Source organism: Ischnura elegans, chromosome 10, assembly GCF_921293095.1.
Source record: "Ischnura elegans chromosome 10, ioIscEleg1.1, whole genome shotgun sequence".
Lineage (NCBI taxonomy): Eukaryota > Metazoa > Arthropoda > Insecta > Odonata > Coenagrionidae > Ischnura > Ischnura elegans.
Window position 1 is genome coordinate 90,000,724 of NC_060255.1, and position 72,089 is coordinate 90,072,812.

The window sequence follows — 72,089 nt, forward strand, 5'->3', positions numbered from 1 at the left end:
AGGGCGATGTTCTAGATTTTTCAATTTAAATTTATATAACTCATGAATAAACTAAATTTTTCCAGCTTCCTTGTTAATATCGGTACAATTTTTTAGCACGTTCTTGCAATTCAAGTTTACTTTAAGTATTACACACATTAGTATCCTTTTAGGTATGCAATGGCTACGGGCACAAATGTTTTGGGAGTAGCATTCCGATGGGATACTTGCCTGATCGAATTACCGTTTTTTATATCCTCATGTCTATCCTGGTACATACTAAGGCTAGTTGACTTAAAAATAATATAACACATTAGATAACGTTATATGTAGAGATACGTGAAAATCGCACTTTCATTTTTATTTTATCGCACTGTCTATAACAGTGTATCGCATTTTATTTAGCGTCTATTTTTTATTTTCATAATGAGGTAGATGACGATAAAATGTAGTGAAACACAGATATACAAAACACAGAAACAATAAGCTGTATAGTGGCGGAGGTGTAGCTTGCCCCCGCCCACTTGTAGTTCGCGGCCACGTAAGAGCCCCAGCCAACTAGCAGCTGGCCAGTCGCTCACATACTTTAAGCGTTGAGTGTCGGCGGAGCATTTAAACTGCGCTCGCCACAAAATGTACGAATTTTGCCATCGAAAAGGCAAATTTGCGTAAAAATATCATAAAAGTCCAGTCATCGTATCTACGTCGCATTTATTTGTACACATCGCATCTATATCGCATTTGCAATTTTCACGCATCTCTAGTTATATGTCATTATGTATTGACGTTAAATGATGAGGTTTGATTTTCCTAAATTTATTAACAACTTCAGTTTTTATCATATTCCAAACCATTTCCTGTAATGTCCTGCCGTATGCCTACCTCTTCCATAAGTCAGAAATAGAATATATCCACAAAATAAAATCATTGATAATTTTCAGAGTTTCCAATATTGTGTACTAAGCCTTGGCCACAAATTAAGTAAAAGAAATAAAGAAATGACACAATTTCCAAAACAATTCCTGCATAATCACTCACTAAAACCTTGAAATGAAAACGGAATTGGAATCGGGAATTTTAAAAAATTTTAAATTACCAAGGGTCTTGTCGTAATTCCAAGAGCACTTTGAAGAAAAAAATGAGAGGAAATGATGAAGCAACATGACCTCGAAGAAAATTACCCTGAGCGAGAGCAGAACAAAAACACACGATGCAAACAAACAAGCAAGTTTGAGAACAGTTGGATGCAATACGACGATAACTTACGCCATCTGCATTATTGTTCGGCCCTTGTCTTTCTTTTTTCCGACTGCTGTGGCGTGGGTAACCTGGGGGAACTATGAACAAAAAAAGGGACGCGGAGACAGAGCCTAAGAAAATTTTCATAATGAAATAATACAAGGAAATGAAATTGCTGACAATACGCAAACGGGTCGATTACGATGTACTGCTTTCATTTCGTATCGCTTCCCAGATTCTACAGGGTGGCTGTTATATAACTAAGTATTATAAAATAGCGGCACATATGCAGCCATGGCATAGCCAGATTATCGAAAACGCCGGATTATAAAAAACGTACAGGAAACAAGCACAATATAGTGACGCAAATTCTTTCCACTGCCTTGGTTGTGAGTCTAGATAGATAACCAAATTAATAATAACGGTCGATTATGGTCGATAAAGGAAGAATAAACCCTAGACACCAATGTGATTCTGAAAAAAAAACTTTTCTCGAATCAGAGGGTCACGTAAACAAAACTTCATGCAAATTACGAACTGACGAATGACTGCACAAATAAGTATTTCCAAAATACTTTATGCATTGAAAAATCTTTCATTTAAAACTGACGAAATTGCATAAGCCGAATAGAGGTATAGAGGCCTTGTATGCCGGATTACTGGAAGTGTTGTATTACCCCAAAGGCGGATTACAGAGATGGTACTATATATATTTTTTCTAACGTAGTTAGATATAAATATTTTAATAGTTTAGGCTACAAAATTCTTCAAACGGCTTTTAATTCGAAAGACAAAAACATACATTCGCAACATACTGAAATAACTGGAGTTAATCCACATGATATTAGAAAAATGAAAAAGAGCGCTGAGACGGTAACATCGCCCGGAGAGACTTCTTTTGTCTCAAAATTTTCACATTCGTACCCAAGGGCGACCGTGCTGTATCGTGAAAAAAGCGATGAAATAGCAAAGGGACCATTCCTTCAGTCCCATGCCCCGGAGCTAAGTCTGCCGCAGAGCATATATCACATATTCGCCCTCCCCTCTCCTCCACAGTTTTCACGAGTCAGTGTTACCGTAAAAAGGGTTCCATCTTACCATTCTGAACAGCAAGGATTCTCTCATATCCTCGGTATCCAAATCCCTAAAAAATCGGACGGAGGATCGTGGAAAATATGTACTTAGAAATCAAATAATTCCTTTTATAAACGGAGCTAGATAAATTAAAGTTTTGAGCGGAAGATTTTTTAATGCTATACTCTAAGACAGTTTCTCAGCTACTTCTGGCTCAAGAGCTGTTTTCTCATTTCATAGGCTTTCGATAATCTTGACATACCACTCGCTATTCTTACGTATTTCTCCTATTAATACTAATATTAGTAGTGAACAATACGCAGATCATCTTTCATCTCTTCTCCATTTTCATCTTTGCCAATCTTTTGTGAAATTTCCCCATTTTATTTTCCCCAAATTCCATTCCGCTCCAGATAAACACTATTTTTTGATTCAGGTATAGTTGTAAAGGTGTATTGAGTGGAAATGTTTTTTTGCAATATGGAAGACACCAGCTATTTTCTGTTGAATATAATGTGCCTACTGAAGTTATTCAGAATTTATCATTATTTCCCATAATTTTCTAAATGTAAAAGCAAGCTAAATTTTTAACATCTCTAAAGTCTTTAGAAACTACCTTAAGTATCTACGGCAGTTAACGTTTACTATATTCACATCCCTTAAGATTGCTGCTCCTCTATATTTTCTCACATTCAATAACTTTTCATCACTTGATATTCCTCTTCAATATGCGACCTTTCACCAATCCCTTTCACGCTATTTCCAGCAAAACCTAGCGTCAGTAAAATATGTGATGAGATTTTTGCTTCCTCTTTCACTGAACCTTTCCATAAGCCGTCAGCCTTTGTTGAAAATACCTCCGTCTACCAAATAATCTCTTGAATTTCATGAAGTCATATTGTTTCCTCTTCTTTGTGGGACAGTTTTTGCATCCTTAGGGGACAAATTGTCACACAAGGTATATTAATTCTAAGAATACGTTCATTATGATGTAAAATCAGCAGTTTATAATTTCTTACACATTCGGAAGCATAAATTAATGAGGCTGAGTGGCAAATTTTCAATTTATTGTGAAACATAAGCTCTTCTTAGCAGTTCACGCATAAATTGTCTCAATACTTACTCTTATTTGTGTGAGCGTGCTAAATTCCACTGACAATTTCAACACATTATATATTTTTGTTTAGTTCTTTTCCCTCAATGTTTATAGAATATGCAAACAGTAATTTGACCATGCCATTACTACCAGCTCATATCTATGTAAAAATTCCAGGTTTCTTTGATTTAATAACTAGTCACTGTTCATGAGTGAGTTAACGTGCATTTAAATATTTGAACACGTAATCTGACCTCATAATCCTTACCAACAGACATTATGACATGAAACGGAAAACCATGCTTTATTTATTGACTGAAATAAATACTTTCAATTTTCCACAATTATAAAAATTAAAACAACTTATGTTTCAGCGTTACTACATCAACTTCAAGGTGTAATGACATTGAAACCGAGGCCGTAATAAATTTCACGATCGTAAAAATAGCAAGAATTCACTTCAATACGGAAAACTTCCACTCCACCTTTGGGTTTTATTTATTTCTTGTGAATATGTACTCTCTTTTATGACAATGAACTTTGTAGAGCTTCCGTGGGAATACCGCAATTCATCCTCGGGAAGCATGAATTCCCGGCACCCGAGGTACGAGAGCTCGGCGAATTAAAAGAAAACACTGAACCCGACCATTCCTTTCTCCACTTAAGGGTCCCTCACACCACTTGTGTTCCCTTTCGCTCTCTCCGACCCTTTACCCTTCCCGTTTACTTCCGCGTTGGGGCCGCCGAGCATCGGATGAGGGGTAAGGAAACCCTCGCCTTCCCACTCCGCCCCCACCCATAGCGGCCAATGCAGGGCGCTCGTGAATAAGAGAACGCACGTCCAGAATATAAACGTCCCGATTTGGGACGCGCGCGCCATAGAGTCAGCGGCTATGAATGTTCCTGCCTCCGCAATCGATGGCCTCGTTAAAACAAAAACACATGCGACACAACATTCTCTCTCCCCTTAGTTGAATACACGGCTACCCTTCCCACGCTAAGATCGTCATCATAATACCTCTCCGCATGACGCTTCAATGCAAGATGATGCAGTGCGATCTCGGTGATCTGATACATAAACAACCGCGGCATAGCTGGATAGTTGGAAACGTACAGGTAATAAACACAATGCAAAAACATTTAAGTTATAATTTTTCAATGAAATGTTATAAAATGACGGCAATACTCTTGTCAAGGATAGAGGCCTTCGAAATGTGGTGCAACAGAAGAATGATGAAGATCAAATGATCGACCGAGTTAGTAACGAGGAAGTCCTAAGAAGAGTAGGAGAGAAGAGAAGCCTCATGAAAACCTTAACAAGAAGACGGAATAACCTTGTAGGCCACATCTTGGGACATAATGGCCTGATGAAGACAATCGTCGAAGGACAAGTGGAAGGCAAGAATGGAAAAGGAAGACCTCGAACAAAATATATGCAACAAGTACAGAAGGATGTGAGAGAGAAGAAATACGTAGGTGTGAAAAGATTAGCTGATAGGAGAACTGAGTGGAGAGCTGCGTCAAACCAATCCTTGGATTGTTGACCAGTGATGATGAATACTCTTGTCTCAGGAATAACTTCTAACTTTTGCTCAGCATTTCATCATAATTATTCAGGGCTCTGGTCATGTGTTATGAGGACCTATATTCCAATGGTTCTAGACTGGAAGGTGTTGAGAAAGTGTAAAACTACTCAACTTATGCCAAAATGGCCATTAATGTCGCAGAATCTGTTGCTTCCTCCCTCGTTCCGTCTTTACATCATGGATTACACATCGCACTTGACTTCTAACGCATTCGAATATTAGCAAATATTTGAAAGACTTTTACCAGTTTCCATAGACTGCGAAGAGATAACGAATCTATTGAGGAAGTGCCAATCTGCCAGGGCCGTTTTTTTCAAGCTCCGATGGATGTTGCCGCCAAAGAATTCCAATGAATTTTGCCATTATCCTGAGGCTTATCGCCCGTTTGAAAATGCCTCCAAGCGAAATCTTCATCTCAACCATCAACAGCAGAAAAGAATATTTCATTTAAATCATCTACATCTACATACTACCCCGCAAGCCACCTCCATAGGCGTGCGGCGGGGGGTGTTAGGACACCAGCCGTCAATATGAAAGGAAAAGCGCATATAAAGTTCTGCCTAGGACCAAGGTCCTTTATGTTTCGGGGGAAAAGCGAATTCCTATACCGATCCGTTCGGCAAAAACTCCTCTAAATTTATGGTTTTTATCAGACTTGGAAATATAGTGAGATTCAAATATGTATATTGTTCTCCCTATCGCTTTGAAAGTATCATAATTGCTCGTGCGGTCTAAGCCTAGCGCGTAGCCTCTTGAGTCTCTAGTGGCTCCTAACCTAATTCCTTTAACATACATGGAACACTTTGTCTATTTGCCTGTCTGTTAGCCCGAAGCAGCTTATTAACTACGCAGGCAGAGAACGCAGCTCACGTTGGATATTTTTCAATTTATTACTTGTGATAGAGCAATCCTGAGCCTAAATTTGTGAGTATTTTCTCAAAAACTTTCGTATTTTCTCAACGAGATTACACAAATGTTTTTTTCAATCGCCTTCTGATTTTCTTTTACCATACTCCCAATATCGCGAAATATTTTAGCTATCTCGGTACACCTCTTATCTTAGGTCTTTAGAAAATTCTAGGTGAGTTGCGACATACCGTAAAAGATCCACTGCCATGGCAGTGAGCTGAAACGTGTACGGCAGGCTTTGCACACAAGCTGCTTTATACTCTAAATAACTAAGATAAATTTAACAAATTCTGCATTTAGGCCTACTTGACCGTGGATGTATGGACTATGAATGGGTTGACATCTGAAAAAATAATACTAGTGAAGAAATGGGCATGAAAATAAACAATACAGATTACTGTGTCTTTCTTGCTTACCCCAAATTACTCATTAAGCCTTAGCCTACAAATTCTGAGGATGAGGCGCTTGGTATATTTTTATTTCGCCACGCTGCGCTTGTTCGAAATAATGTTTTCATAGAACAATATTTAACAGGATACTTTTTCCATCTAAAATATCTTCAAGGCCTCATTAACTCATTTCCTCAGTGTCTCATCATATTGTTTTGAAGGATTTAATTAGATAGCATTTTTATTGAAAAGGAGGCATAAATTACTTAAAGGAAAAGTGTTAGTTTTTATCACTCTCCACTAATTATCATCGGCCCAAGAATTAATAGTACAGAACCATGGTACGTAATACATTCGTGAGCTTATTATTATGAGTAAAAATAAGATGCTTGGATACGCAGTAGCAGGCAGTATTTTCCTGGCCTATATATTGGTAGCACGAAATGCTTAAGCATACACGTAATTTAATTAAGACAGAATGACATTTTGGTGCGAAAATTTAATATGTTTCATAATAATATGTCTACTGGCAAAGGAGAATAACTTGTCCTTATTTTTGAAGTCTTATTTTATTTCTGTTTTTTTTTCGGTTGAAAAATATACATGAAAGAAAGCTACCTTTTTATATTAAATAGTCATAATCACACATGGCAATATGATCTCGAATGTCATACGGTATTTTGCCAACTCATGACGCCAATTCATTGCCCTGTGTAATTTGCACGTGTGTGCTCATTTACGAAATTCTGTATTTTACACAAACTGCTTGCACAGATATCTCACTTATTAATGGTATCATCTCTACATGAGAGCTTTAGTTAAATATATATACCCATACACTAACTCATATTCTAGCAATTCAACTATCAAAAGAAACATTGATTAAACCGCTAATATATGCATAAAATTGGCTATAGTTGCTTGGTAAAATTTTATAGCTTTTATGGTTTATATAAAAACATAACAAGTTAACGTCATTATCATTTGCAACAATATCATAAAAACCCATATTTTTTATTTACTTATCGAAATCGCAAACAGCAATATGATGCCATGCTGCCCTGAATTATAACCGATTACTGTCAAGTATTCACCCATTTTTCGCAAAACATGTTTTACTTTTATTGTAATCATTAGTTTATTTGGATACGTCTTGTTAAACCCTAAACAATTATTTTCAATTTCCCATGCACCAGCGAAGACATTTCCGCTCCATTGGCGAATGAAAAGGAAAATCTTGCCACCAATTTAATGACTCGTCCCATTATTCAATATTTTGCAAGGTCGTTTAAAAGACTAAGTCTTTTGATATAGCCTTATAAAGATGCTAGTGAAGTCGCTGGAAAAGATTTTCTTTCTCTTTTTACCGCAGGGAATAAAATAAGAAGGCGTTCTCGTTAAGGCCCTGCACATTGAGTCTTTCCGACTGCGCACCACCAAGGGATGTTGGAGGGCTTAATTAGAACTTCCCCACTGTGGCACATGAGTAAACTTCCTTTGAATAAAAGCAAAACGGGGGGTTCGTTAAAAGGCTATCGCAGATGTGAAACGAGGTTCGAGGAGATGGTTTATAGAACCTATTGAATGAGCTACTGTTTCGGAAAAGCTGTGAAACAAAAGAGAGAGAGAGAAATATATAAAACTAGTATTTTTAGATTAAATTTTCCACACCATACACATTGTTCAAGGGAAGCAATAAAAAAATTCGATTCCTATTAAAGAAAATTCTCGATTCGATTTCTTTTGAAGAACGATAATCCTTAAGCCCGCAAAAATATCTAAATTTATTTTTTTAATCCAGTAAATTTGTCACATAATCACTATTATTGAAATAGTTTTTAGAAGTCTATTGGTTTAGAGACACATTATCACGGTCAAATGTGAAACGCTCGTAGTATGAGTACTATACGCAACACTACATTTATAATAAGAGATATGTAGATTATACTAACGCATATTTTCAAAACGCTGTGCAGACATTAGTGAAAATCTTGAAATGCCCGTAATAATTTACAATAATTTTGATATTAATTCATAAATGATATAATATATGCTATATAAATTTGACGACGACATTAATATTTAAAGCAATCGCGCGTTATCTTCATTTTTGGGATTGAAACAGTAAGATTTTGTAAGATTGGGGATTGATATTGGTTTTATTTCCATTTTTCCTCAAATGAAACACTTAAATGAACAATTTATCTTGTGCTTGAATGCACAATTTATCCGTAAATTAGAATATAGTGAATAAAATGAGCGCTTCATAGTTACGAAATGGAGAATTGCGTCGGGCGCCAGTGCAACTTTTCCCCAAGTTACTGAGCTCCCTTAAGGTAGATTTATCTACTGATACCCGGGTCGTGCTATTTAATATAAAGTGTGGAATAGAACCAAGTAATTTATTTTATTTTCTGGTGAAGCAGTTCCACAAAGTAACGCCAGATACCGTGTCTTTATGTAACCAAACTCGCTAATGTCACAGATCACCTTCCCTTTCCTCATTTCTGCATTCTAGGCTATTTTTCTTCTCTGCGTAATGCCTTTAACTCTTTGGTTCACCATTGATTCCTAGTATCTTCCTCTCTCTTCGCCACAAATCCAACATTCTTCCCTCCATCATGATTTCTAGCAATCCCTCTACTTTTAGTACATCTCTTCACAGCCTTAATTCCTCCTCGTCTCCACTTTATTTACTCAAAATTTAAAATTGCCCACTCATAAAATTATTGCGAAATAAACTAATCGCATCGTTGTGAGCTTAAAAAATATGCAGGAAAAAAAATCGGTCAATTTTTTTGCCAAAATTAACTGCCATATAATATTCGTGTATGTAAATGACACGCCATTTTATGAAATTGCGATAAATCATGATTTCCACTAGTTATCCCTAGGAAAAAGAAGGTCTCAATCCTATCGCAGTACTGACCTTTGAATAATTAAAAAGCAGATTCATAACTATTAGGAAGAAATCGCTCAAGTTTAATTAATTCTATCATTTATGCCAGATTTTTCTCGTTAAAATATGAATTTTAAATTAATAATAACTCAGCAGTATTTCTGCAACGCATGAATGAGCTGATAACTAAAACATATGTATATTTGTGCTATTAAATTTAACTTCCCCTGGGCCTGGAAATTCAAACTATTCAAATGCCATTAGTAACTATTTCACCCCACCAAAGGCATACGCACGAACGGATACAATTGGTATTTTTTCTGACTCCTGAATAATTATTCTTGGACAAAGAAGAAAATGTTATATAAGTTACGATAGGAATTTCTCTATAATTGGAAAGTAAATTCAAAATAATGAAGCACATTTTCAGAAATAATTATTGGTGAAACTAATCTTCAATAACGACATTTTTCACTCTTTATTCCCCCTATCCATTAATTTTTTTTATCCATTTTTGGTGCTGAAATATCATATGAATTCGAGTATAATTTTTCGCTGGACAGAAAAAAATACTGATTAAACCTGTTCGTTGTATATACCTGTGGGTATGGATATAGATATATTTTGTGATACTAAAAAAAAACACCTCTGATGTTTTACATGATGATTATGATATTTACTTTAGTTACATTTTTGGCTGAACAACACCTTATATCGCACGTAATACTCCTTAATTCTCAGCAAGCATATTTTTGACTATCGCTTCAGGTTATAGCAACTGCAGCGAAGTAAATGTCGCAACTAGGTACTATTAATATTATATATACTTCCTTAGTATCATTATTAATAACTCTTTCGATTCTTTCTTCGGCATTGAATACTCATTGCATCATAAAAAATATACACATCTCAAGAATATGTAAAATTGATGGCGCACATTTATTTATAAGTTTAATTTACACCTTATTCCGATTTAGGCTTTGTGTATACTAAAATATTTGAGTAAATCGTGTTAGCATAAAACTACCAAAAAGAATATCATGATCGTATTAATGGTCAGATAAAAATGACTGACGTTTCTCCGTACAATAACCAATTTTCAACTTTTAAAACTGATATCACTTCAAATATATATTGTGATAAAAATATTACCAATTATTTTCACTCTCATACATAGGTGAACCTTATTCATTTGCAACACCAAGAATTTGACTGGTTGCGTATGAAAGGAAATTTGAACAGTTGCTAGTTTTTGTATTTGTGCCTATCAACAGCAAGTCGATGAAAGAAAGTGTAAGAACAACAAGAAATTGGCTCAAAAAAATTATTTTTTATTGCCATATCACTGAGAATATTTGAAAATAATGAATAATAGTTTAACTACAATATATTTGAATTAATTTCTATTTTGAGAGTTGAAAAGTGAATATTGTACGCAGAAACGCGAGTCATTTTGATCTGACCTTTGTGAGTATGATCTTGATATTCCTCTGGATCGTTTTACACTAATCGGATAAATTTAAAGAAAAAAATATAAATTTATAATGCAAGGTGACTGAGAAACAGAGGTTGAAACCAGGGGAAATAATAGATTGGAAATACATCTAAAGCGGCCAAGGATCTGCCAAGGACCAAGGCTTTGCCTTGAGGAATAGTTTTAAGTTTGGAAATAAATGTATAAGCGTCCGATGTGTAGACGGGCTGGCTTCGATATCCGTGAATCATTGGGCTTCCAGGGTGAAAGCTTCGAAAATATATTATGGAAATTGGAAAGCTATCAGGCCCCGCGATCGAATTGGGACACGTAATGTGGTAGGAAAAATGATATCTCAAGAGATTCCAATAAGGCTGTTCTCATGTAGTTCCCAATATTCCGAGAGTCGTTATTGGTGTCCTTACATATATCTACGTGGAAGCTTAGTTTTATTTTCACAATATCTTTCAAGGATTTTCGAGATAACTTGTGCAAAGCTTTTCGAGAAATACGATTATGAAGTATTCTATTCAAAATTTAGGGGATATTTTTGCTAGGCATCAAGCAGAGTTCCGACGTCACATACGTTGAAAGTACATACCAAATAATAAAAAGATACACTTGATAAAGGATGAATGATTTTGTTTAGGATTTGGGAAGTTGAAATTATTACACCTTATTTCAATACAATTCACATGTATATCGATGCTGATATTTTTTTAAATCAGCGTCGGTATACACGAGTTTTATCGAATTTAATTTATAAATAAGCGAAAATATTCCTAGATAAAGGCCTGGTTACACGAGCCATTAACATTAACGAGTTAATGTCTAAATGAATGAACGCGTGAATAAATACGAAAATGCACTGTTTAGCCTCCCAAATCGTGCGAACGAATTAACGGAAAATAGAACCTGCTCTAATATGGTTTCTGTATTCGTACATTTTCCGTTCCGGTCCACATAAGTCATTCACGCAGACATTAATTTGCACGTATTAATGTATCGAGTAACCAGGCCTTTATATTTACTGGATATTCTATCATACTCTATATGTAACCACGCCAGCCGATATTTTCATTGTATAAATTCTTAAATTAAGGTGAGTTTTATTACTACATGTGATTCAGCATTAAATGGTTTTTATTCAGCATTATATAAAGAAAAAACGTAACCGAGAGTAAATGTACGTAGTGGAAATAGCCACAAATAGTAATAATAATTCTATGAGTAATGCTCTATTAATGTGACAGAATTTTTCAACTTTGATCAATAATTTGACGAAAGCAGTTACAGGAAATTTACGAGTGAATAAAAGTGTTACTTATTGATATCTAAAAGTCGAGATAAGGTTCTCCACGCAGTACCCCTTTATGCGAAGTGTCTAAAAGGACCTTAAACGGATGCTCTCTGCTTAAAGGACAAACTTGGCACGCCAGGAATAGTAGGCGCACTTAACTCACTTCACGAAAAGGTCGAGGGTGTGAATTTCCCCCGAACTTAGTCGGTGACAGAGAAGATGCACAATTCCTATTTAAGTCTTATAGGGAGTGAACACCTAGGCAAAAAGCTAAAAGATTGAAAAGTTAAAGGAGTAAGTTGTCCATTTCTATCCTTAATGACAGGGTTAATTGCTTCATGTATGTCTACAGGGGGGAATATACGAAAGTAATTTTCGATTTTTTTCACGAGGGTTCCGACGTTAGAGAAGTGAAATCGAGAATGGTTTTCACCGATGTGACCACACAGCGGAAGGTGTGTTCATCATATCAGAGCAAAAATTTGAAACATTTTATGCGCCATTGCCAAAAAATAAGCATCGTCTAGTATTTTCATAGAAGGACTACACATTACTCAAGACCGATAATCATTACTTTTAAATTGTATATTTCTGTTCGAGGACATAGAAAGCATAAAAGTTGTCATGAAAACAACGATATTTGTAAATCTGTTCATCCTCAAAATTAATACTTAATGGATAAATAAGAAAATAGAAATGTACCCATCTCTATAAATACTTGAAAATTTGAAGCACCGTCGCGACAGCTCTGAGCAGCTACATGCAATATTATGACGATTTCCTCTTTCACTAAGATTTGTTGTTCTACTATGGAGGTTACATAGTGGGACGGAGTAAAAGCTATTTCTTCGGCTATTTCAAAATACTTTACTTTGTATCGTGGTGACCGATTGGATAGGGTGTTTGGCCGCTATTTGAGAGGTCACATGTTCGATCGTGAGAAAAGCCTTAGATACCCCAGAGCAAAATCCTCGTAGAGCGAGTTTTCCCAGGTAAATACAGTGGAACAACTACTCAGAATATGAGTATTGGCTGAGTTCGGGATTAACATGGCACTCACCTATTCAAGTTTACCTTCAGGTCAAAGAAAGTAATTGAAAGCTGTACTTTATAACATAAAAATAGTCATGTTATCCTTTATAATCTGAAAACTGCAATTGGAAACCAAAATGGAGAATTTTTGCGCCTTTTGATGATGTCCTCAAAAGTAAACTGTTTTCATTGAAAGGTTTTTATAGGGCTAAAACATATATTCCATTTTGAAAAACAACAAATGTATGATGTATTATGTCTTCCTATAAATACCTCCGCGCGAAGGCTGGTTAATAAATTAGAACCCGATAAAAATAAGCCTCATCAGGTTATTTCCTAAGTAAGAGAAAATTCGCGCTGTTACTGAAGTAAAATAGCGTTAGCTTAATAGAAAAAATATTTATTGGGTACGTGCTCATAGTAGTAATGGGTGTATTTAGTCAAAGTTAAAGTTTCAAAACAATATATTTCATCGAAGTGTTGAGATAAAAATTTGTTATGAATTCAAGTGTCTCCGCGAAACCTTCATAAGGCAAAAGTAGTAACCATTCGTATACTTACTTTCTCCCATGGCCATGCCCTAGATGGTATTTAGCCTCTCCAACTGTCTGCCTCGAATTCTTCCTATCTTCTACATCCTCCTCCCTGGCTCCCATTCTCCTCATATCAATTAGCACATCATTGTCCATCTTTTTCTCGGTCATACTGGAGGTCGTCTTCCATCAGGGTTTTCTGCCCAGACTTGTTTTAATAGGGCCTCTTGCCCTCTTCTTATGATGTGCCCTGCCCATCAGCTATATTAAAAAATATGAATAGCGCACAGCCATCAGTTACATTTTATTGCTACTTAAATATATCTAAAATAAGCCATTCAGTTCATGACTTGCATATGTTGTAAAATGGAAACGCCTGCCAGAGCTCTCGGAACATAGCTGGGAGTTAAAAATTAATCACGTCGTTGTTTGTCTTGCCGCACCAGTATATTTTATCTGATGGTATACTTAAAGCTCACATGCACTACGTCACGCATAGGGAATTTCTTAACTACAAAGGGTATGTTCCTCACAAAATTTCAACAAATTTATATTTATTCAAGGCTTGGAGAGAAAACTTTTCATTTTTACTCATACAAAATCAGCAACGTAATTTTATCAAACTCCTAGCAGTTATTTTAGATAATAGTCGCCCTATACAGATGTTTACGAGCAAGGGTCATTTAACGATAAAATCGCAAACCATTGGCATCGAATGAACTCAGAGTTGTTTTTTTTGCAGCCATTTGCGTATTTGAAGTGAACAGAAAAGGACAGGTCGTTGGAAAAGATTCCAACCAACGAAAGTAATTATAGAACTACCTTTTGTATCGAATGAGATTTTAACTACCCGAATTCCCTAATATTAATTAATAATAGAGAAAATTTTTAAATTAATGTACTGAACCTTTAATTTAGCTTCTTGTGAAGTCATAATTTTAAACCCATCCTTCCCTAAAAATATACCGCTGAGTTTTCCGACGAGTCCATTAAGAAATCAGCGATACGACAGAAAACTGTGTAATTTTTGAGTATCAATCCCATCTTATAGCCTAGTACATACAGGTTTACTAAATTGAACTGACTTTCGGGATCCTCTAATTTTGATGCGCATTTTGAATAAAAATGATTCAGAGTCTTTCAAACAATAGACGCCTTTAACGAATCGGAGAAAGCCTCTCATATGAAGGATAGCAAGAAAATCGGAATGAATTTTCTTAAAATATTAATTTAAGAAAAATGTTTTACAAAATCTACATTTCCTTGGTAAAATTGCACAAAGAAGAAATTATTTCCATTTTTTTAACCTCTGCTGACCGTTCATTATGTAAGCAAGATTAACTGAGACTGCAAGATGAACTATGAAGCAAGATGACCACTGTGGATTTATTGTATTAGAGCAGGAACATCCTGGAGCTATAGAGGTTTTTATCACAACTTTCTATCCTTAACAACTAATGACACCTTTTTTATACTTTTTTATTATTTGATAAAATTAAAAATTCTTTAATTTAACCTCTTACACACAAATATGTAAGCAAAACTACTTCACTAATCTTTACTGCAAAAGACAAATTTTTGGAATTTTTGCGATGTATCATTTTACTATTATATACCTTCATTCATATGAGGTTGTAGAGATATTGATTTAAATTTACTATCTAATGCTTTACTTCTAAACATTCTATAATTCCATATTGAGCATCTCTCTCTGACTATGAAATTCAATTGTACCAAAGTATAATTTTCCGCGGTCTGAAAAATTTAGACGAAGTCCTGCATTAGTAACAAATAGGAATTTTTGAGAATAAAATGGTTATATGAGCTAATATTTATTAATAAACGATTAAATATTTGGTAATGAATATTTCTGATATAAAAACAATGCTTTACGTTGAACACCGTGCAGAAATATCCGGGTAAATATGCCTGTGAATAAAATGTAAATACTCCAGCCCCGTCGGTCATAATGGCCATAAAATTTCACATGACCTTTCGAGCATTCTTGCTACCTCATAAGTACATATGTCTATAATAATCGAGACCATAGACCACAAAATTTACGGTATGAAAGATAGTGAAACATTTTGGCAAAAGTTTTCACATGACTGTGTTGTTGACGTAAAATAACTAACGCCGACAATTTCCAGGTTTGGCTTCTTGAATTTAATGCCCACAATCGAACGTACAGTTAGGTGTTTTCACAGCAATTACTCCCCCCATCATCATCATCATCAGTCCTCAAAAGTGACCGGATTACATACCCGTGGATGGTACAGCTGCCGGTGAGTATATATACCACCACTTCAGCGGCGATGATTGTACACAAAGTGCGTACTCAGGACAATAATGGCGAAACAAGTGTGTTAGGGAGCAGTGTAACCTTTCCAGTGTAAGTGAAGGAGAATGAGAAAGACAGGCTTCTAGTGAGCGCGTGCAAAAGCACTCTAAAATTAAGAAGACTAAACGTAGCCGGCATCGGAAGCCGGGAACGGCCTTGATTGGCCCCAAACATGACAATGCCAAAAAATACAATTTTTTGATGATTTTCCACAATTATCATTTTTTGTTGCATTAGTATGCTTTTGTTCATTTTATAAGTTTTTTTGGAGTTCATTTTTTTCATTTTATCATTTTTTAAAGTTTCTTTTGAGCAATTTTATACTTTTTTCATTCTTTTCAGACATTAATAACACTTTTGACAAGAATAAATGAAAGTAAAGGCATAAGAAAGAATTCGGTATTAGCGAATTAAAAATTTCTTTTGTCAGTCTGTAGCTTTTGAAGCGTTTAAATTGTACTGGGTAATCCCATAGTTTCTCTGTAAGCGGGTTGCGTGAAAGGGAGTTTTGAAGTCGCACAGCTTGCAACTTAATGAACTCGTGTATTTTTGGAATTTTGTGAGCGCGTCTTATTTATGCAGTGGGAATGAGTTTACGTTGGTTTGTGATGTAGCGCAGAGTACGGTTTTGTAATGTTTCTAAGCGTTTGATATTAGTTAGGGAAGTGCTGCCGAATACTCAGCACCCGTAAAGCAGCTGCGGTCTTATGTAGCCGCAAGACACGGCCTTTTATACACGATTCGGTGTCGCCCTCGCGGCTTCACGTCTTCTGCGCCCACTGGCTTTCTTGGGTTGCAGTTAACACTAGAACCGCGGACGGAACTTTTTTGTCCCATCGCCCTTTGTAAATGTTTGCCATTCATATACTAGTGGTTTGATCGCTTTGAAATTTACTGAATTTCACTCATTTTTTTATGCTCTTTCGAAGTTTTATATCGAAAATATTGTACAATGTTTGGTTCGCGAGAAAAGCGACATTTACCTAGAACCGTGGGATGGGACTTTTTTTGTCCCATATGGGGAAAACATAAAGTTTCAGTTTTTTTGTACAGTTATTTTGTATTGAACATAAATACAGTTTATTTCGAAGGGTATAGATGCACAGATTCCGTTATTCTGCCAGTTAGAAGTGCAGAAGGGAATAATCTGTGCACTGCGCCGGCCATCTCCTCACGCAGCGCCGGCCGCGTCACCTCTGCCCGCGCGTCTGCAGGTCTGAGCTTGCAACCAACACGTCAAAATAAGTTTACTGTATTCCTAGTTATACTTAATAAAACCTATTAAACATTACCTAAACACGTATTTTGTTCACACAAACCACAAAAAACCGTCAATTATACTTAAACATGACAGGATCAACGTATTTTGTCAATGGGACAAAAAAGTCCCATGCCGCTGTTTTGGTGGGGTTGGAAAGTTCAGCGGTTCTAGTGTTAAGTGGGGCCTCCGCGCGAACCCGCCACAATGACCACACATACGAGGAATATCCAAAAAGTAACAGCAGTTTTGTTATAGCGCGGGACTAGCGTTCTTGGCGTCATATTGTTTCTACACTCCATACGCAACCAGCCAGGGTATCATGAACATCGTGCCTATCGTACTTTATATTCAGTGGAGTTTCATAATGAGCCCTGCAATTAAAAATCCCACCAGTTGCCAGTGCGAGCTGTGATAATTTTTTGCTGGCGAAAAATCACAAACCCATTGGAATTTATCGCCAGATTTTCTATGCATACGGTCAAGGAATAATCAGACAGAAAACTGGCATGCCCGACATAAAACAAGCATCGGATAAAACTCAAGAAGAAAGTTTTGTTTCTCCACGGCAACGCTCGTCCACACGTGGCAATTTGAACTCAAGAGCTTTTGGATGGTTAGGGATCGGAAGTTTTCAATAACCCTGATTTAGCGCTGAGGGAACGCGATTCGCTATTTAACGATTTGAAGCTGACGATGCCGGTGTACCTAAACCAGTGATCGAACTCGCCGCCGGCAGATATCTACAGAGGGTATGGAAAAGCTTGCACCATGTTAATATAAATGCCTAAATTCAAACGGGGATTATGGATCCCCGTTTAAATATCCGAAATAAGAATATATAGCCGAAGAGTTAAAATTCAAAGTGTACATGATATAAATTGTTATTTTCGCTTTATTTTTCATTTCAAAACGTCGCACAGTGGGCTAGAATCGAACAAAGCTGGCCAAAACCTCAAAATCGATTTTTTTGAGCTAGGAAGTTGAAACTTCGCATACATATTCTGAAATAAATTGTGCATACTTTTCCAGATAATTTTTTTCCTGTGTTTTCACGTTAACAATATATGTGAGGTCAAAGTTGTACAAATTTAGCGATAAACGACCATCCCCGATTTTTTCCGAAAATTGCCGACTTTATCCTCCTGCAGTGGTTTCATGAATAGTTAAATCGACAAAACTATTATACCATCTTAATTGACACTTCTTTTTCTTTCATTTGAAGGGTGTTTAAAGATTTTGCTTCATCAATAATCATAGATATATAACAAAATGGCGGAGCCTGTTTTCAGCCCTTTTTTTTACATAAACGTAGAGAAAAAGTAGATATTATCATCGACTTTCACTAAGTAACTTATATCATGTCATTTTTTGAAGCTTCTTTATTGTGAATCTAAAGTAAAACCTTGCACCAACTTGCACCCCCAATTTTAAATCGTTTTTTCGAGCGTGCAGTCGACTCCGGTTCTGGCTGGCGGCGGCGGAGATAACGGCGACGCGGCAAGCGTGTGGATGCAATATGGTCTCATTCACTTTTATATGTGGATAACAGATATAATAGTGATAGAAAATAATCACCAGAAAGTAAAATTAATAAACATTGATACGAATGACTCTTATTATGCAATCGCTGGGCACTGCAAGAGGTGCACTGAATGGTTTATTTCTTTGAGTACATTCCATATACTACTACGGAGAATGGACTTAAATCGTGTGCTTCATTGTGTGTGGATTATGATATGAAATCACGTTTATTCGTATCGTTTGAACTCATAGTTAACACTATCAAGTACACAAATAATGTCAAAATAATTATAATTATTTGATTAATTTAATTTAAATTCTGTTTTAGTTCCTACCGTACGTCTAAATCCTTTACTTTGAATTTGCTTAACAAGAGAGTATGACTTCTGACGACGCAAATGCAGTCACTAAGTGGGTCACGGAATTGCTCTCGTCATTTCCAAAGCAATGACCTCGAAAAAAATCACTTTATGGAACGTGAAAGACAAGATTAATAAATCTCTCATGGAAAGATTCCAAACTGAATTTTTAATCTCTCGAGCAAATATAAAGCGACAAAAGCAAATAACCTTGGGAAACGAAAATATACCTTTACGTTCAAATTGGCCAGAGTTCTGTGTTTACACACTCCAAATAGAGATGAAGCAAATTTATGAGGACACGGATATTAATTACTACTACAATAATGCGAGAGGATTTCCAAGGTACTCTGAAGCCGATGCGACAACAGAAAGTTAGTTAGTGACTTATTTCTGTGAACAAAAATAATGAATTCAACTGTGGGTAAAATTAAATGAAAATAATAAAAATATTAAATACATTTAATAAAATAATAATAAATAATTTTTTAATATTGATTTAAATAAATCAATATTCAGCCCTGAAGATGAGTGCCGAGACGGTACTTGAAACGTTGGCCGATATAAAAACATTAACCCGGTGGGAATCCCGAGAAAAGTTTACCCACATTATTCGCTGGGAAAGCATTAAATCATATTTAATGAATTCAACTGTTAATGCAATGTGACATTGGCGTCTACTGCTGACGCATTGGGATAATTCGTTTAAACTTATCTGCCCTAGGATTCATAATATGGAATCCAATCAATCAATATGAGGGGTTACGATAGGTATTATTAATATCTGATTACATATAAATATACTTGTTTAATACTCATGGTAATACACCGCCTTTATATCTTACCATTCATTACTGTCTAAGTGATCATTTTTTTGTTATTATATGCTCACATTTGCTTTTCTCTATCGCAATTTTGGATTACATCATATGCATTAAAATGCCAATAATGATTCAATTCCATTATTTTTCTGAGCTTTCAACAATTATTGAAAGCCCTGACAAATAATTGAATTCCATTCAGATAAAAAATGATAATGATATTTTGCATTTGATGAACCTTTGATTGACGGATAATTCAAAAGAGAGAGTCAAAACTCATTCATAAATAATAAAGTAGCGATAAATGGCTTAAAAAAAGATAACACATACATTTGTTTCTCCAAATGAAATGAATATGTTTTAATCTGAAATAACTTCAGAGCATATTATCCTCCCAAAGCAATAAAACTTCTGCACTCGACCAGTGAAGCCGTGAGCAGCACATATTGTTTTTTATTCATTTCAATCTGACTTTTTTGGGCTACTGATTATTTTATTCCACTTTTTGCTGGTTCAATCATATATATAATTTTGGGCTATAACTCTTAAAATAATTTGTAGCATTAATGCATATAGAAATATATTTTCTTTCCTGATTTATAATTTACTTTCGTATTAAAAAAATTAGTTACAATTTTCATGGCTGATATGTAAGCTTCAGAGTATAAGTGTAAATGATTTGTTGGAAAATATCGTAAAATATTTTATTTATAAACAGGCGCCGCGGCCTGCCGGAACATATGGGGTATTTGCTTTAAGTATGTTAGACATCTTTCCGAACGTTCTGAGGTAAGATTGAAGAATAAGGATGGAATATACACGATACAAATTTTAAATTTACAATAACATAGATGTAATTTTGAACCGAAGTCGGTCAGAATGAAAACAACAACCTCAACAACAGGCAACCATTAATTCAAATGACATTTAGAAGGTTCGATAGGATAAAAATTCATGCACATACGGTGTAATATTCGAAAGTTACAGCCATAAATAAGAAATGGAAGGGGTTAAAAAGGGCCTTTAGCTGAGCCTTTGCTTTATGGTGGACGAATTCTCATAAATCATCCTCATAAATCAAGCACCTGAGAATGCTTCCTATTCGGCTAGTATTTCGACTGCTACGTATAGAATATTATGGTTAAATGAAGAATTAAGCTTACCAGGACACGTAAGAAAATGGTTAGCTTACAATCCTACAGTTTACAGTTTGTTTGAATATGTTTACCAGGTAATAGAACTTGAATCATTTGACCTCCGCTGGAAAATTAAGGATCTCTCCACTAAGTTTTATGAAAACTAAAGCGTGCCATGTCCACTATCATTATTAATTTTATTATGTTTCCACCATTACAACTGATTATGATTCATTGATCTATTTAGAATAAAAGCCATTAAAAACGTAATATTTATCATAAAAAAATAAAGTGCAGTTTATACGGAATAAAATTCAAATAAATATAATATAAGAATATAGCCTTCGAATTATTTCAGCCGTACGAATTATTCAAATTCCACTAAATGTTTCACCATTCACCTTGGCTAAATTTACGGCAATTTACACGTGACCACTCACTATTGCAGAATTAACGTTTGAGAATACCAGGAGAAGGAAAGCGAACCTCAGTTATGCAATTATCCTCCTCCATTTGATCGACAGTGAGAATAATCGAAGAGAAGCTCAGCGCGAACGATCGGCCGCAGTTTAGTTAAAAAGTGAAAGGTGGGGTAAATGAAACGCCGCGGACGCCAGTGCTGTTTGCTAGAAAATAAAAATAAATACCTTGTCACACTTTGACGCGCTTGGGTAGGAGTCGTAGGGATGTTTCAAAAGTATTTAGTCACAGCGATTCGGGAACTATATTAACAATAAAAACTCTGACAAATATGTTGGCGACTATATTCGAATGTATAGAGTACTTGAGTGAAAACAAAAAAAGTAAAATATACGACATCCGGATCCGCCGAGAGCGGGGTTTTAATGGTAGACATCAGGAGAGAATATCTTACATACATATTGTTACCCATGACGCGTGGACCCGGAAGAAAAGTGGTCAAATGGTGATAAAATGAGAGATGAAGGGGAATGGCTATAGCTCGTGACTCCTTAAGGCTTATTAGCTTTAGAAAATTACAGAATAATTATACCTTTCTGCTTCACAGCGTGAATAGGACGTGGCTTCATCAGATGACAAAACAATGTATATTAACAAAGGTGAGCAATGAGCGTAGTTGATTAAATGTAACCTAATGATAATCGCGCTATTAAGTATGAATAGTGTTAAAATATTCTTTATAAAGTGTCATACATGTGTGACAATATATAAAAGAGCTTGGCGTCAAAGCAGGGGGTGAGGGAATGAAACATACATATTGTTACCCTAGGGAAGGGAGATAAGTGGTCAAGTGGTGGGAGAATGAGAGAGAAAAGGGATTGGATATAGCTCGCGACTCCTTAAGGGGTCAGCCGCGAGGTGACAGCGGGATAGGGCGTGGGGGAGGGCTAAGAGAAGGGGGAGTTGGGAGGAGGCGGTGGTGGCCTGCAAAAGGAGTCCAGCTAGCCGACGACGCGAGAATAAGGCTACGATCACGCAATCCCTACCAGAGGCAAATCGATGGGGGGGAATTAAGGGTGAGGGGTTTAGGCCTAAAGGTGGGGCACCTTAAAAGGGGACAGGTGGGGAGGGGGGAACAAGGGGTATGGGTGCCGCGAGGAAGGCAAGCGATGCCCTCGAGCTAGTTGGGCGGGGGTTTTTATCGGGGACTCGCGTGCCGTGCCTTGTCCGTGAGCGGTGGTCACTTGAGGCGAGCCGCCGGCCGAGACCCCCGCCGAGGCCATGGGGCGACGGAGTGCGGCCGGGGCGGGCGCGGCCGCCGCCCAGGTCGAGGCCTCCTCGGCCGCCGGGCCCAAGGACCCTCCCGGCAAACGCGGCGAGGGTCACCGCCGAAAACGGAGCATGATCTTCGTCAAGAAGACCATAGTCAAGCCGCAGTCGCCGAAGAAGGACTCGGACAAGCAGCCGAAGCAGAAACTAGCGCCCTCACCGCCGCCCATGCCGGCCAGAGCCCGACAGGGCAAGAGAAAGTCCTCTCCTAGGGGCGTTGCGCCGTCGCCTCCCAGGATTAGAGACGGGAAAGTGGTCTCACCCTCGCCAATGAGCAGGCCACGGGTAAACGGGCACTATACGCCACCGAAGTACACCTCGCCGCCCCCAGGGTACGGACCCGGAGGAAGGCACCCTTCACCACCTCCACCGGTAGGTATCAGAGGGCGCCCAGCCAGGTGCCTGTCACCAACACCTTCGATTTCGCCTCCCCCGGAGCCAAGGGGGCGGAAAAATCGGAGGACCTCATACTCTCCATCTCCGGACCGCGTCAATCGGGGACCTAGATCTCCGCCAAGGATGTCCCCCACGCGTGGACCCCGTTTCAGCAGAGGACAGCGGGAGGGGAGAGATCGGTCGCCTGGGAGTCACTCCCCATCCCCTTCTCGGCAATCTACGGTCATCTGTGGGATGCAGCCTCCTTTTCCCACAAGGCCAACCCACTCTCCCTCGATGGACGATTTACGATACGGGAGCAGGGGGGGCATGTACGACGATTCCCCACCCATGGCCGAGCGTGCCCTGGAAGAGATATACGCTTCATCTCCTAGGATTCCATCCTCACCGACAATGAGAGGAGGTTACCCTGGAGGCAGGGGTGGAGTTTACGCTTCGCCTCCAAGATTACCTCCATCCCCACCCATGAGAGGCAGGATGCCGTCGAGGGGGGGCATCTACGGATCTGATACAAGGGTGCCCTCAACGCCTCAGGCCAGGGGCCGTGCTGGAGCGAGAGGTGGGGTCTATGCCTCTCCGCCAAGGTTGCCCCAGTTTCCCTCCGAGAGATCGCGAAGCCGAACTGGACACAGGCCCCCTTCTCCTCCTGCCTCAAGGATGGCGCCGACATCTGTGCCAAGGTCCAGGAGGGCATCTCCATCACCACCGGCGAGAATGATCCCTCACTCCCCAGATATGACGATGAGGGCGAGTAGATCTCAGCAAAGAAGACCCCAGCCACCCACAACTTTCCCTCACATTCCTCCGCTCCCTCTGACACAGCACACGGGCCGGAGCAGAGGAGAAATCAGCCTCTCGAGGCACGACTCTGCCATCAGGGGCCTGTCCCCGGTGAGGATAGACCCCATTCCGTCCCCGATCTACGAGCGGCTCTCCCCAGTACCCCAGAGCGGAAAGCGGGGCAGGTCCCCGTCCCCACCCACCCCTGTCCCCATCCCGGGCTATCTAGCCTCAAAGCCCCCATTGCCCCCGCAAGCACTGTCTTCCCGTCGTCCCCAGTCCCCATCGCAGCGGAGGTCCCTCGGGCCTTCTTCCAACAAGCGGTCGCCATCCCCTGACCTCAAGAGGCGGTACTCCTGCGTTACAGTCATCCCCAGGGAAGCTAACTTCTCCCCTCATCTTCCCCGGCCTCCCCCCACAGCACCCTCGAACTTCAAGAGAATCGCTCCCAACTTCGCTGCCCGGAGGTCCAGGAAGGCCTCGTTCGTGATACTCAATGAGAAGGAGGTGAAGAGGAAGTCGGACTCTAGAAGGGGTTCCGTCGACGAAGGTGAGTTGGACCACGAGGGAGACGGAGTTGAAGACGATGGACAGGAAGGTGATGAAGGAGAGACCGGAGAAGGGAAGAAGAAGTCCAGTAAGGGAAAGGGCGGGAAGACCAAAGCCGTGTCTATAGTGCTAGTCGAAGACGAAGACGAACCAGAGAGTGCTAGAAGTAAAGGTAAACTGAGCGCCAGGAAGACCAAAGAAGGAGGTTTATCCCCCAGACCACCCTCGGGTGGTCGCTCATCCCCTGGAGTCGCCGGTACCCCTACCCCCCGTGGTGATAAATCGCCCTCACCCCGTCCCTCCCCGACCCCCAGAGACCCTTCCGGACAGGAGCCCTTACTGGGTGCAACCCTAGGGGCTCCGGTAAACGAGACTCTAGATGCTGCCACCGCCAGCGGATCCGAGTCCCACAGGGAATCATCGAGGGCCCCTTCCGCTTCTTTAATTCCTCCGGCCGGATCCGCAGCATCCAGGGCCGGTACTCCGACCCCTGGTGGAGATCCAGCGGCCGTGTCGAGAGCAGCCACCCCTGTCCCAGCATCGGATGCAGCAGGGGGGGTCCCCAGCAGGGCACCCTCGGCAACGGGCATAAGGGACCAGAAGCAGATCTTGGAAGCCGGTTCGTTAGGGGCAACTTCTCCTTCCCCAGTGCCGACAGAGGTTAGTGGGGGTAAGCCCGCTGCCACTCCGACAGACAAGCCGGTCAGCATCCAAGGTGTGACTGGTGGAGAGGGTGAGGGTTACACCCCGCGATCTGGCGGAGGATCCATTCTGGAAGGAAGTGTTGCGACGCAGGGAGGGTGAGTGAGAGAAAATTTTATCTTTCAGAGCGCTTTTTCTCGATGTAAAAAAAATCTACGACGCATCGGCAGAGGCTCAATTATTTCCCAGGATCACGAGTCATAATATTCAACACATTGGACCCAGTGCTTATGACATAAACAGGCGCATCCTTTTACCATGGTGATTCGTGCCCGTATAGGATAAGGGCACGCTAAGTGCTGGAGAGCGTTGTAAAAAAGTATTTACAACGAATGCACCAAGTTAAAAAATATAAATTTTCAACTTTATTAGGCGAGATATGCATGTCAAATAGAATAAAGTAAAAATTTAGATTTTGTGCAGTCCAAAATTTAAATAATGGACTGTATAAAATCAAAAAGTTTTACTTTATTCAAAAATAAATTTTGTCTTAAAGCAAGAATGATGTTTTTCCAAAATGCATAGCAAATGTTATGCTTGAAAAGAAATGAGGCGAAAGTGTACTGTTTTCAGTCATGAAATAAGTACACAATTGCAGGTTCACAGCGAATATATACTGCTGTCTAAGCACAGGATTCAATGTGTTGATGAGTTCCAGGAATTGACTCGTTAACTGGACGAAATGAATAAGTTTTCATGGATATGTCCAAAAAGATAGAATCAACAAAAATCTTAGTTCTAAAGAATGGGCCAAATGAAGGTTCGTTCATCACATGTATTATTAATGATATCCTTGTCTATAGGTGCAGCCTCTATATCATCTAATACTGTAAAAGAAAAACTTTCGTTGGCCAAGCTCAATAAGAGTGACATTTTCCTCGGTTAATGAACCCTTTATCTCATGGAGGAGTATGGAAAACAGATAGTCCAACTCTACTTTTTTTAAATTACAATACCAAGAAGATAAACATCTAAAATATAGATATTACTGGAGATATAAGTTTTGAGAGGAATTTGGAAAAAGAAAGTGTTTATGAGACACGAAGAACAGGATACTTTCATCCATCGAATGCATGAGAGAAAGAACAACTTCGTTCTCTTATCATATATAACCGGAATAAAAATGGGCAAAAGCTAATTATAGTTGTAGTTCAAAGGTTTCCACAACTATCCATATCCTTAAAATAACTCAAATGAGCAGTTTCTTAAAGTAAAATATAGATTTAATTTTAATTTTACAATATAAAAAAGAAGATTGAATTTCTACTTTAGCAACCAATCTGACTTTAATTTTTTATTTTCTGTAAAGACAATGTTGAAATAAACAATCGTTGATAGCTTGAAAAATCCCCATGTCTCTAGATGATAAAGTTGCTCATAAGCATTGTACTTATTATGATAAATATAAATTTGCTCTCAGGTTATCATGCAATGATAATTACTCAGAACAAATAGCCATGGAAGACAATAATATCTTTCTGGTTTTTTTGCCATGTTAAACTGATAAAAGCCAGTCATAAGATTAGTGCCGGTATTAATTAATATGCCGACATATTCTTTGGTTCTTCCGGTTCGGTTAGGACTAACCAATAGGAATAAGCAACAATGGTAATGGAACATTTTTCTATGCAATGAATTGTACAGATATATTTATTATCGTCATCTCATACATAAAAATATGTTATGACCAAATATATATTGAATATACTAATGCCTTAACTATAGAATTATCGCATAGTCTTGCTTGAAGTGTACGTTAATTATTTTTTAAACGTCTCAAATAATTGTACTGTGTATTTACACGCTTGAGGTAATGCAAAGTATAATTTAAAATTCGAATGCTGGGACTGAACAAAAATGAGTAGCCTCTTACCCGTATGGGATGCTCATTACGCTTCGTACTAATAAATACGTCCAGTTTCACGATAATACTTACACCAAATATATAATGGTATTAAACCATTTATTCCTGAACGCTCGGAGAGTACAGGGTCTCAACTTACGTGTTTCTTATTGATCCGAAGTGTTGAGATCATAACGCGAGGATATGAAGAACGGAAAACAAACATGGCTACCACCCGCATACAAAATAACATGAATTTAGGACTTGCTTTTTGGTATTATTTCACATGCTTTAGCATGAATATAATTCGTTTTGAAAGAATTTTTTCAATATTTATCGTCAACAAAGGGTGTAGAGTCATCTGAAGATTACAATTATTCGGAGCTAAAAAGTGATCATCATATTTTTAAAAAGATTTTTCCATGGTAGAAACAACAAACTACTTAGACGTGAGAATTTCATAACCATAAACTGACATAATCCGGTTTAAAAACTCATCTGTAAGTTTCTCGTAAGCTGATATTTTATTCTGTACATATTTTTCTTTTCGCAATAGTCTTTTACGAAGTGTTCTGTATTTTTGTATATTTTAATCAGTGACCCAATATTATTTAAAGAATATATTTATTCAATTATGTGGGAAAGATAAGTCATACATAATACACATTTAAATATCGCATCGTTAGCGAATAGAATCCAAGAAGGCATGAGTGCTTAAAGTAGGGATACATACTGTGCCTATCAACCAGGTATCATGAAATTGCATGTATGCGTACATTCAATGGGGGATTACTGAAATCACGAAACTGATATATTTAATCGTACTTAATGAAACCCAACCCACGAATTCTGCTTCAGAATCAGTTAGAGGGTGTAACACTTATATATTTGTTAAGTTATTATCAGAGGAAGGCAGGAGAAACAAATTGAAATTCCTTCTGTAATGATTAATAAATTTTTCACTTTATATTTACAAATATCATTTTTTGTCCTGTCTCCAAAGTTTTAAGTAATAAGGGTTTTTTGGTTGATCTTTTAAAACATTCCGTCTTGATCACAGTTTTATTATGGTAAGCCATGTTTTTATGAAAGCCGTTTACATACAATTAAACACTATTTTATCAAGTAAAACAGTTACATTTGTTTACAAATAAAAAGTAGAACGTTATAGTATTCTTTTATGTTATGTTTACGCCATGTTGCTGCATTAGAAATTCAAAGAAATGCGATAGTGATATACCTCATTGGATGAATTTAACCTAAATAATATGACTTACCATTATTGAATTTATAATTATGATGCATGACTGCTAACAAAAGAGCACACACAATCCATTTTCTGAGCTCTGACGCAAGCATTTCGTTGTATTTGCAGTTTTCAGAGAATTTAGAGGTTTAAACGATGTCTAGAGATATTTAAAAATCAAAACCTGCACGCAAATAATCGAGAGAAGGACTAAACAATATTTATGGAGTTGAAACTATTTCATTTATAATTAATGGGATAAGCCGAGAATAGCTTATTCAGAGCAATAAAGATGCCACTATGAACAAATTTCTTCGCTTGGGAAAGGGCGAGCCATTGCCAATAACGCATAGAAAAAATTCAGGCAGAACCAGAATACACTTATATCTCGATTAAGCAGAAAACCTTTTCAAGGTGAATAGGATTTTAAGTTTCAATAAGCATATGCAAAACTTAAGGTCCTAGCCATGCTTGCGTCAGAATAATTGCCAAACTTATGCTGTAAATAACTTAGAAGTATGTAAATTAATTAAATAAGTACCAAATGATTGGAGAACTAGCGATAAAAAGACAATTTTTAGAATACTTCCATTGAAAAATTAGAAAATTATTTCCTATTTTCATTTTTTTCATATTAGAGTAGCATTTTAAAAATAAATATTCCAATGAAAGATGAATAGATTGTACTTCTATAAAAGGATTTGACCCAGAACAAAAAGATACTAATGAATTTTTGGTCATCAGGCACAGGAAAAAAAAGGTTCAAAAATTTTAACCCTGGTCAGTGCTGAATAAAAATCCGTGTAACACAAAAGGTATTATTGATTTCGATACTCTGCTGAATGCCTAATGCAATAGCGAGAGTACTGTAACATATCGCTTGCTTTCCTGGAGCTTGTTAATCAATGGATTGGAAGTTAATAACTCCCATTCCAGCGTCGTCCGACTCCCCTGCCTCATTGGTTATTCAGACTCTACGGTCGATGACGCACCTTCGAGAACACGTCACCTCGCCATTCCCTCAGCTGACTAAGGAATTCCAAGGTTTCCCTTCACGTCCTTACTACTTTGCACTGATTACGAAAATCCTTTTCCTCACGACCAAATCCGCATCCGAGAGAATCTCAGTTGGTAATTTAAACTACCAGGCGTTTGTTTCTTTTTTTTGAGTTTCGGTCGACATTCACTTTGAATTTTGTTGTCATCAACCTTTTATTTATGTTCCTCGTCTTCAGATCAGATACCTCCATTGAAAATATGTAATTTTGAATATTACTTTACCTAGTAATTAAACCATTTCATTTTTAAATACAAGTCGCCTTTAAAAAAACCAAACCAACTAATCCTCATGCCCTGGATCCAAAAATGAATTTCGATTTATTTTTTTTGTTTTCAGCTGTTTAAAGAGTTATGTAGCATACATTTTAAAGAAACACATGGATAATAAAATGAAAAAAAATCAAATAAGTAGTTTTTTTAACTTTGATCGATTGTATATTTTTTTCTGCTATATTTTCCTTTGAAAATAATGCCGTATATGTCCCAAAAATAACCCTATAATCCAAAAACAACAACAAGAAAAATAAAAAGGTAAATATGACCATGGTCTTGCATCTTACCTATCCTCCCTATTATTCCTTCGTCTCGGACAGCATAACTTGCCATTTATGCACAAAATTCGGTATCCCTCAGGTGAAGCAAGGTGAAATGTAACGTAACTATCAAAAAGGAAATTCTCAGGAAACGCACGATAATCAGTATTTGTTACCATATGTTACATTTTAATAGTACTACGCAGTATACTAATGGATTCTAACGATATGGAATAATAAATTGCGTACGGAAAAATTTTACGTGACATGCCACATTTTACCAACAAGATGCATGTTATAGCTTTGATGTTCCTTTATATTTCATTCTTAATCCTATTTCACTTTTTAGTTCAACTTAAATTAGTTTTCTTTCAAGATGCTACGCCTGGAGCAGCGCAAGAATTGTGCTTTGAGTTTTGCCAAGAAACATCTTCCGCTCAGTTGGCTGCCGAACGCAGACGATTTCATTCTAAGGAAAAAGTATTCCAGCTCAGCTTTTTTCCATAACTTCCCCAAAGATCGACAATTTCCGCACCAATGTGATATCTGGGTCGAAGGAAGTTAAACCATACTTTTTATTCGCTTCTTTTTATTTTTCTCTTACGCTAAGGATAACTTGGCGACAGGATTTCTCGCAACACTTTTTTAAAATCAAAAGGCGAGCAGAACGTAATGCAATTCTACTTTGGCGTCAAACTGTGCTGACAGAGACAAATACGTTACCTTAGCCTCGGAGGCCAATTAGTTTTCTATTGTGTATCCCGGGGATACAAATGTAGCATTCTCTTTTTTTTAAATGCACTGACTTTAAGTAACTCGAAAAAAAAAAACTTTAGCAGGTACGAAAACGATTACTCTGTGGACAGATATTTTTTAGCTTTGAGAACTATTATTATTCATAATCAGACGTTGTAAATAACATCATTGAATCCTTAATACAAACATCTTTCCTGAGAGTTGTATTGCATCGGAATTTACCTCGTCTTTTTGCTCTCCATTCCTTTGAAGAAAGGAAATTTCTGTAAACATGCATCCCTCAGCAAATTTTTATGATTTAAAAATACCTATTTTCTAAGTCTATAACCACAGTATATAATAGATAAGCTTCATCCCACATACGATGAAGAAATATATAATTGTAGGAATAATCTTCATTGGAAACATCAATTTCCTACTTTTGGAAACTGAAAAAATATACGCACCTTACGCAGTACAGCAATGACGAAAATAAAAAAAACGTAATTTTGAGCATAATTTCAGAAAATAATTAACTTCTACCGAAAATTAACTCCAAATAATTTTTCTAACATTTATGTTTTCACGTAAAAAACCTATATAATTTCACCAAATACACGATAAATATGTGTAATATCCTACCAAGCTATACAAGTATTCAAAGCACACCATTTTATCTCATTGTAGGCAGTAATTATTCTATGTTGAAGAAACTGAATTGAAAAACTCTCTCTCTCTCCCTCTCTCTGAGATTTCATCTCACCTCTAATATTTGGGTGAAGAAATGCATTAAGTATAATATAATGGTAAGGAAAAATCAAGGCAATCCCTGTAATGTGATTCCTGGTTGAAATTTTTTTAAATATTATCGTTTATCCTTAATTCAGGCCAAAAAGTAGGTGCTTTATGCTAAATGTTTGGTTTAAAATTGCCGTGGAGTACATATCACATAATCATTTTTCATAATCATGAATAGCTTTAACGGAAAGCCACCGCGAACTTTGGAAGCAAACCAATGGAAAGCTTACAAGTAATAATAATAGTAAATCAAATATATCATGGTTAGCCTTTTAAAAAATCAATACAAATTCTCAGAATCACCTTGAAAACCGCGGCTATAAAATATATGAATACTATGGTTCTCAATATTTTAATTCCATACTGTGAAGCACTGTCAACAGAAATCAAACAATACACCCAGACAAAGGTTTGCATTGAGGATGCTTAAAATTCTGCTGAAAATAATTTTGCATAAATTTATGCTTGAATCCACCTGAGATAATCACAAGACTGACAGCTCTGTGAGCCTTTATTGACCATTTTTCCTTGAGTTTTTGAATACATCGATTCGGTCAGGGTTATAGCATTCAATTCGAGATAAAGCTTCTATGTTTTTTACGCTAAGAGGTTGGACGTCATCGTTCGCTGTTTCAATCTTAACACCCCCCGATAAAAGGATTTGTCACGCCATGGGCAATTCTTCAAGGACGAATTTCTCATCCTCCTCATAATGGAACTAAATGAGCTTTATGGTATAGCTGTCATCGATGAACAAAGAAATTAGATAAAATATTGAAGTCATACGGCATTCACGCCAGGATTTAATATGCAAAAGTCATTGAATTTATTTTTACTTTGGTGGCGTCTAATATAAAACTAATATGGCACATTGTGAGGGCAAAAAATGTCCTTACTTCTGAAATCATCGGTAAAATATTGAAGTTTATTTCGTGCAAGAATAATCCTAAATAAGCTCATGCATTTACTGAGCAACTTCCAATACTTATTGAAACGAGAAAGGGGCCAACCATAAATATCTCAAGTTTTTGAAATTATGCTGGCACTTAAAGGACACTTAAAAATATAAATGAAATATAAAATTTTGTATCCACAAAATTTCCGCCGGTTTTTTATACCCTAGAGTTTGGTGGAAGTTTAATCTGATAAAAACATATTTCATGAGTAGGCAATTATTTTGGCATCACCACATGCCTTGCCTCTGACGAAAATGACCCTCTTGTATCATAGCGACGAGAAATGAAATGAAATCGAGAAAAAAATTTAAAAGCATGTAATTTTATAATTTCAAAAATTAAATAAAATGCATTCTATATTCTATTGCTAGTAATTAAGAGTATTAACCCACCTTTTATATACTTATATGCTATTCTTATTATTTTAATCATAAAAGATTGGTATATTTTTTCATGAGAAATTACCACTATTATTGTGTAATTGGAAGATAAAATATTAACATTTCTTTGCATAATAGGTTCGTTTCTCGCGTAGAGACGAATTGAGGCGTCATATGACGCGACTGAATGACCATTATTTCCCCACTGCCATTACTGTCGGCGCAGGAGGGACCTGAGACCTTTCAGATCAATATGAGGGTGATATCGGAGAGATTAATTGGGGATGAAGGCGGAAAATTGAGATTTGTGATGAGTGAGTGACTAAGGGTGCGTATCCCTGCCCACAATACTTCGGGAAGGGGCGCTGTCCGTCTATAATTGCGTGCATCTACAAAATTTCTCGTGACCTTATGTCATGTATCGTTGTCTTGGCACAAGGCTGTCAATTTTTCTTATGCAACCCACCAAGTGATACCAAAATAATCGCTCAAGTGTGCAATAGGTTCGTATGGGGTTAAACGTACAAGCTAACAAACTCAAAGCTACAGTATACATGCGGACATTTTTTCAATCCAAGATTTTCAATGATTTTTTAAAAGGGTTCTCTAAATTCTAGCATAATTTCAAAAGTTTATGGAGTCATGTATTGTCTAAGGTTTAGCCATAAGCTTATTTCTTTCATTCATGGAATTTTCACCGAGGAAGTTATAAAATTAAACATTAATTCAGTTACCATTGGTAAGAGTAAAACTAAGTTGTTTTCCACTCGAAAAAAGGGATTATTTTACTCCTACTGGCTTGAACGACTTATAGCCATTATCATGAGTTTACAGAAAAGAAAAAATACGCTGTAATAGTAATAAAAATGTTTATTCCAAATCATCACAAAGTCATTTTGCAATATGTTGTACCTTAAAATTAGTAATATATAGGAAAAACTTTTGCGGATTGGGCTTGCCATTATCTCTTTACATTGGCGATGGCAATGTTTTTGCTTGAAAAACTACTAAGTTTTATTCTTTCGTTGATCGCCGGCGCCACTAGGCAGCGGTATCACGTTCAGTCTGATTTACGCCATAACCGCTGTGGAAGTGGTATTTTTTTAGTTTACGATAGTCTCACATGCGTTAAATGTATGGTGAATATGATTAATTGGCTCAGTTACGTATACTTCCGTGTATTTCCTCTCGAAAAGTGAATATTGATGACTGGTAGCGCCGAGAGAGGCGATTTTGAAATCTGATCTTAATGTACGCGGTGCGACAACAATTCTAGCGGCGAACTTGAAAATCCTCTAATGTACTACCATTGGAAATTCGATGCTCGTTTTTATTATTTTAATACCGTCAGATATCTCCTTTCTTGGAGGAGATTTTTGTAAATTGTCACTTGACATCGCTGTTGGACGTGAGCTCGTTCACTTGATTTTTGGCGCTCTAGAACGCAGTCTTAACCCGTTAACGCCTAGCGGAACCATATGGTACCAGCTGGTAGTGCAATACTAAACGAACCTTTTTTGCTATTTATTGTGATTTGTTTGGGATTTTGAGAGTTTTAAACTGATTAGCATATTTATAATTACGTTTTTTAATAATATTTTGCTTTCTTAAGCACGATTTCACATTTTTGAGTAATTTTGATAATTTCTTGTGCGAAATAGAATTTTTTTTAACTATTCTGGAATTAAAATGTGATATTACTAACGCCTATTTAATTTCGATTTTTGACCCCTTAAGTGACTAGCGGTACCACATCGTACCAGGCTGTATCTTCAAGACTATTAGCGCTAAAAGTATTAAATTTGCATCTAATTAATCAGATTTTAAAATTGAATATTACGAAAAAGTTCGGATAAAATTTTTAATTCAGGCGTTACCGGGTTAACATCAATGAGTGGCATCAGTGAAAACTAAAATTAATTCTAGCTCAACGTTCGCTAAGTATTTGTTTTGAGTCTCTCGGTCGCTAAGGAACCTCTTTGATATTCCACGCGAGAGAGGCACTGCGTAAACTGGCGCACGTCGAGAGCGCCGGGCGACGACCTTGCTTATCAGAGGGTTAAGGCCTCCCCGTCTTCGTGACTGCGACCGTTGTGTGTGCACACGCCGGCTCGGTGCGAGCAACGCTTGGACAATGCTCGCGAGGGAATAGTGGGAAGGTCCAACGTTTTTCGTGATTATCAAAGGGGAACCTCTCCCTTCATGTTTGAGCTTCGTTGGGGGAAGTTTTGTTGACAGAGATATCATTTTGTGATTTAATCTGACGGTGGATTCAAGGTCGCCAAACGATCAATTCTTCACCAAAAGAGAAAAAAAGTCGATCCACTGAAAATTTAAAAGCCGGAGGAAAAGAGGACATAGCAGTATTCCCAATTTAAATAATTGTGTGGTTCCACCGAGAAAAGATTAATATAACATTTATACAAATTCCTTAGGGCATGTTAAATTTCCTATAACCTGATCACTACTAAATAATATGATTTAAACAGGCAGTCAGACAAGTCAGGGTGATTTTCATATTGTATCCTCTCAATCAATGTAGTACAAAAAAAAGAGGTATGACTTCAATTACTTTAAAGTACTTAATGACGTCGTAAATTATATATATTATATTGTGTTCCTGGATATTTTTAACGTAATTGAGTAAATTCATATTTCTCGTGCTTAAAATACGCGGGACTTTCTGGGAAACCTAAAGAATATTTTCATTTCCGATGAATTGGGTTGCTCATTTTTGGTCTTACAAAAGGTTGGCCTCCTTCTTAATGGATAACATTGCCACAAAAATAACGAAGGTATGATATTTCAATTAAAACTTTTGGAAAGGAGCAAAATTATTTGAAAGATGAATCCAGGTTTAGGAGCTTCAGCGCGAGGGTTTTCCACAAAAAGGGCGAAGATTACATAGAAAAGGAGCACTTGGGAAATTAACGCAATTCGTCATCTGGTGGGAAAACTAATTACTTTCCAGATTCCATTACTCGCTACGGTTAAAAAAAAGACGAAATCGGGAGTTTTAAAAGTTTAATTTAGGAATTTTTTCACGGTGAAATTAATTTCCGTAAGAGGTTTCCTTAATTATTCCTTAAATGTTTCATAGAATGGAGTGCCACTTCAAAGAGTTAGAATCGTTGTATATTTTGAAAAGATAATATTTTTTCTTGGGATATAGAACACTCGTGCTTAAACACACAAACACAATGGCGTGATTTCTTCGAAATATTTTTAAAGAGAGTAGCGAGTAAAGCGAGAGAAGTAATGAGTATAACAGGATGAGAAGCAGTCAAGTTAAAATTAAAAATATTAGGGATGAGTCGATTCTTCTATATTCCGATTCCGATTGTATTAGATCGATTCCCGATTTTCGATTCTGATTCCATCGATTCATTACATATTCTTATTCATACTTTCAGGTGGAATATTGGTAGCATTGCTGTCATTAAAATTTAAGAATCGAACAGAAAAGAACAGTAAAGACAATTAAGTGTCCCAAAAAGTATATGTATTAAAAAAAGCGCATTAGTTTTATAGCAATAAATTCCCTGCTTTAATAAAATAATGAACACTTTAATAGTTTCTGAAATAAAATTTTAACTTAATAATGCATAGTGCACAGCTCGGTTATGTGGCGGTCTTCATACCCCAAAATTATAGCATATTTTAAAAATATTCCTGGAATCGATGGAATCCGAATCGACTTTAAGCGATGGATTCTCGATTCCGATTCCCGGTCATGCCTCGTTCACATTACGATTGTCCGAGCGATAGTCCTAACGATAGTTGGCCGAACTAGCTGTGTGAATGCATTTCTTGACAATAGTTCTAGTAGTTCCGAGAGTTGCCACTTTCCGACGGTTAGGCACTGGCACACCGGAAAAGGAAACGACAAGAGAAAGACGAAAAGTTCGTGAAGCTCCTTTCGCTCTATTTTTTTAATGGATTTGTCCAAGGAAGGAAGAATATGGGCGGAAGAAAAATTATTCGGTAAATACACGTGGAGCACAGTAATATCTTGACCCTGCATACCTCAAAAGCTTTGCTACCGTCAATTTCTCTTTCACTTTAGATGCCAGCACTAGAGGGCAGCACAGGTTTTAACCATCGTCGTAGTTCCAACGATTGCTGGAACAATCGTAATCTGAACGAGGCATCAGGGAATCGAGAATTGGCATCTAGAATCGACTGATCTCTAGAAAAAATATATGCCTTCATATCAGCCCAACCAAGCTCCTTGCGCTTTCATTCTTTTTAGTTTCAATTTTTTGGAGCAGGACGTCAGATGGCAATAGGGAGAAATGCGTGGTTTCAGTGATTGTTATACCGCCTGGCGGCATGTGGCGAGTGTTTGTAGTTGGCCGTGGAATTTAGTTATGTCTCGTTGAAGCATGAGTACAAGGTATTGTTTTGTCCCTGGATGCTAAATTTAGTTTCTCTCGCTTGCATAAACAAAGGTGTTGCTATGATTATTTGTTCCTATGATAGCCGCGCCGCCATTGGATTTTGGTGGCCACTTGGACTAACCCCCATACTCAATTTTAATTGAATAGACGGATAAATAATTGGAAATTTGTTGTTTTCATAATTTTTCCTGGGGTTTCAGACAATTTTAGAGGGGGTCTTCATAAGACTTTTTGCCGTATCTCGTCTCGTTCACCCCAAACATTTGTATGAGTGAGTGAATGAATGAATGAATGAATGAGTGAGTGGTCGTTAAGGGGCTTTATGGTATATAGATATAATTTTAAATGCGGCTCATGGAAATGATGCAGTTCCAAGGTGCCCAACACCACTATTTGGATCGTAGCTACTTCATTAGACACTCATGTTTGCTAAATTGATATTTTATCGAGCTGACTCTACCTCAGTGGTTAATCTAATCTCAACAAATGAGGGTGGAAAAATTCACTATGAAATAAATACAAATAGATTTTTAAAATAAATATTTTTTATGCGAATCGAAAGTAGTTAGGCCTCGATCAGAAACACAATTTGACCCTTGGAGGATTAATCGTCATTAAGCCCTTCATAAATGTATACAATATGTATATAAAAATATTACGTAACTTCTACGACAGCAAAATAATTTCTAAATCACAACACAATTTACAAGTTTTCTTAACTTGTTTCTCATTCATGAATCGGAACTTACCATTTTAACATTCAGCAAATGCAACATTTTTGAGACCGCAACGTCACTTTCAAATAGATGCTAACAAACGGCATTCGTAATGTCTCGACGATTGAGGTACAAATTAGAATTATATAGTAGACCGAACGCTAGGTTAATTGAAAACCATCCCTAGTCAATATTTGAAGGAGAAAATCGAAGTACCTCAATCTCGTCCGATATCCTAGTGGTCTATTGACCATGAGGACCATGGGTGGCGGATTTGCGCCGTGGCTAGTAAGCAGTAACCTCTTATCCTGGTTAGAACCTTTTCAAGTGCACAACAATAGCAACATGAATACAGTTGTTCAAATAAAAACTAAATATTACCTTCAAATTTTAAAGAAAATGATGCAACCCGAGTATTTGGCCTTCAGTTATACAATAATACCTTTGTATGCATACTAAATAATAAATTTCATATTCATACTTCAAAATCAATCAAATGGAAATTCTAAACTCAACCCCTAGGATTATATAGGTATACAAACCGTTAAAAAAGCTACATAATTAGACGAAATGTTCGGCCTATAGATGTATAATAGAAACTTGCTGTGGTAAATATAGCGGCGTAATACATTTCTAATCTGCTCATGAAACGGGTCCATATCTTTATATATATCTATATTATATACGTATCTCAGTATATTGATCAGAGGCTAAATGAATGTGGGAGTTATCTTCCTAATTTTAAATTAATAATCGCACGCATGTAATAATGTTAATACGTTTAATACGACTAATAATACTTCACTAAGGTAAATAAGACTTTGATTGGAAAATAAATATCCCAGAAAATCTCCGATACAAATAAAGCCAATCAAAAATAAAACCGTACACGTCTTCGAAAAATTTCAAGGTTTGGTCACGGCCTTCGATATATATATATCTCCTTAAATAGGGTTGGCATGCCCAAGGCTTGAACAAATAAACGGTCAATTTCCCTTTCGGAAAGGAAATTTTCCTCTCGCGAGGACAGATATGCCTCTACGTGCATGCGAAAAAGGATCAATCATTCACAAGTTCGATGTGTTTGGAGGATTCGAGGGTTGCTCAAACAACGTCAATTCTCCATGATCGCTTCACATCGTCCTTCACCCACTCCCTGAATTAACCCAATTCAACGCGCACGCTGCCAGTGAGAAAATCACGGATCCATGAGCCTGTTTACTCACCCTCAATCCGATACGCTTTCACCTTGATCTCGGAGGAAATTGGCATAAACGCATCGTGATGGCAATGGATTGGTTTGGATCACCACTCTGCGATGACTGTTTTCTTATCACTCCGACTCAGGGCCAAGTCCTGAAGAATTGAAGAATTACAGCACTTATTAGTACGATTATGACAATATAGTATTCTCTAGTCGGTAACTATATTCTTTATCGTTGTCACCCACCACGCATATATATGGTTTTACATTAGAATATTAACTATTGCAAGAAATGACATTGATGAGCCATGAGTTTTATACATTAAACAATCTCGAATAAAAATTTCACTTGAAAGCGAAAATTATCGATTATTTTCCAGTAAAATTTGGCTGACGGGAGAGCGATTCGTATTTCTCATGGAAATGGTCTACAATCATACCTTTTAACCCAAATACCTATTTACTCATGGTGATAGGATGACTCAAATTTCCAAATTATTAATGCTATTCTGTACTGTTGAAAATTCGCTATTGCAAATAATGAGAGTGAATGGAACGTTCCGCACTCATAGACAAACTTCACTTCATGGCAAAACATTTCGCTACAGCCATGGCCGGGACGCACTGGGCTGACGTTAGAGAGATCCAAATTTTACCGGAAAATAGTATATAATTTAGGTTTTTAGACGAAATTTTTATTCGAGATTAGATAATGAAACGAACTCATTACTTTTCAACACCATTTCTTGCTAGCAAAAATACTCCATTGTAAATATTGAGAATAAATGGATCACTCTACAGTCAACGTCACCCTCTGGACATTTTTGAAATACTATTAAATTATGCCTTACGTGGCAACCTAAAATAAGTCTAAACGGAACGGACTGAGTCCTCCTCTATGAAGTTCCCTAGCTTCTTAGAATCACTGAGCCCTCTATAAGAGTATTTGAGGAATGCAACTAAGCGCTCTAACCCCATTAGTTATGAAAATTAGAGAAAAAAAATTGAAAGCTGAAGTACCGCAATAAGGAAGATTAATAGAAACCACCTCTTGATAATTATCGCTGAAAGGAACACTGGGTAAATTGATCAGCCACAGCGTGAGCACATGCATCAGCGTCATAAGGCTTGCTTGATGAATACACTCATCGAAGGACATGTGGAAATAAGAACGAAAAATTTATACCTCGTAAGAAAAGAGATAAATGACGTAAAAAAGAGGAATCATGTGAGTGTGAATGCATAAGTTGTTTGGAGATTTGAACGGAAAAAACAGTTACTGGCCGGTAAACTAATAACTACGTATACTATATTACAAATCGCCTCGTTATAGGTGTGGTGGAGATGTTAAGGTTGTATTATAAGTTATATAAGGTGTGATTAGTTTATGGCCTAATTTGTAATGTTGTCCCTTCAACGCCAGGGGAAAAAAGACGCTTGCGAGAATTCCGTTCCTTAAAAAGTGATACAGATAAATGAGTAACATTTGAATACACATTTCTTGCATTTATCGAAATTATTTAATCATTCGAACCGAGAACTGTTCTTCAACCCTAAATGGGCATTCTCTATGTCTCTGAAGCATTCCTGTTCTCAGTTTCTCAGGAAATTAAAAATGACCGCTTGGTTCTCGAGTTGGTTTTGACAATTCCTAAGGTTATGTAGCTGGCTCTTGATTCGAAAGTTACCTCCAATGTTTAAGCGGTCAGCTAGTGGAGATAAGGTACTCAAATTACTCAAGTCACCTCAGCTCTTTATGAAAACATATAAGTGGAGACTGAAAAAACATGAAAAAAACTTGATGAGATCAAATAAAATAAAATCGGCGTATAGGCAAATGGTGGGAAATAATTTTTTTCTTATGCATTGTAACCATTATTTCCATTGGCAGTTCATGCAATCTGGTACATTTATCGTTAAACATAGACCAGATTTAATGAAAATTGCCAGTTAAAAATAGGAAGGTAAAAAATAACTAATTATCCACCACTTATGAGTCAGAATGAATAAGTACCTTCATTAACTAAATCTTTCAGCCTTTTAGATAACATTCTCGGCAATTAAGAGAAATTTCTCTTGAAATACAAGCTATATTTATCCTCGATGGGTTGATAATCATTGCTGATAACTTTTCCTTTTTTTCCTAAATGGTTGGCGTTGGTGTTTTCTTATAAGGAAGTGGTTTATCTCTTTAATCCACTAGAGAACGAGAATCACTTTTATCGATTTTGGAGAAAAATATGTTGCCTTCGCATAAGAGGAGAGCCAAATCCTTATTGAAGATACTGCTGTTCATCTTGTTTCGCCTGTTAAAAAGGGGTTCACGACGTAGGAATTTTGAGAAAAACTAAAATCTCAATAGAAGATAGATTCATGTACTTTGTAAGCTTATGTAGGTTATGTGTATTCTTGAGCCACTCAAAGTTAAAAAGATGGAAAAGAATACGGTATTTGAATATCACCTAATACATGCGTCTCATTGCTATACAAATATGCACGTTCCCTACACCATTTTAGAGAGGCTGGATATCAATAAAAAATTTGTAGCAATGTAAAAGAAAAATTGATAACTTTTGACAAAATAAACGAAATAATATCATTTTATCCATCAATCCGTGAAAATCATATCCACAAATTAAACATTTTTAAAATTCCGTTTCATTTGAGTTGAAAAATCAAAGTGGTAATTAAATTTCAAATTTAATTGAGCAAGACAGAATTATTCTGCATAGTAATTTTCAATGTATTCATTGAATTCGTCGAGAAAAATACACTGCCGGAAATTAAACCTTAAACAATAAGTCATTAATAAATTACGAACCTCCCTGAAATTGCATGGTCGTGTTTTGATTTAAAGCCAGGTATTTCTGTAAAAGTCAGTGAGCCGTACAATATTTGAAGATTGTCCCTGGAGCAAACATAACCTCTTAGCTCCAATGCGAGTTGTTGGGTGTGACCCGATAGGGAGCCTCTCATAAAAAGGAGCCAAATCTTAGGCTTCTTTTCTTTCATTCTATTATTTCATTCTGATCCCATGTATGAATTTTCAAAATTAACCACTATACACATCTTGAGTGAACGGTCAAGTATATTATTTATGTAAATGCCTTTGACATCTCCAAGCTTAATCATTTCTTGCTGCCAAAGTACCCTTATATCCCTCATTTTAGTCACTCGGGAGTAAGAGGACAACCCATGGCAGTTTTTAAAAATATTCCAAATATTTACCTCATTTAAATTATAAATTTTTTTCCAGAAATAAATCACTTCTTAAATGGATACAGGTCAAGGCAAATCATCTGGACTGGAGTTTTGATCACACAATTTTTAAGGATTTAATGAAAAATATCTCGATATGGTGGTATATGTCTTCAGGAAGTGACTGGGAATTGAAAAAAAAGCGGAAAAAGGAATTCAACTGTAGATATTCTTGTATAACAGCGTAAATTTTCACTTAAAGGGGTAACATGGAAAAGATTTGAGCTTGAGAGAGGCAAGGGAGGATCGAGATTTCTTTAATTCATGCCGGTTGAATTAAATACCTGCGCTTGTCCCAGATAGTGCCAACCGTCAGATAAATTATGAATCGACCAGTTCACTTTCTATTAATGGAATTCCCCCAAGGCGACACCCTTTCCTCCATTAGCTTGCATTAAAAATGCACTAGGCCTTACATTGGGTTTTGAAAGAGAAACTGAATCCTCAGAGGGGACTTTACGTACAAATCCCAGCGTGAACCGACAGAAGATCTTCCGGGATTGCAAACACAATCTATGGATAGGAAAATATAAATATTAATGGGATCCGCGTGAAGCCTTGTCGTACTCCTGAATTACATATGAGTCTTCTCAGATACAAATCGCGAACATCAATGCATTACTTCCTACATGTCTATTGCATGCTATCAATATCTTATAATATTAATGCCTACTTTTTCGGCAAAATAACATGGATGTAACGCTGTATCCATTTTTATACTCATTTAGTTATTGTTTTTTTTACTGGATTAACCAAGATTAAATTCCCTGCGCAATGATTCCCCACCAATGTGTGGAAAAAAAATGTGACTGTTTCCGTTTAGCGAATTTTCACCCTCTCAAACTGATAATATCCTTACTTATTGGTATAAATCTGTGCATTGTATAGTAATAATAAAAAAATTAATTAAATGTCATATTTCATATAAGCTTAATTTTAGATATGAATGAATGTGAAGGCAAACATTTCGGTAGATATATAGATATATTCTGAGGGTTAAAGGAATATGTAAGCTTTAATATGTACATAACTGAATATATTATCATTTTAATGTATTGAAGGAGTCAGTAATTTTTTTTGGGTGCAAGTAGAAGATATCAGAGACATTTGAAGCAACTCATAAATGATTTGCGCTTTCTTAATTCTTATAGCGCATTTTAGCCAGTCAGAAATTCTGTCATATAATTTTGGTCATTATCAATTCAATTCAAATAAATTAAAAACTTAAATGAGTGTTATTCCAAAATGAAAATGTATCAGTTTACATAACGGCGGCAATTTGGTGAAAAGTTTTCGCCAAGATGCCCTGTTTTAAAATATCTGAGAAATTATGTTATTTGAAAGTCTGAAAAACTTTTAATTAAATCAAATGTCGATCATAGGTGTCTGAGCAGTCGCTAAATATCCCACGGATTAGTAATCATAATTACATAATAAGAGATAAGTAGAAAAGTTTGTCAGTAAATATCACGGGACAGGGAAAACTTTAATATTCAATCCGAGATAAAGAAACAAAATAAAAGTTTTCGCATTATTTGAAATTCATGCGGCACCAAAAATTTCAAGTTTATGAAGAGATAAATTTTAGTCCCAGCGGTGGCTCGTCGAAATGGAATAACAGGAATAATTCATGAGGGTGTAATCCTTTTTCTTCTCACTCTCATTTATCAAATGCAAATACGCGACCAAAATCTCGAGAATAGGTAAAGATCAGACCGGCAATAGTAGAATTTGGAAACTAAAGATATGGAGAAGAATGATGCGCTGGATTCATTTTTCTCAATCCAAGGTTTTCGGGGAGAAAGGAGAGAATTGATAAGCACGCGTTTTTCCACGACGGGTGAAAGATTGGCCCGTTCCCCAGAAAGACATAATTTTCGCATAAAGCACTTTCTTTCTTTTCAATTGCCTCCAAGGTTTCTCCCAGAGACAGCAAATCCGAACGTCGAAAGAGATACGTGAACCGTGTTCACTTTTCACACAATAATATATATGCTTCTTACATGGGACATGATGTCATGATATAAGAAAGAGTTGAATTGTTGAAATTCCTCGTGTTTACACTTTAAGTCTAATGATGCTCCTGTTGAAATCCTTCAATTTTTGCTATGGGCGTAACATTACGCCATCCGTATTTTGAAAATTTCTTGGTTTACCATTTTTCAACAAAGTGGTGCTAAACTCTAAATGAACAAATGAAAAACACAAAAGCAAAATTCATTCTTTTAAATGATATCATAAACCTATTTATATTTCTTCCCCCTTTCTTGACCTCATTTAATTAATGATAAAATAATTCTTGGAGTGTAGGTCAAATTTAAATGATGCAAAAAAGTTGTCAGCCAACGTTTCAGTTTCTTAAAATCATCGTCAGAGCTATGAATGAAAAACATGAGAACAAAATAAAATGCAATAATATACAATATTGTTACATAAATAAATGTTAAGAAATAGTTTTTTTACAATAATATAATTTAAAAAAAACTTAAAAAAACCTATTCAAAAAACTTCAAAAAAATTAAAATATTTCTCTTGTAATTTTAAAATATTTCTCTTTTCATTAAAACATATTTCTCGTATCAAAGATAAGTGGTTAAGAAATAACACAAACGTATTGAAAATGTGCTGCATTAGGGTACAGATCTACAGTATTAAGCTCAGGAGTCAGTAATTTTTTGAATCAGTAATTATTTGGGAAATCACCACAATATTAAGTTTTAATATTGTAGAGATTTCCTCATTGCCTTCCACATCTCATTACTACGGCCGTTAAAATAAACTTTACCACGCCCATAGTGAAATATGTGTAGCTGTAAAGACACTGATGGTCCACCTTCACACAAATGAAGACGAGCCTACCTCCGATGACGCGCGGTAACGGTTCACTCCACTCACCTTCACAGGAACGGTTTATTTTCCTCGCGTAATCACTGTTGCGCTGAGTAATGGATGACACATTGAACGATTCGTTTGAAGACCCAACAGCTCTCCAAATGTGGTGATTTTCATTTAAATGTACATAATAACCCCTGATACCCTGGTGCGCAATCATTTTGCTGAAAAATCACATTATACACAATGTGGACTATAAATAATTGCATCAGGCTGAAATTTTTGGAAGTGCTACTTATCTAAATATGCGCTTTTCATCCATGAACCACACTGTCAATTTATTATCTCATCAGGATTTTACACAGCAGTATCCATAATGCCATCATCTGGAACCCTTATCAGGGCACTGCTGTTTTTATACCTGTGATGATTCTCAAAAATTAAAAATATGGGTATAACATAAGTTATTTTTCATTATGACTTTTCTCGATTATTGAGGGAGTTTATCATCTCTCTCTCCCCACATTTTTGACTTGTACCTTCAGAAGTAGTACCACCAGATCGATTATAAGAGCAAGATAACATGTGCAATATGGTGTTCTGCCAACTTCCAAGCTTTAAGAATCGAAAGTAAAGTTAAACTGGATTAAATTCGAAATTTGGGCGAAAGAAAAACTCCTTACCGTTTCTCACATTCAAATTCAATATTTTGTTGAAACCATGATGACGATCAAATTTAAACAGTCAAATTGTGCCTATTCTATCAGTTGTATAACTCTGAGTTGTATAATCTCATACAGCCCTCGTTAGGCTATTTATAGGGCATTTATGGTGGCATTTCAGGCATTTTGGCGACTAAATACCCTCTAATCTGCATTGCATATAATTAACAACCGTATACATGCAATTAAACGTACGTTAAGGGTCGTCATAATAAGTCAACGACGCTAAAATTGGTTTGACAAAGCTCTGTAATTTCTCCTCTAAGTTGATGCTTTTACGCAGCAGAGAATTTACGTATTTTCACTCTTTTACATTCATTATTCCTTTACATTTTCATTCACATAAGAGTCCTACCTTCGTCCTCTTTCTATCCACTCATCCTTCAACGAATGTTCTTCGAGCATAAAGCTTCTAAATTTAACATAATAGACATCTTAAGAATGAGACTGATGCCTAAAAAACCTCTCGAGACTCAATGGCTTTCTATGGAACACAAGAAGTGGGGATAACCTCCGAAGGGGAAAAATACGGTAGGCCACACAGGCTCTATGAAAAGAAAAAACAATACGGAGTGAGAGACTCGACATTCAATAGGGTGGATGAAATCTGAATTAGTACTCCATGGAAATCCGCCGTGAATAATTTTTTCGACGGAAAATCGAACAATATTACAGCATGGAAACAGTTTCAGTTGAGTCAATTTCAGTGCAGAGATCGGTTTTTTAACCTTGCATTGAATTGAGCCAATGAATTAAACTGCAATATTTATCATATTTCTGCTCATTCAGAGGATAAAAGGAGGTAAATAAAAAATGAAAGAGAGGAGTCCAATATTATAACGTGACTAAAATAAATTATGTAAATATTTTTTCATATTAACACATTATAACCCCTATGTTGCTTCGAAGTAACATCAAAAATTTATACATTTTCTGCTCTATTCAGGAAAGATTTAAACTACGTGTTCTTTTACGCTGTAAAGTTCAATGGCAAAATACCTAGGTACCTAGCTGCTTCAATAATTATGATTGTGTGGAAAATTTTCAAGTGAGAAGACTTGAAATTCAACTGTGCTGCTCTGAGTTAGAAATTTAAACAGTCGAATTGTGCCTATCAGTTGTATAACTCTCGGTTGTATAATCTCATCCAGCCCTCATGCTTTAAACTTTAAACTTAAAATGATTTAAACTTTTTCGTAGTTAGTCAGAAGAGAAGAGCTTAAATTCTATTTGTTGTATTCTAAAATCATGCAAGAATGTAATAAATATTCAAGTGAAAGGAAAGCTCGTCCATATAATAGCAAAAAAAACGCTGGTACACGAACAGAGTATCTAATTTAAATTTATGGACGTCAAGATCCTCATTAGTGAAATAATATTCCCAGATTTTCACTCACAAAAAATAATAAATAACTATATTTTTACTTCCCTGGGGATGAGTATGAAATTGACCTATTATGAAATTGACTCATCTATTCCCGTAAAAGAACCACAGATTGGGTACTTATCTAATACAAAAAGTAGGTTACCTCAATATTCTTCCATTTTCGTCCATATCATGTAGTTTCATAGTAAAAGTATTGAGCTCCAAGAATCTTAATCAAAATATAAATTGTGTCATCCGTGAAACAATGAAGTGATTCAATATATAAATGAAGGAAATTCATTTTGTTTTTTATGGCATGTTTTCATAAGTTGCAGATTCTTAAATTGAGTCATATTCATACATGAGTCATTTTTTATTTTGTCAAGTTGATATTGCTGTGCCACTGTAGCATAACATCGAAAAGACAATAGCCGGAAAAATAAACAGTACCAAGCATTGGCAATAGAAATAAAAAGAATATGGAATATGGAACAGTTTTACATAGCTCCAATTGTCATCTCAGCTACCGGTGTTATTCCAAAACATATACAAAACAGTTTCAAAATACTCACCCTTTATCCAAATATATACTTCAAATTGCAAAAGGCTGTAATAATTTCAACCTGTAATATCTGAAAAAATTTCTCAACGCAATTCAACAGTAAAGAGTTACCTTGGTGAGAACCCGTACTCTTTGCACTAAAACAACTCAGTGGAAACTGAAGAAAATTTAAAGGAAAAAAATAATAATGCATAATAATACATATGATAATGATAAATATAATACATAGAATATAAGTATAATCTTTAATTCCAATATTTGATTGAAAGCTAAGTTTTCGAAGCGCATAAGTAAATGTCCCCGTGTTAGTGAAAGGCAATCAAATTTCCATATAATTTCAAAGTATTCCAAAATTCTACACATCACTTAAACTCATCACATGCTTCAATATCGGTAGATTTTTTTGTGCTCAAGAAGACCAAGTTATGCATAATATACCACTATGAGCGTCATTAGCAAGAGTAATCACAAGTTCTCGCTGTGGTAGTTTTGAACATCCAATATTTTAATGTTACCACATTTATGCATGAAAAAGTTATTTCGCCCACCAATCATTTTCATTCACTGTCAAAGGGATGGAATTTTTCCGAATCCAATAAATCTGGCAATAAATCTAATACAACACAAATTGAAATTTCAACGGAGGGAAGCAGGCATAAGTGGAGCGGATTTTCAACTGCTATCCCTATCGAGGAGCAAAACAAAAGCCGAACACGATGAAAAACGTAATTTCGTTACGGAAAAGTGACCCGAAAAGAATTGCTCATTGAAATTCCAATTCGGATGTTTCATCTAACCATGAATTATGATAACCATCTCCCGAAATTTTATCATTTTTTATAGAATTGATAGGGAAAAAAACATCTTTTCCCGTTAAAATGGAAATGAGGTTACCAAAACCAATTACTGACGCCATTCCACGCGTATGAGTTCAAATAGGAATGATATACTTAGCCGAAAAAAATGTTGAGGGCTCTTTGTCAGGATAAAATAATGACTTCAGTACTCCAAAATTAAAAGGTTTTTGGACATGGTTCTCATCCAATGCCCTTGCAATTAAAAATTCGTCGAATTTTGTTTAGCCTGTTTTTTTAAATTTATTTCGTATACAACGGTCAGAGGACCCGAAATAGATAAATATCACTGGAGCGACGAACACTTCAATGATATAGTTCTTCATAAATTTATTGCTTATTTATTGTTAAAGCAAGATGTGTAATGTAAATACACAAAACTACCGCTTGCCGTAACTCTGAGAAATCCAAAATATTTTGTTGAAATGACTTGCTAAGAAAATAATATTTCAAACTATCGAGCGCAGATATTTTTATAACCACATTTGCAGTTTAAAAGCCCGTTTTATCAATTTCGGAATTTTCTTAATAGAACGTTAACCGTAAGAAAATCATAATTTTTTGTGAAGATAATAACATCAGATCATATTTAACTGAACGAATATTTCAACAGTGGAGTTATCCTATTGTTTCGACGTCATAGCAGTTTTTCTGAGATCTGTGCAAAGTTCTTGTTCATTGAGTGGCAAGAAAAGTAGCGGGGTCAGTGCCGAAATATTGACATAGGCGCGCACAGTAGATCAGTACGCTTCTAAAGGCCGTTTTACACGGTACACGGAATTGCGAAATCTGACGTACGTGCGAAGGCGCAATCAAAATTGCGTCGAGTAAAGCATCGTTAGAACATTGCTAGTGCATTGTTAGAACACATGCGAGAATGCGTGGATGCGAGACGGCAAAATAGTCCCTGTTCTAATTTCGTTCATGCATTCGCACAATTCCACGCCATTTTAGAAATTAATGCAGCTCTAACCTGCGCAATTCCGTGCTCCGTGTATAAAGGCCTTAACTGTGCATAGCGGAGCATCTTACGTTCACGGGTTGTCCAGCTATAGCCTAAAAACATGAGTGCCATGGTAGGAAATCCCGCCAAGTGCGAAGTGCGTGATGTTATACGATTTCTTTGGACAAAAAATCAATCAGTAGCCAAAATGCATCGTGAATTGTGTGCGGAGTATGGACCAAACATTAGGAGTGAAGATGCATTCCTTCAGTGGGTTAAAACATTCTCGACGAATAAATGAAGTGGCAGGCTTTCTCTTGACAGAGATTTTGTCTGACGGAGAACTTCAAAACGCCGTAAAAAGGTTGGCTCCATTCACAGACGGCAGATTTTTATGAAGACCGTTAAAAGATACGACAGGCGTTTGAATCGATTTTGCGACTATGTGGAAAAATGAAGTTTTAGTTTTAAGATGGATATAATAAAATTGTTCTAACTTCACTGGTTTAATTCTTATTTCAAAACGGAAGTTACCTACTTTGTGGATTACCTTCCTATTTATCCAGGGAAAAAATTACTCAGTAAACAGTGGCGAACAATGCCAGTAAAAGTTTGATAATTTAAAAAAAGTTAGGCCGATTAAATCGTTAAAGCATTAGCCGAGTTCTTACCAAGTGTGACTCGAGAAGGAATACCTAGCTAAAAGCGCATTCAATTAGCATTTCACATTAAAAGTAAAATAGAATTCGAAAAAATCCACGACTATTTTGTATCTATTTTTACAGCTAAAATTACTGAAAATCAATGGGTATTTGCAGTTACGATTTAAATTGCAACCCACTCCACCGGAAAAAAGAACCTTTTGGATGAGCACATTCGTTTTACGAAATGTGTGTCAGTGGGAATAAAACAGAATCTCAATATTTTTTCTTTTATCGCTAATGTAGGGAGTACTGGCCCAATAGAGTCATTTGGCCTCCATAAATGGTAGCTTCCAATCAAATTAGCCTTCCCAATGTACCAATTTTGCCTTAAAAATGCATTTGCTACTCGTTACGGACGAAAGGACGAGCGAATTATTGAGTTCAACTTTGGTACTGAAGAATCGTAGCTGAAAAAATAATACGAAAAAACGTGTTGAAACCTCAATTGACATTCATTCAAATCACTCCGCCTGACTGAACTCTATCTAACGAATTGCCAATTTGACAAGAAACAAGGAAAAATTAAACCATGATAAATGCCTGATTTGAATACAGATAAGTCCCAGCGAGATTTAGCGATAGAGATGAAGTGGGCTTATCATGAGCTTAATCGGTGAATGAATTCTCCGCAAATAAAAATGCAAAATAAATGCTACTAAGAGCGTTTATCTAGAAATTTAAAGGCAAATTGATAGGCAGGAATGTTTGTTATATCTATGAAAACAACGTTTCTACTGCATTATTATGGCGGCATGCCATATTACTGGTGTATCCAAGATAGGTATATAATATTTTCATTCGGAACCATTAAATTAAAATCAATTATCCATGGGTAATCCCCTGAGACTAACTTTAATAATATTTTCAACGTATGCCAGGATTGCTATATAAAATTATGAATAACAAACCAAGGTTTGATAGGTCTAATCACTCAATAATATCATGTTCTATACGAGGAATTTTTGGGTGAATCACTGAATTTAATTGGTTCTTCAAGCATCAGTGTCATAACAAGATATTTCTATGGTGGAAACTGCAGGATGAATATCAAAAGTTGATAACAAACTTTATCATGAAAACGTCGACGAAATATTAAGTATTGATTATTAAGTATATGATATATTAAGAAAAATATATCTAAATATCGAAAGTAGTTTCGGAGCCTAGCGCCATATTTATGTCATTACCTTGACGATATCAGTAATTGTTGAAACAATTGAGGTCAAATATTTAATTTAAGAATACCGGGACTAGCCACGGTATTAACTTAACAGAATCACTCACAAAGTACAAATTGTTCGAAAATTCCACAGATAAAAATCATTCGCATTGACCGGGATTGGAACCCAGACTCCCCGATTACCGGTCGAATGCTTTTGCCAGTTAAGCTACCAAGGATTCACTTCCTTCTATGGAATATATAATTTTGTCCGTATAATCCACACAGTTCCTCTGGGGAGAACGACGTTTCGGTAGCTAGCTGGATGAAGCACTCAACCGGAAATCAGGAGACCTAGTCTAGAATCCTTGTTAAGGCGAAAGATTTTATTTTCTGAGGAATATTTAATATTTGCGGTGAAAAGTGAGCGGAAGTTACAATTCCCACCAAGTTAAAGCCTAATACGCTCATACGACAACACAGAAAATGCCTGTAACTTAGTCGTGGTGAGCTCTTTTAACCTCTTATCCAAGCCAATCTTCCGCTTGAATCACGGAGTGACTACCCCCAGTTCACGCTAAGGGGGTGATTTGAATATGAGGAAGGAAAATTGGATCCCCATCAACTTCAGTGACGAACATCCGCGACCGACTGTTGTTTTTTTCCGCTGCAACGAGTCTTTGCTCACGACACATCCAGAAAAACAACTAAAACCTAGAGCCAACACTTTTAAACACATTTCTACATCTATCTTCTTCTTCCTGAAACTACGGTCCGTTGAGTCAATAAATATATATTTTTAGGGAATTTACCAACTATAGGAAATTTATATCCAATTAAGCCTGGTTTTCTAATGCTCGACATGAGTCAATTAGAGTCTTAAGATCAAACTGTAGTATAATGCAATAATACTAGATTTTAAAACCGTGAAACCTTTTTCACAAAATGAGGCAATTTGCTTCAAGAGTTGCTTCATTATGCTTGAAATTAGGATTTGTTTTAAAAGTAAAATAATTGTATTTTTCACATTCGGCGTACCCTTAATTTTGTTTTATACAGTAGATGATGTCATCCATGTGAGCACGACTTCTTTAAAAATATATATATATATACAACCATTTATTAAGAATTTTTCAGTCACTACTAAGCAGATCTGGAGAATTATAAAGTTTTATTTAGTTGAGTACATTTAAAGCTCCATGACTATAAAAAATGAAATGGAACCATTTGTACGAAAAAGTGGCCACCAATTTATATTTTTGTTGGCATATTCCAAATGGTAGTTCAGTGGGAACAGCGCTCGGCGATGTCTGGGGTGAGCACTTCCTTTACTTATCCAAACCAACCTTCCCATGGAATCGCACAGTTATTATCCCCAGTTCACGCTGAGAAGGTGATTTGTATACAGGGAAGGAAAATTGGGTCCCCCATCAAATTCAGCAGCACGGACATCAATGACCGACTGCTGTCCTCCCCGCTTTGACGAATCTTTGCATCCCACCACTCCTGGCGACGAACCAGCCAGCCAAACCCTAGGGCCGGCTCCTCCCAAAACTCAACCCTGCAATCTATCTGCGAGGAGCCGTCCGGCCCTATTTCTTCCACCCTTTAAAGCTTCCCACATCACCCGAAGAAAAAAATACGTACGAGCGAGTCGGAGGAAGGGGAGGAGGCGCCCTTTTTTGAAAGCTCAGTCAATCGATCAAAGGCCCTCTTTGCAGTCTGTGTGGAGCAAGGGAAGGGGAGGGGTTTGGCGAACTGGGGATATATGTGGGGAGGGAAGCGTAGCAATCCGCCCACCCCGATGAATAATTCAAGAGGCAGGGCCGTATGAATGGCTCAAGGCTACGCCAATTAGGGTCCCGTACGGAGGGGTTTGAAGAGGAGTGGGGAAGGGTTTATGTCAGGGGTAGGATTGTGGGCCTTAAGAGTTGTAACTCGCACTCGGCGTCGCCTTTAAGATGATTCCACTGTGATCTTACAATTAATAGTAAATACTTTACGAAAATTTTATTTTTACATAAATATAAAGCTTCAAAATAATTCACTGATTGTGTGTTTGGTACAATACGCCAAGGATAAAGTTCGCCATGAAAATATATTTGACTTAGTCGGGATTCGAATCCGGATCTCCCCATAGCCGGTCAGGTGCGTTAGCCATACACCACTAATCCATTTTTAGGTAACTGACCAACGCCTAACTGGAAGTTGTGAGACCCGTGATCGAATTCTGCCTTAGTCAAATATGTTTTCATGGCGAATTCATCCTCGGCGTATTTAACTTCGCATCCGTGCGCGTGACTGCGTACATGGTCATTTGATTCATGTAGAGTTGGACACAAATTCGCAGCATAAACTGTAAGGGTCTGAAATTTTTGTTGATAATTTTAATTATACTTCCAAAATGAAATCCATTGATGTCCCCTTCCTTGTTTTTTTACCTTAATTTTAATTATATGTTTCCAAGTCCTAGAAAACTCCACTTAAAAGCCTTAACAGCGGGATTAGTGACAAATAACGATGAACAATTGCAAAAATCCATGATATAGATAGAGGTAGCCCGCTCAGGCGGGACTAGGGGCCGTATTCTTAGTCGACCCTGTAGGGTCAACCGACCCTGGATACGTCATCAGCCCCTACATAAACCGATCTCGCCCTACATACGCCACATCAAGCCCTACATATGGCCGTTTTTGGAACTAAACGGGCCCTACTTGATGTAGGGTAGCTGAACCAGTCCTACACCCTACAAAAACAATATGCTCGGTCATAAATTTTCGGTCGTCTTTTCTTAGTTTCATAGTTAGTTCCATTACACCACCAGAGTGTAAAATTGGCGCTGCGCCATCATCTACGTTATCTCAGAGAACTTGACGACGGAATTACCCCCCACCACTTATGTAGGGTCGACTGAGAAACGCATATAGGGGCCTTTTGTTATGTAGGGACGGATATGTAGGGTCGACTAAGAATACGGCCCTAGAACCCACGTCAATCATTCAACCGAGGTCGGAGAGCTAGTTTCGATATGTAAGGGAAGTTCTCAATCTTGGCTAAGTCGCGGGAGTGTAACTATCACACAAGTAATTAGAATTGGGGAGATGCTTCCGGATCACATCGCGCTACAAGGATTTTTGTGTTACTGATGTTATGAAGCAAAATTCAGGCACTCAGAATATGGATGCTGTAATTCTTTATAGAGTATATGGACAGAGAAGGTAAAGGACGAAATAGTGAGGACCATCAATTGGCACCATTCTGGTAGGATCAAGACGATAAGGTGGTTTCATAGAGGCTAAAAAATTAATAATTTATGCATATATTTTTATGAAAAGAAGTCACGCACAGATGGATGTTATCATTTATTGTATTCTGCCAAATTCAGGGTTCACCGAAAGTGAAAAATACAATGCCTTCATTAAAAAAAAAAACAAATTTCGAGCTTAATGAACCAACCTCAGAGGCATTCCCATGCTACAAACACGGTTTTACCTCAATCATGGTATTTATTTTCAAATAACAATGATAAAATTATTTTAATATGATTAAATATTATTTTCACAATGTTTCTTATTGAACAGTAAAGTTTACACGTCAGGTTTTAGTTGGAACGAGCTAAAATATACGCAAAAATCAGCAATTTCCTCTGCTAACACAAGCTTAAGTAGAATGGAGTAAGTCAAAGAGGCTAAGTAGGAACTAGGATATCCGAGAGCAATTTTCAAAAAAACATAACATTAAAATACTTTTTCCATTAGATTATGACGTATAAACTGAGGAGAATAATATATGTCTTTATGAAGATAACATTTCCCTATTTTTTCGGTGTAACCTACTCAAAGCAAAGAAATAACTCTAGGACGTTCTAACTTGACGTTTCAAGCATTATTTCATTCCCAAATCGAGCAATAGTGAGAAAAATATACGAGGACCCAATGGTGATATGTTTGTCCAAAATAGTTTGGACGACGATTAATTTTGATACATTTTCCATTACGAGTGCTGTGACGACGAAAAAGGGGAAAACTCGGGAGGAAAGAAGGAATATTACATGCCTGATGGAAGGGAGAGGATCATCAATTTGTCAACCTCAATGAGTACTCATAGCTTAACTTAATATTATCAAAGAAATTTTTTCAAGAATATTTTTTCACCCTCGCTGTCCTTGTCCGCAGTCATGATCGTCTTAAAGGCATGGCATCCATCTAAGGCCACGACCTTTCTCCTTTCTAACCGATATTTCATGTCCAATATCGACGATGAAAAATTAATTCGAAAGCACATTTACTACCCACTGGAATAGCGATAAATTTTATTTATTAAAACTATCGGTATTTGTTCTGTGTAAGAAAGGGGTTCTTTGTAGACAGGACGGACCCTGAATCTTTCATAAGGTATTTAACGGCATTATTTTCATTTCTTACGAATAATCATAATGTAATATCGTTTCAAGGAGAATGTTTTGGAACATTGGATGGAGCGGTTGGGATTTGATCAAAGTGTCTCAGGTTCGAATCTGGGTTTAACCTTCCGACACCACAGAAAACCCCCGCAATGTTAGGAGACCAAAGAAAGGACTGCTCGTCTACCCTGAAAGTGAGAAATTCATTTACCAGGCACTTGATCCAGGGTGAGCTATATCCTCACCTATCAAATTCAACCTTCACGTAGTAGCACTGTATAGTCATAAAACATTAAAATAACAAATTATAGGCTTAAAAATCATGAATTTTCTTGGTTGCTTATATAACCCGCGAGTATAGACTCCTTTTTTCACAATCTACACGTTCCGTTCATCACTATTTCTTGACAACCAGCATTGAGATTAAAATCAAGTTTAATCATTCATTTCTTACCCGTCCAATTGGACACACTTGCCAGCCTTTTACTCTTCAATGTTCTTTAAATTTCATTGCCAATAAAATGATTATACATGCACAGAAAGCGTCATATGACTTAGAAATAATGGAAATAGGAATGTGTAAATATTTTACAAAGGTAACTAAGACAGAGATAAAACTCTTAGGGCTGTTCATGGAAATATTTTATGTAAAATATCGAGCCACGATGTGAAAAGGCGTGATTAAAATTATGACATTATTCTTCCCCGATGCATGATTCACTGACAGGTTAGGGAATTCTTCCCTGGTTAAGTTTTATGTCACATAATACTAAGTATTCAACCATTCCACATTCCAAAATTAGCATTTTCTCTTTGATTTTGCACTTGGTCCTGGCGTATACTTCAACTGAAACAACTTCATAAAGGTACCTTTCTTTAACACTACGGATCTAATGTATGGGTAAAAACATAACCTAATTACTATTTCGCTGAAATTAATCCATTAATATATATAATTTTTTACTGGATTTTTAATATACTTCAATGAAAATCGAGGGAAATAATGCTCCAAGCATCAACCGAAAGCAATATTTGGCCACTAGCCTGATAAATAAATTCAGCCTCATATTTATGTACTCTTCAGTAAATTTATAGTTATGTCTAATAGTTAGGAGGCTCTTGGAATAAATTATTGATATCGTTAAGAGACTCCAGATGGTACTCACTGCGAAAGGCATGCTCTTAGCCGCCATTTCCTCCTAGAAACATACTTTTACAGTTTTACACTTCTCAGCCTCTGCCATTAAAATCACTTTTGATATTTCGAGTTTAGCTCGCGTGACTTCAACTCATGATATCCTAAGTATTTTTATCTTAATTTTGTCACATTATGCCCGAATTTTCAAAGCCAATAAATGCATCATTATCCACGCATTCAAACTACTACATTTGTTCCTTCATCTATTTTTGTTAAAGTTTCAGAATCTATAAAAATATAATTGGAGATATCTTTAGAGGAAAAAAAAGGTAATATCGATCTCGCGAACTCAAGGCAGGAGTCAAGCAGTTCCTCTTCCAAGTTCGCCTCAAGTTTTACTGGAATGCCATAAAAAGGGATCATTCGCGGGTGAAAAAGCCCCTGTGCTTGTGGTATACCATAAAATAGCCGAATAGATATCGTAAACTTAAAAAAATGCTTTGAAAACTACATATATAGAGCATAAATCTTCACTCCGGAAAATTCCTGGCGAAAATTTAATATTAACCATATCCATCGTCTATACGGTGAAATTAAACATAATGGTTGCGTTAAGGGCTGCTGCGCCTTCCACTATCTATCAATGTCTAAGACATTAGATTGCTCTCCCTTCATAAGTCTGTGACACGTCGTACTTCTTATGATAATGATTAGCGAATGTTATAAAAAATTTAGATATCGGTAACAATTGAAGGGATGTAGTCAATTTTTACTTCATTGTAAATGCCATACTATGAATCAACAAATCTTTCAAATTAAAGTCGGGAGACAATTTAGATTCAAGCCACCCGGTTGCATCCACTTTTTAGCTGTAACGTTTCGAGGAGTATTTTCAGATCTTTCAATTTTAAGTCATGAGACAAGTTGGACAAAATAAATACTGTTGTAGCGCAGTTGCATCTATTTTTTTGCTCTAATGTTTTCGAGGAGTGATTCCAAAATAAGCACTTCACTTGGTAGATACCTGATGACCTCATACCTAAGTCTATACTCATAAAAGCATAACTACATTATATTAAAACAATTATACCTACTAGACTACAGTAGCTATCTTAAATATTTTATTTCGATAATTAAGAAACTTATAAAAATAAACTCCAGATAAATCAACACATTTACTAGCGTCTTCCAATGTCTCATCCAATTCAGATTCATATATCGCTGATATTTTTTCTTCAAACAATTACGATAACGCACTGCGAGTACTAGTTGGCATGTTAGGTCGCTTCCAAATCGAATCGTTTCCCTTCGACCTATGAGTCAAGTGTCGTGGAAAAGAAATGACTGGGGATAAGAATGATCGTTCCTTTTTATTTTCAGGTTGACCACGGCTTGCGTTTGAAACAAAGGAGATAAAATCACGGTTGCGACCTTGAATATTCACCATATTTCCGAAGAAAAGGCCATCAAACAAACGAAGGGCCTTCTAGATTGGGACGAAACAACTAAGTAATTACGATATCCCTGAGTATAATTATCGCTCTAAAAATATGGACGGGCCATAAAAAACGATCAAATGGTAATGATTCGTAATAAGAGGCTTTGGACTGACTTTCACGATTAAAGTGTAGATAAAATGATGTAAAAATTATTTCATATTATATACAATTATATTTCTTACAAGTTCCTTTTTTCAATGCTACAGCTAACTAATATCACAAAGTAATTTTACCCAGACTTTAATTTTAATTATAACTGTTTTAACTCAAAATTAATCTTACTTCGATTTATGCAGGTATTTTATGCTTAAAAAAATGGCTAGGGTACAAGATAATAATTATCTTTATGCATGTAAGTAAAAAGATTTAGAATTACCTTGACACTCAAATGTCGTATTTACAGCTGAGGATATTTAAACAAAAATATATCAACGAAAATTTTCGTAGTTCTCTAATAGTCTTGGCCTGTCCTTCACTAGCATCCATGGTATAAAATAATAGAACACCAATAATGATGTGTACTTTTTCTGGAAGCTGTATCGGGAGTTAGTTCTACAAATAAATAATAAAAGTTTATGAAATCATCGAAGTTTTATCTTAAACTAATTTTGTGTCCTTGGGGAATAGAAATATATATGCTAGTACTCAATTGCAGAGCTGGAAGTAATTTATACTGTCGAACGCTTCATTTGAAGGCAGTCATCAATATGAGTCTCTCATTACATATTTGTCATGACCACTTGAGTTATATGTCCTCAATAACATAATAATGTATGCGAATGCTTTAATGTAAAAAAAAACTCTTTTGCCAATAGTCAGTGACATATACTGCTCTCAGATTCCGCCCATAAGGAAGTGAGATTTAAAAATAATTACTGGAACTTAATCTTGAACCAATCAAGGTATACGAATCGTCGTTTTGAAGTTCCTCAGGTAAAACGTATGGAGTCTGTTTCAGGGATATTTGAAGGATTTTGGTGATTAAATTATTTGGAAGAAAGAAGAACCCTGAAGACGATGTGAAATAATTGTTTAAAACATGGACATGTTTTAAACTAATCATCTTTTCTGGTTTTGAGGTAAGCCTTTCAGCATTCATATATTGATGACGGTAATTATCTCTCTTTATTCTAAACACGTTTGTAATTAGGAAACTTAAACTGTCTCAGAAATATAATCAAAGTAATGTATCGATGACTTAAATTAATTTATGTTTTTAAAGGCTAAATCATCTTACGCTGTAGGAAACCATGTCGATAATACATTGATATCAAAATTTCTGCCCAAAATAAATACATAAATAATTGGAAAAATATCAGTAAGATTTTCATTGGACATTGTTTTTCTTTCCCAAATTCCCGTCGGAATTCTATCCTCAAGATTAAATAGCATCTATCGAGTTATATTCAATAACGGATGTTTTTGCGATCCATGATCTTCATATACGGGGAATTTCAAAAATAGGCAACAGGCAACAATTATTTAATAGTTCTGGCAAAAAACTACCTGAATTAAAAGTTAAAACATATCAGCTATATATTACTCGACGCAAGCATTTAAATGTGCGTAAACACGATTTACACCGGACTGGGAAATTCGAAATCAATTTTAACGACTGAATCTTATAAAAGGACGATCTAAAAGGTAATCCGATAAACCACGAAATCTTAAACAAGCACCGTTAATTCCGACCAACATCTGATTCTACTAAAATTTATACATTTTTTCCTTGATAAGGCTACGAGTGAATAATAATTCTTAATTTTATTCATTTATTTCACTGAGCATTGTTCATATCATTTGCCTCAATCGCATTTACAGAATTGTATTCATGGCCAGTAAACTCCGATATAAATTGTATCCGGTAGACGCTAAGGGCATAATCTAAAATCTACATTATCCTTAAATAAGAGCAAATAAAAAATTACTACTAATTATAGCATAAAATGAGGACCAGTAATTCTAATAATTGGTGTGGCATGTACTGTAATAATTACCCTAATATCTTCACACCATATCTGATCATGGCTATGAACTACTGACTTTCTTCTTTTCTAATTTAATATCACTTCCATGCATGAAACATTTGCATTGATATTCTTATAATAATATTAAAGAAAGGAAAGACATCAACTTTTTAATACATTAAACCTTTGGTGAACAAGGTGGAAAAAAATTCACTTTCATCTTAAGGCACTTGCTAAGGGGAAGCGTCACTGCCGATCTATCAGGGGTATTTTGATTTTTTTCGTGACACATAAATTGTGTAAAACTTGAGCTATCATTCGTAAATTTTCAGAGTAGATCCCTGCCAATCCTAACCCGTATCTCAAACATATAAAGTTCACATCTGGAAAAAACTGAGGGTGAATTTCAACACTTGGGTACGGGAGAACATTGGCAAGGATCAATTCTAAGTAACCTGAAAATTTCAAGTTGATTTTGTATCCGTGAGCTAAAAAAAAACTAATGGTCTTGAAGCAATCGATCGAGTTGAGTGATGCGTCACCTAAAGGGACAAGGAGACTCCTGCGTTACGGCAATGAACGCAGGCTTGATGTCTCATTTGAATTTTGTTTCTGGGATGAATCTTCAATGTGATTAATTACCTCTAGAACAATAATTTTGTGCATGCATTCCGCCTTAATGCCATTATTCACTTTGTCCCATTTTGACTTCAGTGAGGATGGAAAGAAGGCGGAAGATGGTCCCGGAGATGGTGGGCATCCTGTTGCAGGAGGCCAAGAGAAGCGAGGAAGTGTCACAATGGAAAGAATCGAGGAAGAACACGGCAGATCGGAAGTCGAGAGGATGGAAATAGGGGAAACTGGAGGAAAGGGAACGGGTGAAAAAAAGGTTGAGCGGAAATTGGTAAGACAAAAGACTGTCGAAAGTGCGAACAAGAAAGGGAGTCCTAAGGCCGAAAAAGGACCTGGGGGAGGAATCGGCAGGGACAGATCGAGAGACACTAAGGGCACGAGGAATGCGGGGAAGTCACAGGAAGTGCCGGGGTACATGAGGAGCACCGGAGGATTGAGGAGCTCCGGAAGCGTGAAAAGTTTAGGGAAAGATGACGACCAGATCAGTCAGAAAAGCTTGAGGAGCTCAAAGAGCACGAGTAGTGTTAGGAGTTTAGGGAAAGCAGAGGATAGACGAAGCTTAGGAAGCACTGGGAGCGTGAGCGGTGTAGGAAGAACCGAGCATAAATCAGTCATAAAGGGCTCGGACAGCGTGAAAAGTTTAGGCAAGATGGACGATCAACCGAGTGCCAGGAGTTCCAGATCGGGAAGCGTGCGAAGTCTGGGGAAAATGGATGAACCAGTAGCCGGCAGGAGCAGAGGCAGTGTCGGAAGCGTGAAAAGCCTGGGGAAACTAGAAGATCAAGTGAAAGGAAAGAGTTCCGGGAGTCTCCGAAGCTCTAGCAGTGTTCGAAGCATGGGTAGCGTGGATGATCAACTGAGCGTTAAGAGTTCAGGTAGCACGAGGAGCACAGGAGCTCGGCAGAGATCATCCAGCCTGAGGACCACTGGGAAACCTCAAAGCCAAGTCAGTATAAGAAGTAGCGACAGCGTCAGTTGCTTAGTGAAAGGAGAAGATGAAAAGAAAGGCGGCAAAAGCAAGGTTCTGACAAAGAGCTCGAGTACTGCGGGAGGCAAGCAACCCCCAAAAACTGAAGGAAGTGTTAGAAGAACGCAAAGTATTCAGAGCATAAGTAAGGAAGAAGATGATAAAACAAAACCAAGAGTTTTGGGAAAGCAGAAAAGTTCCGAAAAGGACAAGAAAACTGAGAGTGCCGACGACAAAAGCCAACAAAAGAAAGAGGAAGAAATTAAAATTTCAGACGGTGCTAAAAGCTTGGAGACAGTCGAAGATCAGGGAGGTAAGAAGAGAACTGAGGGTGATGATGAATCTAGATCACGTCCTGGGAGCGCCAAGAACCTACAGGTACCCAAAGACGATACTGGCTTGAATAAAACAGGGAGTCTAGACATATCTGATGGTGAAAAGACCCCGTCGCGTCCAAGTAGTGGTAAGGGCCTCGGGAAACCTATCGATAAAGCAAGAAAAGGGAGTATAAAAAGTTCCATGCTCAAATTCATGATAAATATGGACAATGAAGACGAAGTTCCGGCTCTAGAGAAGAAAGACAGTTTAGAAAAGCCGGACTCGCAGGGCAGAAAAGCAAGCACTCAAAGATCAGATAGCGACGGTGGTAAGAAAGACTCATCTCGCCCAGGTAGTTCTCTAAGTACTGGACGTGCAGAAGAACAAGTTAGCGAGAGGAGAGAAAGTTTGACAACCACACTAGAAAAAGATGGAGTAAAATCACGCCCAGGGAGTGCAAAGAGTATCAAAACGTCAGATGAAGATGACAAACCGGACGGAGAAAAGCAATCGCGCCCAAGCAGCGGGAGGGCCCTCGGGAAGCCGATAGATAGGGCAAGGAAAGAGAGCATAAAGAGCTCAATGCTCAAGTTCATGATAAATATGGACAATGAAGATGGCCTACCGCCCCCAGAGAAGAGCGAAAGTTTAGAGAAGCCAGATGAAAAGGAGAGAAGGGAAAGCATTCAAAGCTCTGGCAGCGGTGACGGTAAACGTATTTCATCTAGACCTGGAAGTGCCACGAGTGTTGGGAAAGAAAACAGCGACCAAAGAGATAGCCCAACACTGAAATCAGATGTAAATGATAAAACGGGCTCACGTCCAGGAAGTTCGCTAGGTGTAGGAAAAGCTGGTAACAGTGGCAAGCTGACAAAGACGGAGAGCCAAGATAAACTTGAAACTCAGAAGAGCCTGTCGCGACCAGGCAGCGGAGGTTTAGATAAAACCAGGAAGCAAAGCATAAAGAGTTCAATGCTGAAATTTATGATAAATATGGATAACGAGGATGAAGTTCCTACCATAGAAAAAAGTAATAGCCTAGAAAAGCCGGATGAAGACGAAAGGAGGGGAAGCATTAGAAGCTCAGGCAGTATTGAGGGTAAGGACAGCTCCTCGCGACCAGGAAGCTCTCTCAGTACTGGTAAAGCCAAAGAGGGAAGACGAGAAAGTCTGACTCCAAACTCAACCGACAATAATCTATCACTGTCACGTCCAGGGAGTGCTCAAAGCCTAGGGAAACCGGAAGAAGGTGGTGCACTGAAGAAGACTGAAAGCAACAAAAGTTTAGATAAAACGGATGACCATAAAAACCAATCACGCCCAAGTAGTGGACGAAACCTTGGAAAGCCAATTGATAATAATCGAAGGGCAAGCATAAAGAGCCAAATGCTTAAGTTCATGATAAACATGGACAATGAAGACGAAATACCATCCGACGATAAAGGAGGAAGTTTGGAAAAACCGGATGATAACGAAAGGCGAGCGAGTTTACAAAGCACTGGCAGCACGGGAAGTCATAAGCAAAACGCATCAAGGCCAGGAAGTGGCCAAAGCATGGGAAAAGTGGAGAATCAGGAGAGTCAATCACGCCCAACTAGTGGACGAAACCTTGGAAAGCCAATTGATAATAATCGAAGATCAAGCATAAAGAGTCAAATGCTTAAGTTCATGATAAATATGGACAATGAAGACGAAATACCATCTTCCGATAAGGGAGGCAGTTTGGAAAAACCGGATGATAACGAAAGGCGAGCGAGTATACAAAGCACTGGCAGCACGGGAAGTCATAAGCAAAACGCATCAAGGCCAGGAAGTGGCCAAAGCAAGGGAAAAGTGGAGAATCAGGAGAGCCAATCACGCCCAACTAGTGGACGAAACCTTGGAAAGCCAATTGATAATAATCGAAGATCAAGCATAAAGAGTCAAATGCTTAAGTTCATGATAAATATGGACAATGAAGACGAAATACCATCTTCCGATAAGGGAGGCAGTTTGGAAAAACCGGATGATAACGAAAGGCGAGCGAGTATACAAAGCACTGGCAGCACGGGAAGTTATAAGCAAAACGCAACACGGCCAGGAAGTGGCCAAAGCACAGGAAATTTGGAAAATCAGGGGAGCCAGGAAAGAAGAGAAAGCATAAAAAGTACCAAGGAAACAGAATATCAGCAGAGCGTTACGCGTCCAGCTAGCGCACAGAGTTCAGGCGGGTCGAAAGATCAGACTAGGAGAGAAAGTGGACAGAGTTCTGATGGTGCCGAGGGTCAGCTTAGCGTATCGCGGCCCGGTAGTGCCAGGCGAAAAACTGCAGATAAAGCGAGGAAGGAGAGCATCAAGAGCTCGATGTTGAAATTCATGCTAAACATGGACAATGAAGAGGGTGGACCAGCACAAGAAAGTTCAAGTACTCCAGCAGAGTCGCGAGTTGATGACAGCGGTGAAAAGAGTTCGAGCATAGATAAAACAGCCGAAGGTGACGGGGAAAAGAACATAGAAGTCACACAGGTAGATGCTCAAGCCAGTAACGTGAGAAAAGGAGAAGCAGATATCAAAAAAGGAGATAATTTAGACACGAAAATTCAAGAGGAGGAGAAAGCCTCAGAGAATAAAGATAGTGGAGAGGGACCAACGTCTTTGGAAAAGAATGAGGATCAAGGAAACTCGAGTGAAAAGAAGGCTGAGGAAAAAACAGGGTCTGAAAGTGACGGGGATCCAAAAGTTTTGGTGGGAACAGTCGATGTCAATGAAGCGGTAAACTTAGCGACCGCCGAGGGAGAAGGGGGAAGCGAGGCAGGACGGGGAGGAAATGTTGAAAAGGGAAAGAATGGGTCAGGCGGTAGGGTAGTTCCGACCACACAAGAAGCAAAAGATGCGGAGATAAAAGACACAGGATTGGGAAATGCAGAACCGGGAGGAGGGCAAAGAAACCGCGATGATTTGCCGGGGCATTCTGAGAATCGGGAAGCGCCCACAATAGAGATACAAACGAGCACGCCGGTGGAGTCGTCGGCGGAGAACTCGGTGGCTGGAGACCCACCCTCCACCCCCACCACACCCCGAGTTGAGTAACCGTGGATGGCTCCCTCACGGACCGAGTTTAACGGTAAGTTGAGTAGCAAATAGCCTGTCCTATTAAATAATGTTAATCGTTGCGTGCAATAATTTGAATATTGGGGTGGTATTTCTCAAGTCTAATATTAATGACCAAGTTAGATGAAAGAATAAAATCATCACAAGATTATGAAAGAGCTACGGTTTTTCGAAAACAAATTAATTACATATTTTAGGGTTTGCGAATCTATGTGTATTCACATTAATACATGCATTGATACGTTACATAAATTGTGTGAATTATGTTTTACGCATACTTATATATTTACAATTATTATTATATATTATTATAATTACATATTATTTTAATTTATTTTTGAATATTTATATTGCCTTAGGATTCACAGGGTGAATTAAGTCTATACGAAGATAAACTACACTCTCAGAATAGATATAACAATACATTTTCAGGAAATAGCTGGAGCATTGTAGATATTAGGATTACATTGATTTCTTTCTGTGAATAACATGAGTGAAAAATAACATGCTTTTTTAATTAAGGTTGATTAATAGATAACATCCACATGACTAAACATTTTCCTTATTTGCTCATTATAGAAGCCGTCATAATAATATTATCACTTTAAAATCGTAGGATTAGTAATATAAATCTCATTTGCATGATATATCCTACCTAGTCCAATGCTAAAACTTATCACAGATTCACACTGATTTGGAACTTAAATAGTTCTACCATTACAGTAATTTCTGTTCTTACTTACAATATTAATAAAGTTTACTTATTTAATTATATTACACAAGTTTCAGAGTTCCTAAATATTATTGTTTTGGCTGAAATGCGGGGGAAAATAGCCTTAGCCTTTTAGAATAGCCTTTTGAAAGTGACAAAAACTATCAGTGACAGAAAAAATGAATATCGTATTCAAAAATTGAAGTTCACATTTCAAACCAAAATAATACTTTAAATTATTAAAATTTTTGCTAGAATTTTACAGAAACCAAATGAGTTCAATTTATAGAGTAATTAAATGTAGTAATCAATTAAATAAAAACCAAACAGTAAATTAAAATAATGTAATTAAATAAAATCCATTCAAATTTCTCTAACCTCTGTTTCAGGTACTACTGAAGCTGATTTTCAAGATACACTGGATGTGCTAAGTTCAAAATGGAAAGAAGCTACCTTTGTCAACTCAGTAATGGAAAAATAGAATCATTTATTCAAAAACCTAATACGGAAAAAGAAGACTACATGGACGGAAGAACTCGGAATTAGAATTTCAGAGGAAGAATTGAGAAGAGATTCATAATGAATATCAGTTCCACACAGGGAGAAAATCTTTGATGAGTGTTCTGAGAAAAATTGCATACGTTAAATTTCTTCATATCACCTCGAAATACATATTTTCATAGTAACAATTAGGGGTTAAAATGATAAAATAGAATTTGGCAAAGACTATTAAGAGACAATGTAGTTACCATGAATATGCGTCTCCCTACATCGGGGCAAATTTCTTTGCTAGATTTGGGGAAAGCTACTGTTTTACAAAGAGATGAATAAAAATGACAAAATTGTACTGTAAATTAACTCAATTGAAACTTGAATATTTTTCTCCAAATTAAGTCTGCCTAGTGAGACAAATCAACTTCAAAAAGGTGATTCTATTTACTGATAGTCTGAAATAAAGTAACTGTAATGAAAAACGGCCTATAGATGTTATTTTCTCTAATATGACAACTGTTTAGCCCAATAGAGTAGACTAGTGCCATATAAATAATTTTAAAAATATAGCTTGGGAAAACATGTTGAAAAAAAGTTAAAGAGATAGAATTTTATCGAATGGCAAGAATTATACAACGAATTAGATTAGCTGATGAATAATATTATGGATATTATTGTAGTATTCATGGACAGAGTATGAAATAATAATTATTAAAATGGAGCAATATAGTGTGGGATAGAGTAGGATTACAATGCATAGAAGGAGTGGAAGCTAGTGAAGTTAAAAGTGTAAGCTGGTGCAAACAATAATATTGAGCGTTTATTTTCTATTTCGCCACTAGCAAGGATAAGGAAAACATGTGAAATTATTGAAAAAAAGCTTAAAGAATACTTCAATGACCATGCAAAAAGACAGAAACTAGAGCAGAAAAGAGACTTGGGTAGAATCATTTAAAGTCAAAAGTGAGTAGATCAGACATATTCAAAATAATCATCGATTACGCAGTTACTCCAATTGACGTCTGTGCATCTCAAGGTCCATGAATTTACAAGAGAAGACTTACAAGACAATACAATTTACAAAAAACTCTCAGTGAACATTTTTGAATACTTGTGCTCCAGAAATACTTCACATGTGAAATATTTTAATGTTCAGCCTGAAGAAATGTGCTCAATTGTATGTGCCGAACAAAAGCCAAATAATGATGTTATCTCTGAGAGAAATGCCAAAATAAATGAACGTTGAAAATTATATGAAATGGCCTTTGTAATTTTCCGATCCCATCCCCGGACTCGAGCGCCTTCGAAGGAAAATTTTCTTTAAGACCGAATAGATTCGTGGAAGAAGGAAAATGAGCAGAAGGCGATACTGCGATACAACAAATGACCTTGAAGTTCCTCATCCCCTTTCCCACCCCTAATTTCAACCCTCCTCCCAGCCACATCTCGATCACGAAAAGTTCCCGTCGCCGGCCGCGAAGATTCGTCACCTTCACTCGAAATGTATTTTTACACATATATCAGCGGCGTTCCGCTCGCGACTGTCGCATTTTTTTATTTCCTAAGGTCGTCGCAAGTTCGTTTTATTACCGAAAGCGATAAACGAAGCGAAACGATGAGAATCTAAATATATATATACGCATATGAAAAAGACGAAATGACGGCCTGCTCGAGCATTGGAACATTTTTCTCCTCTCGATTATATCTCGGGGTTTTGACGCGAGCAATGTCGTCGCGCAATTAACATAAACGCTCAAGGATGAAGAAAGAAAAAATTTCCATGAAGGGGGAAAATTCGTGCGTGCGATTGAATTTCCGAAAGGATTCCGAATATTTTTCCAATAAGAAGCCGTATTCCAACTGATCGAATGTTACTTTTCCTTTCAGTTATATAATGAGATATTTATAGCCATCTCAAAGCCAATTCCGTCCTTTGAAGGTTAATGACTACCCTGCAGAAGATTTTTCTGTGGTGGTATTCAAGTAATAGTGCGGAGTGTGCTTCATTTCACGTATTGAGTGAAGTAACGTCTGCATCGATTAGACTATAAAGGCCTGTTTACACGACACATTAACACGCACGAGTTTATGTACGTTTGCGTGAATTATTTTTGTGGACCGGAACGGAACATGTACCAATGCATGAACCAAATTAGAACAGGTTCTATTTTCTGTGCATGCATTCGCACAAGTTGGGTGGTTACACGGTGCATTTTGGCGTTCATTCTCGCGTTCATACATTTAGACATTAACCCGTACGTGTTAATGCACCGTGTAAACAGTCCTTAATATTACATCCTTGGCACAGACACCTATTTTAGGTGCTGAGTCGGATCGGGGCATCCTGGTGGACTTCAAAAATGTACTCGAATATTTATCACCGGAATTTCGGCACCTAATTAACCTCGAGATGTACTGCAATAAATTGGCTGCGTCACCTACCGACGCTAGGGGATTTTTTTGTTCCATCTTCAAATCAAAGGTATATTTTCTAATACACCTTTCGACTGTGGAATCAAAATACGTCACTGATTTATTTCAGTGTTTGTACTGTTTGTGTCAAATTTATTGTTAGAACTAAACTCTAAAACCTGATTTTTTCAGCATTATGGCGATCACCTGTTACCGCATTAATATAAAACATCTATGTACTTTTTATTAGAAGTTTTTTGAAGTGCCGCGTCACCATCGGTTCTCACCGAGGTGCGGTCCCGCAGTAAGGCCTCTCCACGGTATCAAGGTGGAAAAACGTTGGTGAAAACCGACGGCGATGCAATTCCTCGCAAATGCTAAAGTACCATGCATACTGTACATTATACATATTCCGAGAAAGTTTTGACCAATGTTCGTAAACTCTTCTCGGGAGTCCCAAAGGGTTTATTTATCCATAACAGCCAACGTTTCGAAGCTCAAACTCGGGGCTCATCCTCAGGGCTGCTGAATGTTGTTTTCTTTGTTTGTGGTTGCTAAGACTCATTGTTAAAATAAATTTAGTTAATTAAAATTGAAACTTTATTAATTATGGATAAATTAACCAGGTGGGAATCGCGAGTAGAGTTTAACCACATTATTCGCCGGGATAGCAACAAATCATATTTTAACAATTGTTGTTTCCACTCTCCAAATGTCCACCATAATGGCGAGCTTATATCCACTTTTCATTTTTTTTATTGTGTTACATATGTATGTATTTATATGTACATATATTTATTTATCAATAACGAAGTTTTCATCATTCTTTCTCTAGTTTGCAACATGTATGTTATTCAATACCTACGACTAAAATGTTTGCAGTGTCTATTTTATGGTCTATAAAGCATAAAATGAAATTATGGCTTTATCGGCCTATCAGCACGTTTCGCCAAATTTTAAATTGCAACATCTTAACTATTAAGTAAATTATTAAATATCTAACCTTATTTTTTCCCCGCCGCACCGAATAGGTTATGATGGAGTTATTTAATTTGTCCTCCCTTTTCTATAAATGGTTTGATGACATTTTCTACTTTATTCTTAGCAGCATAATTTGAAAAATAATGCATAAAGAGCCCATTATGCTGACCAAGTTATAGTATGTGGCTAACGATAAAAATATTTTATTCTTAAACTTATCCACACATATATTTGTGAGAAATTTTTCTTTCTCCGTGCACAATTATATTTATATAATGTATAATTATCTAATATATCAATTGTATTTATTTACTATGTTTTCACTAAACTTAATACATTAGTATACGCATTATATATTAATTGTAATTTCCACGGAGGCTCGAAGAATTTTACTTTTACTAATGTCTAATATTTAAACTTTGGGTACCGTCAATAACCTAGATTTTATGCTTTTTTCAATTGAATTTCGTTAATTTTTTGTCTTCTATTAATTGATGCATGCTGAGAATGTAATTTATAATACGGGTCTCATTGCCCAAATCTATTTTATTCTGCCATCCATAGTCTAAGGGAAACTCATCAAATGCAGATTAGAAGTTTAGCATGTTCAACCCATAAAAACGACCGAACTATACCTCTTTTATCGTGTCTATGTTCCATGCTGTCAGGAGGCAGATAGGTGCATGACCTTGCTTCGTAGTTGGGCATAATTTTCACTGGATCTCGAAGCGATATCTGCCGGGAGGAGGTGAATTCGAGTCATATTTCGTGACGGTTCCCTTCTTCTAGTGGCCTTGAAGTTATAAATGTTCCAGGGTTGGGTTCTCGATACATTTCTTTTTTCCGAACGACGAGAAGATTTATAAGCGTGAGTATAATGATTACCGAACGTAGGCGGTCGAAACGAAGCGACTAATTCAAAAAATAAAATATGTAGAGGAAAATATGGTTGTTAGGGATAGCGTAACCACATTTTAGGGTTTGATGGAGAGAAAAAGCTCTTGTACCACTGGTAAGCATAACATGTACGCAGTTACTGAACTGTATTTCAATTCATGCTAACATTTTCGCTGTGGCTGAGCTCGAATTCGTTGAAGTTATAAAGTGCGATTCAAATCTAATGTATACATCCCTTTATGAGCTATTAGAACGTAAGCTATTAGAATTATTAAAATTAAGAAGAATTAAAGGAAATAATAGTCCAAAATCTTGATGTCCTATCACAAACGCATATAAAATATTCTAGGAATTGCTACCTACTTGAGGAGTTACAAGGTAAAAAGTTAAATAATCAAATGGCATGGCAAGTACTCTTCTATTCAGGAATAAATTGAAACATGACTGTCCAAATTACAAGTTGGTTTCGGAAAATATCTTCACTTAAAATTCATATGTTTCACTGTATGTTAATATGTTTTAAATCCTTGAGCTTGATTTAAAAATTAACATTAATTACGTCAACTATTTAATTAATTACGTTAATTATTTAACATTAAAGACATTAACACATATTTTGATGGCAATTTAGCTCTAAAGGCAACGGTAAATGGACATTTTTAACTATGAAAAGAACTTTAATCAACCCATTAGGAACCCTTGACTATCAAATGTTGACACAATTCGGTTATTCGTGTGCTTCAGTGGCGTAGCCAGGAGGGAGGCCCGGGTGTCCTCCCCCATCCCCCCCCCCCCAAATTAAATATAAAAACACAATTACTTTGCTTCATGAAAGTAAACAAAACATTGAAAAATTTACATAGATTTCTTTGAAAAATGAAGTTTTTTTGTTTATGAAAAGTTGCAAAATTTGTTTAAAACCCTCTACTAAGTACCCTACCCTGTTTTTCCTGTTTTTCCCTGTTTTTCAAAAATTTTGTTGTTTTCAAAAGTTTTGTTTGTTGTTACAAAAGTACCCTGTTTTTCAAATATTTTCCCCCTGATTTTGGACCCACCCCGAACAAAATTCCTGGCTACCCCACTAGTGTGCTTCCATGTTTTTCACATATTCTCTGAAGCCTACGAACAATGTTTTCCTTAGAATTTCATTGGGGTGTAAAGCTTCGAACAACCGGTAATTTACTCA

At 36.9% G+C, this 72,089-nt stretch overlaps 1 protein-coding gene across 1 annotated transcript; it reads left to right on the forward strand.

Annotated features, from left to right (window-relative positions):
- Positions 1-22,650: 22,650 nt before the first annotated feature.
- LOC124166477 (nascent polypeptide-associated complex subunit alpha, muscle-specific form-like) lies at positions 22,651-25,227 on the forward strand. The gene has a single exon (XM_046544007.1). It carries the CDS (start codon positions 22,651-22,653, stop codon positions 25,225-25,227), a length of 2,577 nt encoding a protein of 858 aa, XP_046399963.1.
- Positions 25,228-72,089: the final 46,862 nt, after the last annotated feature.

Excerpts from the sequence above, each read along its gene's own strand:
- LOC124166477 (XM_046544007.1), top strand. The coding sequence starts at position 22,651 with ATGGGGCGACGGAGTGCGGCCGGGGCGGGCGCGGCCGCCGCCCAGGTC.